The sequence below is a fragment of the Manis javanica genome, chromosome 5 (genome assembly GCF_040802235.1).
Source record: "Manis javanica isolate MJ-LG chromosome 5, MJ_LKY, whole genome shotgun sequence".
In the NCBI taxonomy this organism is placed as follows: Eukaryota; Metazoa; Chordata; class Mammalia; order Pholidota; family Manidae; genus Manis; species Manis javanica.
This window is the reverse complement of record NC_133160.1, coordinates 120,071,918-120,144,006: the sequence shown is the minus strand read 5'-3', so window position 1 is coordinate 120,144,006 and position 72,089 is coordinate 120,071,918.

The window sequence follows — 72,089 nt, the reverse complement described above, 5'->3', positions numbered from 1 at the left end:
ATATTGTTATTGCTACTCTAAGTCTGTTGTATGTGGGTAGAAGGTAGAAAAAATGAGTAATTATGAGATTTTCTATTATTCTGCATGCCCTTAAAAACCGTTGTTCTCAGTGATGAAGAAAATACAGACACAGTAAAGAAGAGGTTTAGTAAAGCCCAGTGGTCTTGAATTTGAGTTGTAAGTATCCATCTGAACATAAGTCATCAGCGCAACGGAGAAAAATAAAATAGAATTGGTTAGAAAATGAAGGGAGGATTCCTGTTGTAAATGGGAAGGTATAGGAGGATGACCCTTGAACGGAGATGGAGGGATGTGAGATTGTGAGCCCTGGGGCAGAGCAATCTCAGGCAGAGAGAGCTGCAGGGAAAACCATACTGAAGCAGTGTGGGGCGCATTTACCTCTGTCTGTAATTCCCATTTCCCTTTACGGTACTAGAAAATAGATACAAATTTTTTTGAAATCAAGCTATGTTAGGAAATCAAGGCTTCAAATCTGAAAATATGAAAGTTTAGAAATAGACATCTTTACATGGAAAAGAACCATGATTAGAATGTGGTTTGCCAGATACATAGAAAAACCTGTCCAAAGAGGAAGTTTTTCCTTCCCATTCTCCTCCTCCCTTCTACCCCAGAGGGAAAGTTCTAATGGGCATCCCAGGCTTTGTCTCCTCCTTTGCTGGATGGTGAACATTAAGAGAGACAAGGTAAATCAAATATAAGGGTGGACTCTGGAAGTAGGGCTCCCACTGTGCTCCCTATCATTTTCATGACATTGGTCAGAATGCCTAAGCTTGCTGTATCTCAACGTCCTCATCTACGCACCACTGAAAATAATTGCACTTACCTCACATAGTTCTCATAAGCACTACCTGAAATTCCACATGTAGAGAGCTTAGAATGGCTTGTAAGAAACCACAATAAATATTATCTATTATTACTATAGTTCATCAAATATTGCCTACTATTACTATAGATCATTATCAGAAAAAGAACCTTCTATCCTTATGTAATATGAATCAGAAGATGTAAGATCACATCCCAGCTCCAAAATGTATTAGTCTTGTCCCTCAGTCAGGTTCTTTAACCTTTCTGACACTTCTTGCTTCACTTGCAAAATAGGGATAACAACTACATCCTAAAACTAATACAAAGATTCAGAAATTTTAGTGAATCTGAAATATTTAGCCATCTACATATTATCTTAAATCCTCCAAGTATTAAATATACACACAATGTCTATCATAAAAATAAGCTAAAAGTTTACTGCTCTGAAAACTATTAGATGGTAATTTTCTGCCAAAAATTAAAATTCTGAGCGCTTGACTTGGCTGTATATATTGGAGCAAAAATTGGAACAACTCAGTGGAGATTAGCATGGCTTTGCACAAGAATCACATGCAGATTTATCAAGTATTTCCTGTTTTTAAAACTCATCAAATAGTAACATTTTTATATTGTGCAAATTAAATTTGAAATTTTTTTTAAGTTTCTAGAACCTGAGAAAACTTTCCTTTGTTATTGGCTTGCCATATTTAGGATTTTCCGGTAGGCCTGTTGTCTGCTCCCCCAAATCTCCACAGTTTCTCAAGGATGTCAGGCATGTAATTATGAGCATATTTTCATATGTCTTCACTCTGGGTAGGCTCAGACACTGAAGATCTGCATTTAGTCCAATATGGGGTCTTCTCTTATACGCACAAGAAAACCACATACAGTTTCCATCTTTGGGGGCTGCCTCACTGGCCATGTGTAGGAAGAGATGAAAACCTTCCTTCTGAGCTGCACATAAAGAGGGAAGCCAGATTGCATTTCTGTCCCCCTTATATAGTGTAAGGAAGCTAAAACAATAATTTAAACATTAAAGTTCACCAAATCAAAATGTTTTCTTACATTTTAAAGCTTATTGCTATCATCTGAAAAAAAGGAGCAGCTGAGCACATTTTCCTTACGAGAGATATTAAATACAGAAACTTCCAACGAATTTGTTGAACTTAGGGCAGTTCTCATTTTGCACACTATTTTAGTTACTTTGGTTTAATTAAATAACACCAGGCTCCCAACAACACTGTCCAAATTTCAGTTACCATTGTACATTAACTGTGAGTAATTGCATGAAGAGTCTGCTGCTATTTCTTTAATCCACATAAATCACTACAGGGGCCCATGGTGACCAGTGACAAATCATGTCAGTTCCTTCAGTCTGTTTGGTGATTGGTCACTGTGCATCGGTTACTCATGCAGAGTCAACAAAACATGCATTTGTGTTGCCTCCTTATCTCTCTGCAATAGAAAGATACTACAGGCAAAATAATCTATAATGTTTAAAATGCTGATGTAGGTGGATAATATTCCAGTCTATAATGTTTAAAACACTGATGTAGGTGGATAATATTTCAGATCACTCTAATTTTCTTGGGCACTTGAATGAAACATGAAAATTTGCTTTTTACCAAAAAACATAGCTTCACTAATCCAGTCACTGGACCAAAGAAGGCATTTCAACTTTCAAAGCTTCCTTTTATCATAGATGGACTTTCAAACACGCTACTAATGCTGCAACTGGAGATCATGTCATTTCTTGAGCTGAGTTTGGAAAGAAATATGACATAAATCATACAACTAAGCACACTGCCTGAAAATGCATGCAATATGGCAGAAACTTTTACATCTGTGAAATTAACTTTGTAGGATTTCAGCTGTACATAAATGAAGTTTTAGATGAAATAGCTGAACATGGAAATGTGGACACAGCTGCTAACAGAGAGACTATGCATATACAGCCGAGGAACTTAGAGAAGGTGAACTTACTGGCATAGATGGGAAAAGTGTCTGTGATGAAAAAGGATAACGATGTCCTAGAGGAAGTGATACTGGCAGAAAAAAACAAAAAAACAAAACCCTTCACATTAAAGAAATCTTGGAGATATTTCACAACATTTAAGATGCAAATAATATGTTAAAAGCTGAACCAAACTTGGAAAAAATGTAAGAATTTGCCAAGCCACAGAAAAAATATTCCACCTCATTACTTATACAACAAAAAGAAGGCAAACATTATTCAAACTACTCTTGACAAGATTTTTACAAAGAAACAAACACTTAAATTTTCTGTTTTTGATTTTTAAATAACAGTGTACTACATAAATATTAGTTTTAATGTTTGGTTCATTTCTCTATACATTTATAACCAAATAAGAGCAACTGATATGCACTTTGTGCTACTTGCCACATAGTAAACTTAACAGAGCCTACCATTTTTTCTTCTCTACCCACAGGTTCTAATTCAGGTAATATAATATGTTAGTGTGAAATAATCCTGTTTCTAAAGACTATTTACCTGCCAGATTGATTCCCATTCAATTTACAGAAAACAACCCTCTCCAAGGAACATTCCATATTTTCTTTGATATTCAAATTCTAACATCTTTCTGATAAGAATGGTGAATAGATATGTGCCTACTACACAGGCACAAAAAAGTTGAGGTTAGCAGTTTACACCAAATTGGGAGGATTTTTAATAAGATCCAAGGAAGAATTTGAAAACAGTAGGATTTTAAGCACTGGAGAAATTTATGATAAAAAATATTTCTGGAAATATTTAAAGAAACATTTCCCAAAATATTTTGACTTGCTGATCAATGAGTTTATAAGCACTGATTCAGCAATGAGTATCATTTAGAAACCTCTGGTATTCAGCGCTGTTAAAAGATAAACTGAGGTACATTAACACTTTCAAGAGATTGCTTGAGCAAACATAGATTCTAATTGGGCAGCGACAAACGGGAAGGTTAGGAGCACTCCCCAGAGAGAAGCCAAGAGAGTGGTTTTTATAAAGAAGATTTGGAAGAAAAGTGAGGAAATCATTTGATTGGCTCTATCTTAAGATTGCCTAATGTGGGAAAATCTCATCTGGCTGTGCTTGGTTGTTCTTAAGTTTCATTTCCTTGGATCGGAGTTCACTGATTCTGCCTTAGGTTTTGGTTCACTTAGGTGGGCTTCCAAAGTGTTAGAGTCACCTAATCTAACAGCTTCCTTGTTTAGGAACTCTCATGACTGAAAATGAGTAAATCGGTAGTTCAAACACAAGGAAATTAAAGTAAAAATTTTAGAGATTTTTTTTAGATTTTAGATTTTAATCGCCCTTCATAAATCAAGCATTTTGGTTTTATTTCCTCACCTTAACTACGAATAGTTTGCTCATTTCCATAGTTAAATGTGGAGGCCACTAGAATTAAAAAGGCTAGATTTCCATTCTTTCTTTAATCTCCTCCCTGACTTGGAATCTAAACTCAAGATAGAGGAAAATTATTTTTATTGTGTATCTGTCCATTTATACCCTGCCAACATCCAAAAGGAACTGAGACACTATTTTCTTTAAATTAATCTCTGTACCAAGAGATCACAAAAATTTGAACCAACCTGAACTAAGTTCAAATAAATATTTGCCTTTAATAACATTATAAAGAATACCACAGTATCTTTTATTAGCAGTATCAATTAAATTTAAAAGTGAATTCCTGATTCTGAGATTTTGTATACATCAGAATCACTAGAGGCACAAGAGATGTACTCAAAGAGCATCTCTAGTAAAAGGATCTGGGCATATATATTTCAGCAAGACTCCACAGAGTTGATTTGTATGCATTCTGAAACACACAGTGCAAGATAAAAATGAAGTAAATGACATAGGCTCAATCTCCAGAAGTTTAGAATTCTGTTGAAGAGATTTAAAGATACAAGCCAATTAAATAGGACCATGTAAATGTGCTATATTCACTTATAAAAGATACATTTTAAAAGTATTCAAAATAGCACAATGAAATAAATTTCATAATTACATTTTTGTTTTTGAGAACTTTTTCCTGATTATAAAAAAACTGGTCATTATGGAAATGTGTAAATAACTCAGGCAAATAAAAATAGCATATATTAAGGAATACATGGATATAAGGAATGTAAATGAGCTATCTTTCAGTGCAGTATTTTCTATGAATATATAGCTGATGGGTTAGTTGGTTAAAAAAAAATTTCCTCCCTGACCATAGTATCATACCAAGAAAATTTCCTTTTGTCTTAATTAGTCTTCAAAAACATTGTTTGTAGAAACTGCATTTGTCCATCACACAGAAGAATCGATTTATTGAACAGTTTTCATATTATTACTCATTTAAATTTATAAATTTTGGTGTTTTAAATAACACTAGGATAAATCTATTTCTGTGAATATTTGCAAATATTTGATTATTTCCTCTCAATAATTTTTGAATGTAATTAAATTAAGGAAAGGAAAACATCATGGAGCTCACTATATGGTGCCAAATTGCCTTTTAAATATTTTGCCAATCTGCCCTCACATCAGCAGTGTCTAAGCATGCCAACACTGATTATTATCTTTCCATATCAATGACAGTTTGAAAAAAGGGAATGGTATTTGATTGATGCTTTAGTTTGCATTTCTTTTCTCAATGATGAGGATTCATCATCTTCTCATAGATTCTTTGGCCAAAAAATATTCTTATATTCATTAGCAACAGGAAATTTAAGGGAAAACATGAAGGAAAATCTATCAGGTATACAAAGAGGTTTCAGTTTGGCAAAGCTTAGAACATAGCTGATAGGCATAGATTTGTTTTCTGAAGCAAAATCAAATAGGACATAAAATTTTAGGTCCTGTGCTTAGTATTTGGCAGGTTAAAAGAAATGTATATATTAATTCCCATAAAACATTTGAAGTCTCTGCAACTGGCTACAGAGATATCTCAGTTTTTAAATTTATGCAGCACCTATAACAGAATATTTTAATTAGTCAAGCCTAAGTGACACAGAAACATATGGAACTGGCAGTAATCTGGTTGCAGAATGATTGAGCAGTTGTGGGTGAAACAAGTTAAAGAGGATCATCAACATTAATGTTAATTTTTTTTAGCATTAACGACTCCTTAGTTCAAAGCTTCACAGCTTCCAGGTGTCCATACAGATGCCACACATTAAAATGGTCCTTAGGTGCACCCTGAGTCACTCATGCAGGGCATAGCAACTAGCATGGAAAATTATTCTCAAAGTGAGGGCGATGATGGGATTTGCTTCAATTTCCACATCTTTGACACTTGTAAGGATTAGCCCCTGTTCAACTCCACAATTTTTTTAAATTTCAAAACTCTTTAAGTATGATTTTAAAAAAGTTTTTAAGGATAAAACACTTCTGTACTAGTGTTCTACAATTTTCTTCAAACTCACAGACCGATACTATAAGTACTGGAACAATAATGCACATTACTACATTATTGTAATACACACACAGTCACACACACACTCTATAAAGCAAATAATACTTCCTTATTACTGAAAACTATAAACATAAATCACCTCATAGCAAGCTAAGTGTGGTGTTCTAGATCCGCCACATCAACTTGGTACCCCTGCATCTGAGCAGAAAAGGTGGTATGGGTCTCTCTTCACCATAATAACATGGGGAAGAAAGAAAAACAGAAGTTGTTCAACCACCTTTGTAATACAGGATTACAACTCTCTGGTTTCTGGCTTATTTATGGCTAGTTCTGGCAGGATTGTTCATTGAATGTTTGAGAAACGCTGGATGGTAGCATTTCATTTACACTACTTAACTTTCTGCCCTGGAAATTGATGTGGGCCCCTGATACAAATAGTTCAGTTCTGTTCCCCATTTCTTAAAAAAAAAAAAACTTAAATCCTCTGAAAGACCTCTGCTCCAATCAGAAATGTGTTCCACATCTTTCTGTGATCCTTTTCCTCCCTTAAAATAAAATCCAAATGTCCATAGCTATCTTTACACTCTTTTGGGCAAACAGAGTTTGACATTTACCATAACATGCTGATCATTTTTCCACAGCAGACTGAATTTTATCCAGCTTTCGGCCCCTCAGAAAAGACATCTTTGACCATTATCCATAAAGAAACTCCTTTCCCTACTTTGTACTAATCTCTCTTTATCCCACTACTATCTTACATTTTCCTATAGTTTTTATAACTCTCTGAAATTATCTTATTCATTTATTTATGTCCCTGGTTATTCCACATTGGATTTTATTGATATTCCCACTCAGTTAAAAATAGTGATTTTTATGAGACTTTTAACCTGTGTGGATAATCTGCATATGTTGAATCTGTTATTACTTTTCAGTTGATAATAAAACCTCTTTTTATAAGCCCACAGAATATATGCTAGGTGGAATTTAAGAACAGTGTCCATGTAGAAAACCCTTCCAAATACACAATGTACCTTGGACTACATAAAGCAAAGGGAAATGTACCCATTACCAATAACCTGCATCCTCCGAATCCTTATTTGAAAGAGGGAAAAATGGAACATGGCCTACTGAAAAGGAGGACAGAAAGGGATTCATGACACAGGGAGAAGGTCTGGTCTTGGAAACTAGGGCCAAGAGGGCAAGAAGGGGCAAAAAATGCTCAGGACAAGGAAACATCCAGACGTAGGGTTAGACATACAGTTACAGAGATGACAGGGTGACAGAGGAAGAGGAATAGAGGAAGTTAAGGGGGCTTGAGTGATGGAAACTGAAGAAACAGTTTTTTGTTGTTTTTTTTTAAAGAGAGATGTTGAAACACATTGGCCTTATGATTGTTGCAAGCAAAATATCACCCCCAACACTTAGTAAAACTATCTTGACTGTTTAGAGGCACAGCATCCCTATTTAAGGATTGTTTTTATATTATTTAACCACATTATCTATTATTCTAAGTCATAAAAGGAATCAAAATAATTTGGAAGCCAGTAGTGAGCTTCCTTTCTCTTTGAGTGAATTCACTTTGTTTTTATACTATCACTCCCTATCATGGTTTGAATAATTTCTTAGATCAGTTATCTATAACATAATATTTTCATAAGGTTATACAGGGTGAACTAAGTATATTCAAGTATGAGGGCATGCAGTTTATCTCAAAGACAGTAGCTATCCACACCCGGGTTAAGTCTCTTCAGGGGTACTTAAATCAGTCAAACTTGTAGCTGCTAGAACTTCAGACAGAGTCGCAGTGGGAAACAGCCAGCATCCCAGAAGCTCTCTCGTAAATTCTCCTCCCTTAGAGGAATGGCCAAAGGTTCATCTGTTATCATGTTTGCCTGCACAGTCATGCCTGGCACTGCTGCCCCTAGTAAACCTCGAGGGACACTGAGATGTAGAGAGTTAAATGACCTTCCCTGAGTTAACAATAATTAGAGTGACTTATGTTCAATTAGAAGTTGGTGGCCTGCCTCTTAAACTGGTGATTCGGGAAGTGCCTATATTATAGCATGCTCCATTTACTGCTGCAAACACACTGATTTTGTTAAAATTTAATTTCATTGTAGGGAAAAACACACTTAAGGAAAATTTTAAAATATCCTTTTACTTATGATGTGTTTGTTCTTATGAGAAAAATGTGCTTCCTGCCATTTCTGATCCCTATTTCTGGCCAACCATTGTCCCACTTTATGCCATTACAGATTAGTTTGCATTTTATAGAATTTTATATAAATAATATAGCATGGAGTCTTTTGTCTGGCTTTTTAAAATTCTGATAATTACATTGAGATTCATCTATATAGCTGCATATATCAACAATTTATATTTTTTCTCATTGAGTAGTATTGCACTGTATGGAAATACCCCAACATATTTAAGCATGCATTTGTTGACAGACATTTGTGTTGTTTCCAGATATTTGGCTTTTACAAGTAAAGTTCCTTTGCACATTCATGTCCATGTATTTGGATAGACATATGCCTTCATTTATCTTGAGGAAATATCTAGGAATGGCAGGACTGGATCATATCATAGATGCATGTTCAAGCTATGTTACCAGAGCATCTGTATCATTTTACATTTCCTCCAGCAGTGTATGAGAGTTAAACTCCTCTCATCCAACATTTAATGTCTTTTTAATTTTAGCCATTCCAGTAATTTGGAGGCAGTATCTCATTGTGATTTTAATTTACATTTTTTTAATAACTAACGATGTTAAACATCTTTTCATGGGCTTGTTTACTATCTGTATGTCTTCTTTTGTGAAGCATCTGTTCACACCTTTAGCTCATACATTTATTGGATTGCTAATATCTTACTATTGAGTTTGGTAACCCCTATATAATCTGGATACAGAGCCCTTACCAGATACATTATTTGCAAATATTTCCTCTAAGTTTATTGCTTCCCTTTTCATTCTTCTAAATGTCTTTCAAAGAGCAGATATTTTCAGTTTTGATGAAGTTTATCAATTTTTATCAATTTTCACTACTATATATTGTTATATAGCATCTAAGAAATCTTTGACTAAACAAAGGCCACGAAGATTTTCTCCTAGAACTTTTAAGTTTTAGGTTCTACAATAAGGTATATGATCCAATTTCAGTTAATTTCTATATATAGTATGAAATAAAAAGGGTGTTTTTCATTTTACAAAGATATGTATGTGTTTCAGCATCACTTGTTAAAAAAAACTCACTTATCCACTGACTTGCTTTTTTATCTTTGTCAGTAATTAGTTGCTCACACACGTATAGGCGTATTTCTGGAATCTAGTCTATAGAATAGATTCTTTACAACCACCTCACACTGTCCTGATTAATGTAAGTTTATAATAAGTCTCAAAATCAGGGAATATTATTCTTTCAGCTCTAAGATCTGCTTCCAAAGTTGTTTTGGCATTCTATATTTTTTGCATTCTCACTTGATTTTAGAACCCACTTACCAACTTCTACCCCCTAAAAATATGACTTGTGGGAGGGAATTTTAGTGGGATTGTGTTGAATTTAAAAGATATTTAAAATTTAAAGTTAAATTCAACCCATAAACAGGGTTGTCTTTTTTTTTCTGGTCTTCATTGATTTTTCTCAGCAATATCTTGTAATTTTCAGTGCATATGAACTTTGCATCTTTTGTCAGATGTAACTCTAAGTGTTTCTTATTTTTGATACTATGGTAAATGGTATCATTTCATAATTTCCATTTCTAATGAAATTGCTAGTATCTAAAATACAGTTGTTTTTTGTGTATATGGATCTCATATCTTGAAACCTTGCTAACCTCAATTATCAGTTCTAGTTTCTTCATAGATTCCTTTAGTTTTTTTTTTTACATATACAATCAGGCCATCTGCAGAGACAGTTTTTATTTCTTTTTTTCCAATCTAGGTGACTTTCATTCTTTTATAGGAGTGACTGAACTGACTAGAGCTTCCAGTTCAATGCTTCATAGAAGTGATGAGGTCAGAAAAGCCTGCCTTTCTTAATCTTAGGGGGAAAGCACTTAGTCTTTACCTTTAAGTGTGATTTTAGTTATGTTTTTCACTGATGCTTTTTATCAGGTATAGGAGGTTTCCTTCTACTCCTAGTTTAACTGAGTGCCTTGGTCAGGTATGGATGCTATATTTTGTGAAATATGTTTTTACATCTATTGGGCTGATAATGTTTTTTTTCTTTTATTGATCTAAGTTATATTGATTGGCTGATTTTTAAAATTAAACTGACCTTGCATTTCAGGGATAAATTCCACTTGGTCATCAGTTAATATTCTTTTATTTGTTATTGGATTTGATTTCCTAAAATTTTGTTTAGAATATCTGCATATGTGTGGTGAGGTATATTTGTCTGTAGTTACCTTTTCCTATAATGTCCGTTTGGTTTTGATATCAGAATTTCAAGAACACCACAGTAGCTGGAGCTGAGGCAGTGGGGCATGAGCTCCTCTTCTCAGTGGTGGTGCAAATTATGTGTAAGCCATTACAAAAATGTGAACTTTTACTCTGAGAAAGATGGGAATCCATTGTGGAATTTTAAGAAAAAAAGTATATGATCTGCTTGCATTTTAAAACATTCTACAGCTCTTGGGACAATATATTTGGATTTACTCTTGGGAGTAAAGTGATATATACAGACAGAATAGTAGAGAGGCTATTGTGATAATCTAGGTGATAGATGATGGGGCTTGGACTCAGGTGGTAACAATGGATGAGTGAGACATAGTCAGATTCTGGTTACATGTTCAAAGCAAAACTCACATTATTTGTCTGAGAGGATATGGGGTATAAGAAATACACAGGATTCAGAGGTGGAGTCCTTGTTTGTAACCTGAGTGGTTTAAATAAAGTAGTTACCAGTAAGTGTCTGGGGAGGCATGTAGAAGGGGTAGGCTGTGACATGTTACAACTTAAATTCCTTTTCAATATCAATCAGAGATGCTGAGTGAACAGTTAATTATAAGAGTCTAAATTTCAGGACTTAGATCTAATCTAAGCTGTACATACGAATTTAGCCTGTAGATGGTATTTAAAATAATAAACTGTATGAGATCACATAGGGTGTTAGTATAGATAGGAGTTCTGAGTATCTATCCTTCTGTCCCTAATGTTTACAAGAAGCCAAACACATTGTGGGAGTTTTTTCTGTTATTTTGTGGCCATTAATAGTATTTTAATATGAGGTTTGAGGTTGCATTAATAATGCATCAAGTTGACTCAGAAGATACCAAAGAAACAAGTCAACACGTGGCATCCCAGGTACCTCTTCTTCTGCCAGGAATTATCCGAACTTGCAGCTGCAGTGTGCATGCGTCATCACCGCATTGAGATTTTGGACACTTGGCTGTGTTATTGGCTAAATAGCTATAGAGTGAAGGTTTTTGTAACTTATGACTCATCAAGATATTTCTGACTAAATGTAATCTTTTAAAGAGGAGCTATTTTCTCTCTGCTAGTCACAATGGTAATTGTGTTATTCAGGTTCTCATTACCAGTGACATGATAGGCCACTGAACAGGATAAACAAATCTGGCTGATTAAATGAAAAGAGAAGTATCAGTCAATTTAAGTAAGTATTCTATACAAATATATACAAATATAATATTATATACAAATATAATAAAAATACCTACTATGGTGAGCAACCCTTTTTACATCATAATGAAATGAAGATAACAGATATTTCAAATCGCATGCAATCTTCATGTTGTTCTGTCAGTTGACAGACAAAACAAACTCCATCACTGTTGTTTTGTCTCAAAACATACCCAACTGAGGAAAGGTCTCATTTTTTTCATTCACTTTACCTGAATTCTAATATCCATCAAGATGTTTCATCATGTCAGAAAAGCAACATTCACATTATTACCTGAGTAAGTGGAGACACTGGAAGAGTTATTTAGAAAGAGATAAATGAATATTTTAAAGTATATTGGTACTAATTTTTGAAATAGTATTTTATTAGTCAAAGATGTCTTCAAGAAAAATATAGATAGCCACAATGCTCTTCTTCACTACATTTGTAGTATTTTTCTAGGTTAGTGGTTCTCAAAATGTTGTCTCTTGACTTAACATGACTTGGCAACTTCTTAGAAATAGTCTCAGAGAAGTCTACTCCAGGCCTACTGAAGCAGTAACTCCGGGGACGGGGCCCGGCAACCTGTGTATTAATAAGGTCTTTAAATTATTTGACTTAAAGTTTGGGAAGCATTAATCTAAATCAAGCATAGAAAAATAAGGAGGAGGGAAAGGAAAAGGAGGTTGGGAGAAAAAAGTAGGAGGAGGAGGGGGAGATTAATGTATTAATGGAAACCTTATGTATATCAGATACTGCATTATGTACTTCACACACATTTGCTTTTACAATCACTTTGGAAGATAGATAGTGCCATTCCAACTTAACAATGAGGAAAACAAGTCTCATAGAGGTTAAAGTAAAAGTTTTTTAGATTGTTTCATTATGCCAAAAATAGTGATTTTTTTTTCTTATTCTGAAGTTCTTTAACTTTCAGGGAGAAAAATTGATAGATGAGCTTCAAATCTCTGAAAAATAGAAAAGATAAAGCATTTGCTGATTTAATAAATTCTCAGATGGTTTTTTTCTAGGCTGTTAACTTTTTGTCATCAAGTGTCAACTCAGTGACATACTGTTGTAAAAGATCCTACTGAAATCAAGAGTCAAAGTGATGCAGTATATAAAAATGAGAAGCCAAGAGCAATAATATTTGCTTGATGTGATCGTCTCCATTCTCGGTGAAAGGAAAAAGGAATTAAAAGGAAGTGAGAATATAAGCAAATTTAAATATGCAAGATGTGTTCTACTTACATATTTATTATATTAATATCTAAATATATTATAACAATATATTTTATAAATATATAAATAAGGAATATACACTAAATCTGTTAGGTAAAATAAACAATTCAAAGACTTTTTAAGCTATCTTTTTTTTTTCAGACAAGCATAATAGGTATAGATAAACTTTTTCTTGGAAAAAGTATGTAAAGAAAAGGTATAAGACAGCACTTATGAAAGCCCATATGAAATAGAAAAAGGAAAAATACTTGATACACATTCTGCATCAAGTACTATCCAAGGTCCTAAAGATGCACTGAGGAACCAGGTGTGGCCACAGCTACTACGAAGCAAACGTATCTGTGGATGTGTCAATCAAAGAAATACAGTGGATAAATGGTGACTCCACTAACTTTCAGTTTGCTTACTTTGTTTTATTTTAAGTAACTTCAAGGTATGCCCCTTGGATGTATTAATAACATAAAGATAGTAATTCTCTTTCACATATTTCTCTTTCTTCATGTTGTCCCTTCTTCTTCAATTTTAGTTTTCTACAGGATTCCATCCTAGTCCCTCTTTCTCTGAATGGTCTCATTATTCTGTGTTAATTTTATTTATCTTTATATACTGATGGTTTTCAGAACCATCTCTCTGGACAAGATCTACCTCACATGATAGGAAAACCCCTTGGTGCCTCCGACACCTGTATAGCCTTGGCATGGCATCTTACAGCCAGGAGCTGTGACTGTCTGAGGGCACACTTGATGGCAGGAGTGCGTTAGAGCCCTGTACTCAGGTTAGGCCACACTGTGGTGAGCTGGCTCCAGGATGCAGCTTCAGCACATGACAGACCAGAGCCAGGGAACAAATCCCCCAGCAGCCTTGCCTTATAGACAGAGCTATTCTGAAGCCCATTCTACACGGTCTGTAATAGAATCCCAAGGCTGCACAACCTCATTTGTGCCACATAGGTACCTCACTAACAGTACACACTGTATTAACTTCCTTTCCTTTCCTTTCTCATTTCACTCCTCCACCAGTGCTTTCTGAGACGAATGCTCAAACGTATTTCCACTCAAATCCAAGTCTCAGTTAAATATCTCTCTATTGGACCTCTATATCTGGATGTCCCATAGACAGCTAAAATTCAAAATGTACAAAATTAATGCATGTTCTCCAGATAGCTAGCTAAAATACTCCTGACATCAATAAACAATGCCAGTGTTCACATAGAAACAAGGGCTCAAGTATAATTTTAGATTTTATTCTTTCCTTTATCTGCTATGTCCTCTCAGAAAACCTCTCAATTCTAACATCTCCCTAATCTGCCCATTTTCTGCATTACCATGACTTACACTTTAGTGAAGGGAGGGAGGGAGGAAGGAAGAGGAAGGGAGAGAGGTTATTACCAACCTGCTTAAAACTAAATAATGACTGTAGTTGCTTTCAGAATAAAATTCTAGTTTGTGAGAGTGGCATATAAATTGTCTGCAGTCTCTCCTCAATGAGTATTTCAAGCCTCATTCACATACTTGACATCATAATCATGTTGAATACTGTGCAATTCACAGAATACTTCATGTTCTCCTTTACCTCAATGTTTTCAAATAGTTTGTTCTAAGTACTTTAAAGATCCTCCCCCACTCTCTCTGAACTAACTCATTAATTAAGATTTAATTCTGTGTGACCTACTTGAGGGCATCTTTTCTGATCCACTTCAAATCCGAAGTCTGGCTTAGGTGTACTCTCTGTTTTCCTATATATGCCCTGTTACAGACACTGAGAATGTTGGGGAAGATATGAAGAATACAATATACTTCCTGTTTCTATAAACTCAATCAAATGCACAATCTAGAATACAAATTTAAGAAATTTATTTGAAATTAGTGGGAAAAAAATGATAAAAAAGTTCAAAATGCTATGATTTCTCATAATAGAAATCTAGAAATTTCAAAACTGATTTTAAAAAATGACTTTAGAATGATAAATTCATATTAAGAACCTTAGTAATTATTTACTTACTTAAAATATTCCATTTATTTATGTAAAATTTTCCATTTAGGAAAATAAGTCATTTCAACTGAAGACTATCTTCCTAAATCATTGAATATTGAAGAGTGCTAGTAATACAGTTAAGAATTGCAAGTATATGAATTACTTTAAGGAAAGGAATTCACTTTCTGTTTCATATTTAACACTTTAAAAGAGAAAAAATAACAGATCACTAAACAAATACAGCACTGCATTAAATAAAATTAGGGAATGCAGAAACAAAATTAAACTAAAGTGATAATCTCTCCAAATTACAGTAGAAAAAATTGTTAGTAAAGAGTACAGGAAGGAAAATCTGTGTTTTTTGTGTGTGAGGTACTCTGGAGAAATCAACTGACAGAGCTGAAATGGTAATTTCTCATGTTTCTAAGCATCAAATAGGAGTTGACCTTTGTGCCCTTAATAAACTCTGTCCCTATCTTTCCATTTTAGTTAATGAAGATCAGTATAAATTTGCCAACATGAGCTGTAGCCCAAAGCCCTGGTGTAATTAGTTGATGTGTTAATTTGCCAGCTAGATGTGAACTGAGCATTACTACATTGGATCACCATGCCAAACCCTAGCAGTAAAAGCTCTAGAGGAGATAAAGAAAATAGGTCATTTCCAGTCTAAACTGCTCACCGAAATTTTAACACAGTCAACAAACAATTTTCTATGACAGTCAAGCCTCTGTTCTCAGCAGAGGACCAGGCATCCGGCAGCATAAATAAATATTCTTGAGGAGTTAGAGGTCAGCAATACCATTGAAACAAAAGAAAAATGCTAATAATAAAACTATTCACAATAATTTAACTCAAATATTCAATGTATTACTAACTGATGTATTATTAAAATTCCATTTAGCTAAATGTTAACTCTACAAAAAGAAAATATGTGAACTGCTTATTTGATTTGTTTTTTGTAATGTTTGTATCTTCCTGCAATGAAAGTATTATTTTATGTAGAAAAAATAAATATAACCATTAATATTAAAAACACAATTTAGTTAGATAAATGCAAGTCATCAATAACCTCACTGTAAATAAAAGATTGAATTAACAGTCACAAACACAGTTTGGAAAATACCTTAGGAGTCAACTTCATGGGAAAACAGATCAGAAATTCATTAACCTATTCCTTTCTCTTTTTTTTCCCTTTACTGCCATGTCTTCAGTATTCACTTTAATTTTGTATTATGACATAGGCATGAATATGACATACATGGTCATGGCAATGTGATACCTCAGACACAGTAGGGACATTGTAAATATTTGTGGAAAGACTAGCTGAATGAATATAGAGCTCCAGCATTGTCCATAAGAGGTAATGAAATGAATGATACAATTATGTAATAATACAGATAGGTGATTCCATGAGCAGGCTGTTCAGACTCATTGCCAAGAAAAAAATTAGTGTTCTATTTCAAGCCATATAATTAATACACACATTTGGGGAGCACAAAGTAAAACTTGCAAGACTGGTCTGACAAAACCCAGAAAAACATTTCTGCCACCCTCACCCAAATCACCAAGCCAAAATAAAAGAACAAAATAATTAGGAGTAAAAAAACCCTGAACATTTTTCCAGTCAAAGTTTAACCATTAGTTTGAAAATCTATTAATACAGACACACAAAATATCCATGATAATCAGCTTTAATAAGCTTCTTGATATTTTTCACTTTGGATTAAATTGTTTCCCAATGAGAATATGGCCTGGGGACCCTACTGATTTCCTAATTACCAATGGATTCTTATCCCCTTATTTAAAAATAAACAAATGTTGTTTGTAAATATGGACTCCATTTACAAAGGAGTATGTATCTAGGAATGGTAAAAACACCTAAATAACTAGGAATCATGTTAAGTAAGTGAAATTCAAACCAGTAATTTGCCAACTTGTAAAATTTCAGAACCCAAATCATGATTTTTGGTTCATTCCCTGTACCTAAATTTCTTATGGTTCCATTTCTCTCAATGTCTACACCTATAAATTGTGTTAACCTAGTGCTAACCCAGGTGCAAGGCTCAATATTGTCATACACACACACATACACACCAATGATCCCTTAGCATCAAAAATGTCAACAATTTAATATTTTATAATGAATTGAGGGGATATGGCAAAAGATAAGAGAGGACATTGAAGTCTTGCTGTTATATGAGTTCTATTGCTCTGTCTTTCCATTTTCCTATAACCAACTATAGCAAATAAATTATCTTATCCTTATGCAAAATTTTACTTATTTCCTTTTATTCTTTCCTCCAAACCATAAGAAGTCAAAAAGCTAAAGAGATTTTTGCTTGTATTTTTCTTTTACCAAAAAATAGGAATTAAATAACCCAGTATTCTGGTTATTCTCAATTGGCCATTCACTGACCCCAGATCCTTTTTCAAATATTTCTTCTGTTCCTTTCTTTCTTCTCCTGGTATTCCCATTCTGTGCATGTCACACCTTTCATAGCTGTCCCATAATTCTTAGATGTTATGTTCTGGGTTCTCTTCTTTTTTCAGTCTTTTTTCTCTTTGCTTTTTGCTCAACCATGACCAAGCCTATTAGTTAGCTCATCAAAGGCAGACTTCATTTCTTTTAAAGTGTTTTTGATCTCTAGAATTAAAAAAAAATCTTTCTTAGAATTTCCATCTCTCTACTTACATTGTCCATTTGTCCTTGCATGTTGCCTACTTTTTCTATTAATGCCTTTAGGATATAAATAACAATTGTTTCAAATAACTGATCTGATCATTCAAACATTCCCTCTGTATTTTAGGTTTTCATATGCACTACTGGTTCCCACAGAGGTTTCTGCTCATGGTTTTCTGCTCTGGCAAATTGCTGTTCTCTACATCTGCCTGTCTGTCTTTCTAATTTTTAGAGCAGTGATTTGCCCTGTGACCACAATTCTCTGATAGATCTAAGAATTGTTAATTTTCAGTCTGCTCAGCCCTTTACTTGTTGTTAGGACAGAGCAATGATTTCTAAGGACCTTACATGCCGAATGGAAACCAAAAGCCACTTAAACCCTTTTTCTAATTTTCTCTTTCTTAATCTGAATTCTGAATGTCTGAACTCTCCAGACTATATCACTATGGTACTTGGTCTCAGTTTTAAGTTTGATCAATGAGAGGTACAGGCAGGAGATCGCAAGACGAGATGAGACATGGCTAGGGCTGTATCTTTCCTGGCTTCCTTTCATTGCAAGATCACTGGAAATTCAATATTCTAAGACTATCACTCCCACTGAATAGTCCTCCTCCATAATACCAGCTCTCTGGACTCTAATAATACTCTTTCCTTTTCTCATCCCTTCAACTCTAAGGTAGCAGTAGTTTCTGACTGTAGCAGGTATGTATGTGTGTATCACAATTAATGTGTTTCCTGCAAATAATTTGCTCATTAAAACTGCCTTCATTTGAACCATTTGGGATGAATTCTACTTCTAGTTGTAGCCAAATAAATAGAAACAAGACACAAAACAATAACCCAACTGTTGGCTATTTCTGGATTTTTTGCCACCCCACCTACCTAGATCAGCAGCACAGGGATCAGCATAGTGTTAGTAGTAAACTCAAATACTTTAGCAAACAAGTTGAAAAGGTCTATGAGTTTAGAGAAATGGAGTTAAAATCTAGTAAGTTATTTTGATCCAACTTTCTAGAATCAAACTATGTCTAAATAAACTCTATTTCTCTTTCACACAAAACTGTAGCTGTCCAGGGCAATTTCATAGACACACTTGAGGTTACTACTTACTATTATTTTTAGTAGGGAACTGACTTGGTGGAATGGCAAAGCTATATGGCACCAAAACAGCCCTTGTCAAGGTCACTTTTATGTTACCAAATATTCTTCATCTCACTTGGTCATCAGCCTTCACCAGAGATAGCCACCACGTCTTTCTTATAATAATCTCTTTCCTTGGATTTCATGACACCATTTTCTTCAGGGGTTCCTCCTCCTATACTGCCTATTGTTCAGCCTCATTTTCTATCTCCTGATCTCCATAATCTTAGATGGAGGATCAAGGATTCCTGGACTTTCTTCTCTTCTCTTTTTACAGTCCTCCTTAGGTGAATGCATTCATTCACACGTCTTTGAAACAAACCCATCCACTGAGATTCAGATTTTCATATTCACCTTCTCCTTTGACTTTCTACTCAAGTATCTCATATATCTCTCAAATACAACATGCTCCAAAATATCTTAATATAAGAATGGTACCAACTATCAATGGCTTTTTTGTCTAGAAATTAGTTACCCATTAAAAGATTTTCTATGCTTACATCAGAGGTACAAAAGTGAGGCATAACAATGCAGAATTAATCCAGACAGACATACTTGATCACTTTTGGCAAAATTTTTAAAAAAGAGAAAAACAAATTTTAAGTAGAGAAAAAAAGTAGAGGAACCAGTATTTCCATAGAAATAACAAATTCTCACTTTTTATATAACAGATATTTCCTCTGATATTCCAATGCCATCTGTAACATCTCCAATGTTACAGCCATTGAAGAGATAGTAGAAGCCATCTCTACTTCATCACATTCTCCCCTTTCTGTTCCTACCTGTAACTCAGACACTCAACAATCAAAAAATTCAGCAGCTTCCCGTAGCCTTGCTCTAACACACCAATCAGACCACTACGGAAAACATGAGATCATCCATTTATTTTGAACTGAATTATTTGAAAGTAATTCATAGTGTTAGTTGGTTTAATTCACTGATAACTATTACGTGTGATACTACACATTCCTAGGTACCCCAAGGCTTTTAGGAAAAAAGTAAACTTACTTGACACTAAAAAATTTGCTAAATCCAAAACTTATGGAGTCTCTAGTTATCTCTAAGGAGTAGACAAACTTTGGATATACTGTATCAGGTTGGATAAATGTAGATTCATTTTTAAAAATCTCAATCCAAACTTATTTTATAACTTAAATGAGTAACCTTTTAAGGCTACTGGCTATGTCCTTGCGCATGAATACCACAACCTCATCTCTATGGCATCAGGTGAAACAAACTAGATGGATTTCACTCCAAGTACAGTTCACCCACAATCTTTGAATTAATGATTCTAACATATAATTGAAATCATAAAAAACAAAATACTCCTCTCCCAGGGAAATCTTTATGTTGAATGAAGTCTAACAAAAACCAACTGCCCATAATCTGTATTTGAATTATTGGCAAACACTGGAGTTAAGCTACTTTGTGTACATATCAGCATCCTCTCTTTAATGATTCATTATTTACCTAAAAGCATTATTCTGAGTAAAGGTAATATAAGTGATGCTATTTTTAGGACAGAATTAATTTTGCCAGCTAACATAAAAAAGGTCATATTGTACTTTGCATTCACCATTCTGACAAGTACATTTCAGTGTTCTGAGACATGCCTTACCCTATAAAAATGTTTTCTGTTATATTTTGTAAAACTGTTTGTAATAAAATAAAATTTTAGTCTCTGCATTTCTTTCTTTAATATCTAAGAGAAAAAAATATAAAATCATTGTTTGCACATTAATAAATTCTACCAGATGAAGAAAAATATAGGGACTTTAAAAGCAGGATGAACTGGAATCAGAAACAATTTGGGGCGTTTCTTAGACATTCAGTTGCCCTGATTGTGAACTGCTTTAGTAAAGTCAAGACTCCATCTGGTCTAAACAGTGTCTCGCACAACGTGAGAGAAGCACTCCTCTTATGTGGGGTCTCCAGGGAATTCCTAAAAGCTTTTCCAGTTTCAGTTTCTTCCTCTGATTTTGGATGCACCTGCTGGCTCCAATGCCTGAGCTTTTCAAGGTGTCCTCAGAAGAAATGACCCACCTCACTGCATTGTAATGCTCACCCCTGATAGTCAGAATCCCCCTTTATCTGATCTGTTAAGTCACTTATAATTCGTTCCTTGTTTCCTGCCTCCCATAATTTTGTTGACACCTCTTTTCTGCTATCATATTCGCTTTTTCATTTTGCCCTTATGGATTTATTTTCTATTCTGTAACTCCCAAGAAACATAGATAAATACATATATGTTTAATCAGAGGTCTATAAGCATTTTTAAAAGTGTGGGAATATCAGTAACATAATTTTCAATCTATCCACCTTATAAAATGTGTTATGTTTAGTAAGTTCTAAAATATATCTTTAAAGAGTATATAGAAGGATCAAAAGAGTATATGGAAATATACCAAACATCTACAGTGATTGTATTGGTATAGTTGATTATACTCTTTTCTCATTTTTACATCTTTTTAAGTTTTTGAGAATGCACGTGTTACTTTTATATTGGAATGTAAATGCAACTTTGTTCTCTTAAAGCACTCCATTTGACTAGAATATCTTATCTTATACTATGCACTCCAAAAGTAGACACTCTCCCATGATACAGATTGGGAAGAAACATGAAAAAGATGAGAAAAAAAAGTAGAGGGTAAAGCAGTTTGGGATTTTTGCTTGGTTTGGTATGAACTCTTTTGGTTCATTTGGCTAAAGATGTTTTTTTCCCTCTTGCATTAGTTTCCCTGAGCTACCATTACAAAGTACGACCAACTGAGTGGCTGAATTTACTGTCTCACAGGTCTGGAGGCTGAAAGTCTGAAATCGAGGTGACAGGAGGGCATACTCCTGATGACTGTGGGAGAGATCTGCTCCAAGCCCCTCTCCAAAGTTTCTGGTAGTTTCTTGGCTTGGAAAACACACTCCAACCTTCACCTGGTATTTATTATACCTGTGTGCATTTCTGTTCCTGTGTCCAAACTGTCTCTTTTTATAAGGACAACAATCATATTGGATTAGGGCCCTCACTGCTGACCTCATCTTAACATTATCATCTGCAAAGACCTTATTTATAAATAAGGTCACATTCACAGATACTGGGGTTAGTTCAACACCTTTTTGGGTGACCCAAACCATAATACGTTGTCAATGTTAGGAGTCTTGGGAATCCTAAAATTCTGTTCCCTGCATCCAGTTGGACTTCATATTGATGCTCTAAATTGTTGTGCCCTCTAAAAAACATCTGCCCTAGAGCAGTGAATCTCTCATGTAGCAGATCATGGAGAAATATTTCCAAAACACAAATACCAGTACCTTCTGATCTCAATTAGAGTTTCTGATTAAGTAGATATGGGGAAGGGAGATAAGCAGTTTACATTTTTAAAAATTTCTCCAGGCACTTCTGATGATCAATAGTGTGTTGGAGTTAGTCTTTTCAAAGTATGCACCTCTAAGTAAGCACAATATCATCTGTGGGAGTATAAGCAAAAATATCAGAATATCTACTTCTATTCACTCCACTGTTGAGTTTTAAAAATCTGCTTAAAAATATTTCTCATAAAGTATCTCATGTTACAGTTATAATCATAGATTATATATATAAGGTATATACTTTATAACTTAAAATATGTATAGGAGGTATACTTTCAAAACTCTCATGGGAGACAAGCCCAAGCTTTCAGAGACCAATGCCCTAAAGGGTACTGAGAAAGATGATCATCTGGTTTTCTTTATAATACAGGTGCTCACTAAAGATAAACACAATGGTGAAGATGATGACGATAAACAGAACTCCCACTGAACTTGTAATAAAAATATGTAATAAAATACGAGATATTTATAATAGACAACTTTGTACTTACTATGGGGCCTTTCATTTGTACCACTAAAATGCTCTATATGCCAGCCTCATTATATAATGTAGACATTTATTGCTAAAGAATGAACAAACTGTATGCATATGTCTGCTTATGCATAAATCAATCTTTCACTGTTCATTTCAAAGAAAAATATATTGAGATGAGGGATTTTTAAAAATTTTACCTTGAAAAATAAGTAAAAAGGTAGATCCCAAAAGTAAAGAACAATAGAAGCTGGGAATTTAGTCATGATAGATTTTTATATGGCTTGTAGGAGGAGAAAGAGAAAAGAGAAGAAAACAAGAATGGGACAAAGGAAGTTTCTTTTTTTTTATTGGAAGGAACACAGAAAGATTCCAGGTATTAGAGGGGAAATAACTTCCCTATAAACAATAGAGTCCTGCCAATTGTGCTGAGAGAGAATGAGGTGGGACTGACTGTGCCAGAATTAGATAAAGCACTAGCTAAACAAAGAGCTTCTGGCATCCTGAGGAAGGAGCCAGAAAGTACAAAAAAAGATCAGCTCAGTGGCAGTCAGCCATTAGATACCAATGAAGCTAATCCACACCACAAACTTGTGAACGAAGTAGATTTTCCTCCTTGTCTGTTCTCACAAATAATCATTAATTTTAAGTGCAGCTTGGGCAGGTGCACAGAGTCCCTGCTGCTTTGACACCGCGTTGGAGACTTTCCAAGCAGCAAGCTGGTACACTCCTTGAGTCCCTTCCACTTCGCTGCTTCTCAAATTCACTTACAGCTCTAGACAGCCTGTCTCCTACCTGTAACATGCAGGGGCAGACCAGCTATTCTGGCATCCAGAGAGATTTGTTTTAAAAAATTTGGAGCCACGCATCCATAAACTTATTTAGCAAGTGGCAGCAGGCATGTCCAGTCACTGATAAGAACTGTCTAGGGTGAGTCAGCTTGGCTAATATGATTGTTGATCATCTGCCTATTAGAACAGGTACTGTGGACTGAATTTCTGACATCTTTATGCTCAAGATGTGTCCACATCACTGCACTTAAGACCAGTGCAAATCATATATGAATTTATACTGGACTCAACATAGAGAAAGCATTAAAAAGAAGAGGGTTTTTAACTTCTCCCATATATAAATCTTCACCATCTTAGTTGCCATTCTACATTCTTCAGTGCCCAAGACTGGATGTCCACTTACTCTGCTCACCCACTTGGCCCTTTTGCTTTGAGGGGAGGTAAATAATAGAGGAAAAATCTAGAAACAGTCTCATCTACCTCTTTTCTCCCCTTCTTAAGATCCTGAATAAACTGAAATGATTCTTATAAAGAGCACAAATGAAGTGTATCAGTGGTTACATTTCATTAAATACAAGCAGATGTCGCAAGGAATTGTAAAACCTGGGAGAAATATGTCCGTATTATATACATAGCACTCCCTACCCCAAAGGTTTATGGACACCACTGCCTGTCTTGGTGACAGATCCACTGTATCCACTGAAAGCTTTCCAGGTACTTAGCAGAGAGTGAAACCACATGAGGAACCATCTGTAACATGAAGACATCTGCCAACTCTCTCCTCAAGATTCAGTGAGAACCAATGACATATGTATAGATCAACTCAAGTTCCTTAGAAGGAAGGACCTGTGAAATAAGGGTACATTAATTTTCCCTAGGAGTTAGCAGATGGCTGATGATCCTACCCACAATATGTGGATATAGCTATTGACACATAGATGGATTAGATGAATTACCCCCTCTAACATGGAAGACTAAATGACAAGTTTGGAAGAAAATATACAAGATACTCTAGCCTCCTAAATCAAGTAACTGATACTCTGTGCACTGGAAGATATATTCATAAGGATGCTATCAAGGCACAGAAATTTGAGTTCCTCCTCTAAATTTCACATACTATTATTATTACAAATAACTATTGTAAAATATACTGGATAAAGATCATTGGTAAGGAGATAATATATTTAAAAAAGGAAAGGGAACATGACAAATTTGAAGTCAGTGAAGAGTGTAATATCTCACTTTTAAGATATCTATAAGAAAATAAAATAATAAGTCAAAATTGACAAAGAAAAATCACTTTAATTTGGTCTTGAACCCCGACTACACTCTTTTATAAACTTTAAGAACATAGTACTTAAAGATATGTTCTTCAAAATGTAAACTTGAGGAATTGTGAATGCAGTTGGCCCTCCAAGTTAGAAATATTCATGTCTTGAATTTTAATTCTAATTATACAGCTTGCAAGATAATGCCGAATGGACTTGTTTTCCTCTCTCTTTAGAAAAGGGAGGAGGGAAGGGAAAACTCCACATGGTGTCATTGGAAACAAGCCAAGCAGCAGAGTGCTGGGGAAGGAATTGGCAGCCAGACTATCTGAGAGATCAAAGTGGCGACAACTTTTGATGTATCTCAAAAGTAAGTTGTAGCATAGTATGACAAGTATAAACTTTTTAACAAAAGCAGTGAAAATCGTTTCACTCCCTCTTCTTTGCAATTATCATTCTGGCTTTCTAAATGTTCACATTTTATTTCAGCTACATTGCTATTTTGGTATAAATGTCAAGAAAATCTTAAGGACTATATTTTTCTAATCTTGAAAGATGCCTCAACTTTTTATGGAAAAAACAAGGTTCTAACAAAGAAAATTTAGATGCAACGTCTGCCTGACTAAATATGGAAAATATTAGAAGGAATCATGCAAAAGAAAAATAAACTAGCTATTAAAATTGTTGCCATTACAAGACCTATAATCTAGTCCATGATACCTGAACATAATGGCCCCTTTTATGTGAAGCTCTCGGAGCAGCTCCAAGACAGTTATTTTCTTTAATCTCCAAACTATAGCTGCAAGATAAAGGAGTGCTGTCCATCAAAACCCCACTTTCTACATAGTAAATTCTCAAGTGCAGGAAATACAAGTCTAACTGAATGATCCAGCAAAAAGGGAAGATGGGGTGCTTATTAAATCTGAAGGATGTCGTGTTGGTTTAGATTGGTAAGTATGGCTTCATCCCCTTACATCTCACAATCTCGCGGAGGAAAAGAATGTACACTGCCCTCCCCAGGAGAGGGTGGTATTGGAGCAAGTACTGGTAACTCCCTGCACCTTCAGCCTCTCATTCACCCTTCCCCTAAAGAATAGGAATGGCTCATTTTAGGGATGAGAATGGGAGAAAGGCTCTGAGCTCAAACCCCTCTGGGTGCACCCTGACATCTAGACTGCCTCTGAATACAAACATTCTCTGCTGCTTCAAGTAATAATTCTAACAGGGTATATACTCTGCCTACAAAGGATGAAATCTGGAATTTAAGGTGGGGATATTGATTCAGTTGGGAAAAATGTAGGAATCCTGATTATGTCTGCAGGTTTAAGGAGGGTCCTCCAACCCAGTTTTATTAGTTATGAAGCTGTTGCTTGATAATTTTCTATGCCTATTCTTCAGTTGATTCAGAAAATAGGAGAGTATGAATGGGGCTTCAAACACTTCCATCACAGTGTTCTATGAAGTAGTTTAAATCCACCTCAAAAAAAAGATGCCTAGCTCACAAGATTTAGCCTAGTTATAATGATTCTAATAAGACAGTGATAATAATAATGAAAACAGCATGCTTTGACACTTACCATGTGCTATGCTATGTAACTGATTTACACGTATTAACTCACCAAATTCTCATATAAGTCTACAAGGTAGGGACAACTATACCATCGCATGAAAAATGGAGTTGATCCAGTCTTAATCCCTTTCCAAAGTCACAGAACACAGAGCCCACTCTTCATCACATTCTTGATTTTTTAAAATATTGTTGATATACAATCTTATATTGGTTTCAAGTATCCAACACAGTGGTTCAATAGTTACCCACATTATTAAATCCTCACCAACCAGTACAATTACTGTCTTCTTGCCACTGATTGCTATAGATGTAATCTCTCACTGCAAGATTATCAGTCATTTTATAATGAATATTATTTTTAAAAATATCCTGTGCACATCCATCTTCCCACTGATCTAGCTCAGTAGATCAACAAAGCAATTCGTTGATCTTAACTACTTGGTATGCTTATTTGTGTATCTTACATTGCTTTTATGGTGACTTTCAAAGAGGGTAAGAATAACAACAGTAGGGACAATACCTAACTTTGGTGCATCAGGAACTGTATTTAAGCACTTATAAAATCTTCAAAACAATTGAATGAGGTAATGGTATTATCCCCATCTCACAGATGAGGTTTGGAAATGTGCAGTGCCTTTGCTAAGGTTACTGAGTGTTAAAGGCAGTTATCAATGCATATGTGTCTGACTATGACATTCAGTTCTCAAGTCTGTGCCACAAAGATGAAATTTGAGATGAATAAATGATATTGAATTATCTTTAATCACTGATCAGTCTATAATGTCCCAGAAAGTTAACTCATACAGAACTTTAAGAAAACATATCCTAATGGTAGGCCATTTACATATAAGTACCAAGTTTATTTATCTTTACATTTCAAATCATAGTCATGATGTGCTTTTTGCATATTTATATCGTAAGTCTCATAACACTGTCTAGTTTTAACATAACTTGGAGAAATTTGAAATGCAAGGGGACTAAAGTGTTATATATATATATTTCACAATGTAAAACTCTTAAAGCAAAGCTTATGGCATTTAATTGCAAGCTCTGGGATTGTCTTAAAAAGCTTCCTGGATGTTTCTATATATGAAAACTATAGCCCATTTCTTTACCATAATGGTTTTGATACTTCTGACTCTCATTAAAATATCCTTCTGCTTTTTACGGGGAAAAAAATAATTATTATTTTCAATCGTTTTCATCTCTTCTAGATGAACCATTCTGTTTTTGAACAGTTCATTAGCAACACGTAGGAGTTCTACTCGTCATTAAATGGCAAGTTAAAATTACCAAAAAGGAGGTTCTGGAATGCAGCCAGTCGACATGTGTTGAAACTTGATAAAATATAGCTACCCCTCTTTTTCTTGTACATGACTGAAGCTCAATAAACATGGACTGCTTTGTTGATCTACTGAGCTGGATCAGTGGGAAGATGGATGTGCACAGGATATTCAAGCAGCTTATGAATGAGGAGTGAAGTAGGGTATATTCAAACAGGGAGATTTGAAGCAAAATGTTTTTAAAGAAATCCTGAAGCATAACTACTGCCATGGCTGTAGACCGCTGGGAAAACCTTTGAGCCCATTGCTCAAGCTAATGCCCACCTAAAACTAAATGACTCCTTTCACAAATATACCAGCTATCCTCCAATGGGAGACATGGAGTTTCAAATGTAGGACAAGCTGCGTGTGTGTTGTTCGAGAAAGGGCTGCAAAAGTCAGCCTCAATTTTTAGCTCAAATGTCTTCCAAAACAACCAGGCTCCCTAAATACTCTCTCTCATTAGCTATATTCACTTATTTTTATAAATGTCTTATCAATCAAGCTATCAGTAATACCATAGAATACAAATACGTATAGAGCATAATAGTTTCAATAATACTAGAAAAAAGTTTAAAAGCATATTATTTCAGAATTCTATGTTAAATAGGCTCATGCTTTTTGGCCTACTTTGATTTTTTTAAAAGGAAAAATAACAGAGTTATCTGCTTCAATTGGCTATATTAAGTATGCTCATTTTTATATTGAACCTTTTTTTCCCACAATTGTTGACTGTCCATTATTCATAATAATTGATATCTAGAGTGAAACGTATTCACATTAGGCTTATCACTCTGCCTCTTAATTTTTTCTAAGGGGTTCCCATTTATCTGGATTTCAAATAAAAATAATTCAATGATGAAAAAACTGGCTCTGAGGCAAAATAATTAAATAGAAGCTCTTAGCAGAATTTCTCTCATCTCATTTTTGAGTTTGTTTCCCATTTTTCCTGTCAGAGAATGATGCCTGGCTCCTGGGGCAGACATGCCACTGTGGCCCAGGAGGGCCTACAGGGCATCATCAAGGACCATACTGGAAAACAACTAATAAAGTAACTGACATCAATGTATGACTGAGTTATAATAACTTCATGTTTTACCCCTGCAAGGGCTATATAGAGGCCAAAGAGGAAAAAGTAGTTGGGGTTGAAGTTGGGGCAATTTTTTTTGATATATTTCTATTTCCGTGAGAAAGGATTTTACCTAAACACACCTGCTTATTGGCTGCCTGCTACTCCTTTCCATGGGAGTAGAATGTATTATGCAGTCATAGGTATCATTCCACTTTTCTCAAGTGGGTTAACCTAATCCATCGCAAACCCTAAACAAGGGTTTTCAGGCACTGGCACCTTATACCCTCTCATCCCGTGGAGAGTAGATGAGCGATACGTCCCTGGGCAAAACTGCAGAGGCGAAGTTTTCCTCAGAGGCCTGGAGCAGGAAAGCAGGGAGTAGGACCCGACATCTAGCTCATGTTGGACCAGAATAACACCAAATCTGTTCTCTATCTCCATAACTCACATTTATTTATCCACTGACTTTAAACACAGGGGATAGAGATATCATTTATAAGACTTGATATTCATTTGTAATCTCTAACTAGAATTTGAGTTGTTCATGATGGAAAAGAAGAGCTATTCTGACACTCTTCAAGTCATATTCACTATGGAGCAACTGATTTAAGTGCCCATAAATCAATCTGCACTTCATTATAACATTGTCCTTAATTTACAATGGGGTTATATTCTGATGAATCCATCATAAATTGAAAATATCATTAAGTCAAAAATGCATTTAACACACCTAACCTACTGAATGAACATCATAGCTTAGCCTAGCCTATCCTAAATGTGCTCAGAACATTTACCTTAGCCTACAGTTGGACAAAATCACCTTACACAAAGCATATATTGTAATGAAGTGTTGAAATTCCCTGGTAACTCACTGAGGGCTGTACTGAAAGTGAAAAACAGAATGCTAGTACGGGTAGAGAACAGGTAGGTGTATGGGTTGTGTACCCTTGTGATCGTGACGCTGACTAGGAACTGAGGTCGGCTGCAGCTGCCCAGCACTCCGAGAGAGAATGGTACTGTGCATCGTCAGCCTAGAAAAATATCAAAATGCAAAATTCCAAGTACAGTTTCTACTGAATGAGTATCATATTCATACCATCATAAAGTGGAAAAATCGTTGCATATCGGGTACCATCTGTGTATTCAAACCTGATATATCACTTATTTGTCTGAATTGTGATATTTTGAAAAGTAATTAGAGATACTTTTATGTTATTCACATTTGGAGTGCAATTCTGTACCACCTCTTATTATTCAAATCATCATTCAAGCCTCAGCTAAGGTCCCATCATTTTCTTTACATAAGCTCCCAATTATTTGCTTATTTATTTTTCCAAGTGGCTTATTAGGTGCACTACAGCATTTGTTCTTTTCCTTGTGTTATCTAAATGTCAGCTATGGTTTTGTTCCCAACTTTAGATCTAGGATTTTACTTTCCTTAGCTACAGAATGCACAGTGCCTTCCAGAAGATTTCTGCCAATTTGTAGGGTTCATGAACTCTTGGTCACTTGGTTCCCCTTACTTGCTTCTGACTTCCTTTAGTGTTACATTTCTGCTCTCTGCTCTTTCACTGTCCTTTATCTCTATCCCACTATAGACCCAAACTTGGAACACTATCCTTTTATTGTGTTTCCATAAAAACAGCTCAAAGAAAACTGTCAAGTGCCTAATGCATGTATAAATGTATTAAGAAATTAAAGGCATGTGATGGAAGAAATGAAAATATAATAATTAAAATTTAATATTAAATAGTGTTCTTAAAAGTCCACTTTGTCACTATTCTATGACACATGGCCATCCTCTTTCTTATTTTCCTCCTTTCATTAATTTTTTCTGTCATCTGCTCTGCTAGGAAAGGAAAAAAATAAGTATCAAAGAAAATATTTCTTATTGCTCCTTTCCTCAAACTCAGGTCAACACTCTGCTTGCTCAAGAACTCAGCAGATGCTTCGGAGCTACCCCTTACGGAGAGGGCGGGCAGAATTCAGGGTATCACATAATGATGATCTCATTCTCTGGGCACATTTCCAATACTTCAGTAAAATTTCACAGTGACAAATTTTCCCTCTCTAACTTACTGAATGAGTCTCCCGGTCAAGGGTAATGTTTGTGTTTAACAACTTCACAGCATGCAGCACGATGTAAGGTGCATAATATTTTCTTAGGACAATAAGAAAAGTGCTAGCTAACTAAGGAGATGCCTCGCTTTAAGCCCATATTAAGCTAAGGAATAAGCAGACCATGTATTCGAAATCTCAAATGCCTTCTCCTTTCATGGGTACTTAGCTTTGTCCGAATTGTCAATTGACTCCGGTCTTCTGTCTTTAGCCTTTCCCTAAATGCTACTTCAGCTTGGGAGTTGGTCCCTGTTTCCATAGTCCTTACTTTGAACCATAAGCTCTGTACAGATCAACATTCGTTTAGCTTCATAGTGAGAAAGGACAAAAACATTTTCTTGAAACACTAAGAAGAAATGAAGCATTCTGTGGGGAAAAAAAAAAACTTCGCTAATTATTCTTTCAACTTTGTTGCTATTTATTAGTATACTAAAAACATGGCCATGACACATAGAAAGACTAGAAAAAAGTCAAAGATGCTGGAACCAAGCTCTAAAAGTCTTGTAGTCAAACTACAAAAAACTCCCTTAAATTAGGAACAGGTAAAATTATTAATACCACTGGAAATTTTATTTCCTTGGGTAGTTTCAGTATCTGAAAAACAAATTCCTAAGTATATATTGTTTCTGAATTTCTGCTTGATTTCTTAATTCATCTGTGGTATAATTTTGCAGTGTTAAAAATCTTAGTTCACCAAAACATTTAAAAATATCATTTGCCTTTTTCTGTATTTCTCTGCAATTAGGGTTAGATCTATTCAGTAAATGTTTATTAAGGATATGGTATATACTAAGCACTTGGCAAGGTGCTGAAACATTAGTGGTCTTTCGTGGTAAACCAAAAATAATAATAATAAATTATGGAGGTTGTCAAGTTTTTTGTTAGGAATAGTATTTTAAACTTCTGCTTCAGGAACAAAAAAGGCAAATTTTCTCAACTTAAATTCAGACTATCAGCCAAATAATAACAAAATTTAGTAAGGATTGTTATTTATTTTAAAGCATGTATATGTATATATCTGATAAAAGAAACCCTTCTACAATTCATAGAACACCACAGTTTCCTAAGTGAAACAGATCATCTACAGGAGAATAGAAATATATTTCTTACTGTCCTAGCTTCTCTCCACTGACCATGAAACCCAAGCCATGAACTGACTGTTAAACTAGGCATTTATTGTCTATATTTTCGAAAGGCATTTAGAAGACCTAGAAGAAAAACATAACTTTGAAATAGTTACTCTATACAAGAAGAAAGTTCCTGGAACTAATTTCTAATTTTGCAAGATGTAACCACTATACATTAGAAAGAAAGTCATGAGAAGAGAACCTACTCAGTTGAAAAGTCAATAAGATGAGAAAAAAATAGAAATGGATGAAATAAAAGAAGATTATAAGAAGGTTAAAAATACAATAAAGGAATATAAATCACCTATAATGGGAAAAATAATAAGCAGAACTGGTGCTGAAGACTATAAAATCCTGGACAAGACTATAAAATCCAGGCCATACTCTGACCACAAAGTGATATTCATATCACATGAAATTTTTTTTAAAAGGCTAGGCAGTTAGTGAGATTTTCATATTCTTTGGTAAAGAGAAAAATCAAACCAAAATTATAGGCTACTTAGAAATTAATAACAATAGAAAGATTATACATCCAACCCTAAGGTTACAGTCAAAGCTTTATAACTAAAGAAAAAATAAAAACAATTGAACTAAGCATTCAATATGTTAGAAAAGAACAATGCCACAATTATACAAAAAGGGAAGATTATTTATTAATGACTAGAAATTAACAAATTAAGAAACATGTCCCCAGAGCTAATTATTTGAACACATCAATAAAACAGACAGATGGTGTTCATAAGTGAGACAGATGAGGGAAGGAAAGGGAGAAAGAGGGAAAGGATGAGAGAGAAAAGCATGGAATATATTAGAATGAGAAAATTAGAAAAAGTATTTTATGCCATTCATCATGAAATGTAAAAGTTTCAGAATAGTCAATATGAAATCTTTGACAATAAAAATGTTTGAGGCCTTATCATATGATTTATTAAAGCAAACAAATGGGTAAATAAATAAAACAGCAAATGTATAAAATAATTCCTTATGGTAGGGAGTAAAGGTGGATTTAAAAAAGCAAATGTTACTGAGAACATTGAAAAATATAGTAAATTCTCACATCACACTTTATTCCAAAATAAATTCAAAATGGATTAAGTATTTCATTAATAAAAAGAAACTATAAGTGTATTAGAATGAGAAATGACTTTGAATTACTTATTTCAAAGAATAAGCATATAAAATCTGATCATTTTAACTACACAAAAATTTAAAATATGTATAAAGTGAAAGACATTCACAAAATGAGAAAGAAAGGATCAAAGTTTGAAAGAAAACCCATAGCCTACACAGCAATCAATTCAGTATCTTCAACATAAATAACATATAATATAAAAAAGTCTACATATTCATAATCAAAATATGATTAGAATACCCTTTAGAAAAATGGGTTAAACTCTAAGAATATGTTATTTATGTAAGAAGTACAAATAATAACACATTTTTTAAAACTCAACCTAACTGAAGAAATTCTGGAAATCATTATAACCCTCCTCCCTTGCCTAGGCATCATCAGATACAACTCTTTCTTGTCCAGTATTTCTGTTTTCACATTTATAATGACAGGTCACATGTTTGTCCACTCTTTTGTTTTTCTCTCCTACTAAATTCTGAAATATTCTCAGGCAGGGGCTCTCTCTATCACCTTTACAACACTATTATAATGGCTGGCATGCAGAATCTATTATTAATAGGTTTCTTCTGATCTGGACAGGAAGAAAGAACAGAAAGAGTGATAGTACTGCAGGGCATTGTACTATGTGTTACAGTGAATAAAAACAAAGATACAGTGGTTATTTTCACCCTTAAGAATTTAGTTTGGAAAATTAAGATATAATCACAACTTTGTTCTCAAATAGTGGGCCAGAGTTTCTATAAGGGCAAAGTAACTTGTACCAGACTCTTCTCTATTAGACACTCCCTTCCTACCTTGCTCCATTCATTCCAGAGAAGGCCTGCATCCCTTAGGAGTATGTTCTCCAAGTAACAGGAAATCTAACAAAGAGTACTTCAAGTCAATCAAGTTTCATTATCCACATATTACAAGAAGTCTGGAGTTAACAGTGGCAAGTTCTGAAGGTTCCTCCTTCAACAAAAAAAACCCAGTAGCTTTCTATTTTTTCTGCTCTTCCATCCTTAGCCTATTAGTTTGGGGCCTCCCTGTTGCAAGATGACTGTTAAATTTCAGATACTTACAGCTCATTTAATTGAAGAGGAAGAGAAAGGATCAGATGTAAAGGGGTATGACAGTTGAACATGTCATATTTTATCAGGAATTTATAAGCTTCCCAGGGAGCTCCACCTCACTGGCAGACACTCACATAGTACTGGATAGAAAAAGAGTCATAAGGTCATGACGAGTTAGTAAAAAACTAGAAAGAAAAGAATTGTAATAGCCAGAAAACATGGCAGCCACATTTGTCATACTAGTTAGTTGTTGTCTGGGACATTTGGACTACAAATATTTATGGGCAGTGTTATCATGTTTTAAAAGTAACAAACTCACATTAAACTTGTGTTCTTGAAATTACTGACTACTACATCCCTATGATTAGCAAACTTGGCCATAACTAGCCTCCTTTAGTTAAGCCCAGCCATGCCTCTCTTTTTTCTACTCTTTATTTGATGTAGTTATGGGGGCTGGCAAACTTAAGAGCTGCCCTTTAGCAGGTGCTACCAATTGTTGTATCTTGACCTTGTGTCTTCCATGTAGCTAGCCAAGGGGGACCAGTTTTAATATTCCATTAAAGAGAATGATGGATGCCAGAAGAACTCACTTAAAGTTGGACAAAGTTCTTTTTCTCCCTCTCAGCCTTTACCACCATTTTTTTTGACAGCAAAAGATTCTAAGTTATTTATATAGCAAATGGTGTTTTCATTTTCATTTATGATTTTGGGGGATCTGTGTAAGCAGCAAGGGGAACTGGCAAGTTTCAATTAATATGTTCTCTTTCCAAAATACACAGCAATGTCTCTCATGTCCTAATTTCTAAGAGACCCATGATAGGCATGCAGCGATTATATCCATGAGTGCATAGACATATTTGGATTTTCACAACCAAAAGATAGCAAAAACATAACTATTACACAACATAAAGTACATTAAGTATGTTGGTGTTATAAAGGGGTTCCTGTATGCAGAAAAATTGAGAACACTGTACTAAATTGGGGCAAAGTGAAAAACCAAAGAACCAAGCATGTTCTGTGGTCTGACATTCTAAAACATTAGAGAGAATCAAGGGATACATAAGACAAAAACAAAACAAAACAAATTAAACTAATGAGTTAATAAGAAGAAACATCTTTCTCTAAAGAAACAGATGTAGCAATACATGGAAATATTCAAACATATTTTTAAGAGTATATGTCTATGGTGTGGGGATCACGGGGAAAACAGTGTAGCACAGAGAAGGCAAATAGTGAATCTGTGGCATCTTAGTACACTGATGAACAGTGACTGCATTGGAGTGGGGGGGGACTTGATAATATGGGTGAATGTAGTAACCACATTGTTTTTTCATGTGAAACCTTCATAAGAGTATATATCAATAATACCTTAATAAAAAAATTTTTAAAAAAGAGTAAATGTGTAAAATATGTATGATTCATGCATACAAATGTGTTGAATCAGAAATAAAAGAAAAATTCACAAAAGTTGAAATTTTTGACATGCGTTGACAAAACATATTTTTCAGTTTACATACTATAACAAGACAAGTGTTTACTGAAGATGATGAATATCTTACTATTAGTGAATAGCAGAAAGAAAATTAGTCTTACATCCTATTTTATTGCCTTTTATAAGGAAGTATAAGAAAACAACCTTTAAAAGGGAATTAAAATTGAAATATATGACATCAGAAGAGAATGCTTTAGGCTCTTACTAGTGGTTCCCAAATGCTAGCCCACAAACTGGCTATAGAAGAAACCCTCGAGGAAATGTTTAAGTCTAGATCCCTGGACCTATGTTTGAAGGCAAAATTTCAGTAGGCCTAAGGTAGAGTCTAGAATTCTGTATTTTTTTTTTAATTCCATGAATGATTTGAGTGGAGCAAGATAGAAAAACCACTGAAAAAATTCTGTTTTGTGACTGGACAATTATATCCCCTAGATACTGAAATAAACAATCCTCTCTGTGATCTTTGGAGAATCTAAAGAAATAGTGGAGCCATTAAAAAGAAGACTCGAAATGACTAGAAATGTTACGGCAGAGAGTTCAAAGGTCCAGAGGAAACGAGGAGTCTGCCAATCAAAGAACAAGAAGCCCAAGAGCACAGGGGCTAGAAAGGTGTGAGCAAGGATGGGAGTAGCAGAAAATGAGGGAATAAAGGTAAATGGGGGCCAACATGTGTAGGAACAAATGTGTGGGTAATAATAAAGACACTGCCTTTGTTCTAAATACACTGAGAAGCCATTTAAGGTACGAGCAAAAGGCTCGTTTTAGTTACGTTTTTTTAAAGATAATTTATTATTGGGAGAAAAGAAGTAGGATGGACAAAATCTGTTGTCCACCCCAATGAATTAGTTAGGCTAATGTACACTTTGTTAGGAGAGCAACTGTGGAGATAGTGAGAATTTGACAAAAGTCTGGATGTATTTTAAGAGTAACTGAAAGGGTCCTGGATGAATTGGCTATGTTGGCCGAGGACAAAAGGGAACACAGGAAGATTCCTAGACATTTGCATAGCCATTAGGTAAATGATGGTGCCATTTTCTAAATGAGGACATCTGAGAAATTAGCACTTTTGTGAGGATGAGAGTGGGAATGGTGGGAAAAGTAAAAACAGAATTCTGTTTTGGACATACTAAATGTGATATGGCTTTTTGATGACCCAATGGAGATGTCAAGGAGGCAATCAGACATACAAGTCCAGAGCACAGAGAGAGAGTTTAAGACTAAAGGTAAAAATTGGGAGGTCATCTCTAAGAGGTACAATTTAAAGCCAGAGATTGGACGAGATAATCTAGGGCACAGGTGTAGATGGAAACTAGAAGAGGGTTGAGGAATGAACCGTGGGGTCCTCCAACATGAATAGATCAGGGAAGCAAAGGAGAGAAATAGGAAACACTAGAAAAGTGGAGGACAATTCAGGGATAGCAAAGCTTGAGAAATCACAGGAAGGTATTCAAGAGCAGGAGGGAGTCATCAATTGGAGCAAATACTGTGAAGTCATGAAGTTAAATGAGAATTAACCATCAGACTTGAAAAATGAATGACTTTGTCAAGAGTATTTTAGTGGAGGGGTAAAGGTGAAAACTGATTCCAGTGAAGGAACAAATGAGAGGAGGAGCAATGGAAAGCTCTTTTGAAAAAACTTGCAGCAAAAGAGTGAAGGTATGAAGGGCACATAGAGACATATGGATGCTTTTGCAGTACATTTGTATGTGGATGGTAATAATTCAGTAGCAAGAAAATATTCATTAATCCATGAGACAGACTTAGTTCCCAAAAATGACTAAAACAATATTTCCCATCCCATGTGCTATTCTGCAATGTGACCTTAACACTCTTGTTACCAAGAAGTGGAAGGTAAGTCCTTTCACCCCAAATCTGTGTAGTTTGTGACTGGTTTATAATCAGAAGGATCAGTAGATGAGATGCTGTGTGAAACATCTTGCTGTTCTGAGACTAGGACAAAAAAGGCCACTGATCACTGGAACACTCCCACTGTAGCCCTCATCAGCTATGTAAGTGTTTTGACTGCCCCAAAGTTACCAGCCTGTATGGAAGCACAGAGCAAGCCAGGCAGAGACCATAAAGGGAAGTTCTGAGACTGTGAAGTGAAAGAAACACTTGGCCAAGGCCCCAGCTGCTCCTGACCCCCTGTTGGATCTGTGCTAGTTTCAGCCATGGTCCAAGGGCAGTCACAGGAGAGACCCTTGGCCAGAATCACCCAGCTTCACCACTTCCTAAACACCTAATCCACAGGACCTGTAACAAAATATATGTTTTAAGACACTAAGTTTTGGAATAATTTGTTATGCAACAAAAGTATTTAAAAGAGAAAAGGGAAGGAGAAAATTGGGGAATTAATTTTACTGAGTAAGTAAGACTGGAATCCAATGGTAGAACTCATCATGGCTGAAGGCAGACGGACAATAACTATGTGTCCAGACTCACAGAGTCAGCAAATTTCATATGAGAAAATGTATTTGTCTTCTCATTATTTCTATTTTCTCAGGGCTGTAAGAGACGAGTCATCAACTCAGACTGAGAAGATGAAAGGGAAGTTGAAAGCCTAGGGAAAGAAGAAAAGATGTGAAATGCTCTTTTGAAAGAACAGGAAGGTGAACTGATTAAGACATGGAGTAGGAGAGTTAGGGAGTCCTGAGGAAACACATGCAGCCTGTGATTATGATTTTTTAATGAAACCAGTGAGTATATTGGTGTTCTTCCTCCAGCTATGTTTGGCTGCTACAGTGCATGCATACCTGAAGGTTTTACCCAGTGTTGATGCCTGACCAGGTAATGTGCAAAAAGAGGAAGACAAGGGAGTTGAAGTGAATTCAAGGGACAATCATGATGTTAAAGATAAACAGTGCAATGTAATACGGATAAGAAGGAAAGTGAGGATTTGTGAGGTTGTACTGGTAGATTAGAAAGGTGACATGTCAGAAATACTTATGGAATGAAGAATTGTAGGAGGCAGGATGAGGTTAGTAATCCAGAAATATTTGATGGTTGGAGAGTAGAATCCCTGAGATCAAGATTTTGTTGAAATTGCCATAATGACAAGTTCAGAGCATGACCGAGGGATGGGTGGTTGAGGATAAGTGGAGAACAAAATCATTGGGGATGAATCAGTAAAGGAACTGAGGGTGCAGGGTGTTAGAGTGCTTATCTGGATGTTTAAGGTACTAAGAAAAACAACAGAGTGAAATCATTACTAAAATCTCCAGGGAATGAGAAGATATAACTGGTAGCTTTGAAGATGAGTGTTCAAGAAGTACAGAGATGCAATAATCAGGTGCAACAAACAAGTTGAGTGCTTTGACACAGAAAACAGGCATCTGGAAGAGACAATTGGAAATGAGAACATCCCATCCAACTCTCATCCCCATGGAATATGAAAGAAAAGAGGTCACTATTCAGATAGCTGTTTCCTAAGAGGCTATCTAGGATTCATTTAGAGTAAAAGGAGACAAAATATTAAGAGCAAAAGATATAGGGAATTTTGCATAGAGCATAGTGGAGGAGTGTGGGTAAATGGGGCAGAGCGAGACTGATTCAGATGAGGAAACACACGGAGTCATGTGGGCTGAAATCATGCTGATGTCTCAGGGAGGTGATGAGGATGGTGACAGACTTACTGAAAGCACGTGGAACTCTGGGGCTTCTAAAATCCTGTTCTGGCCAGTACCAAAGTTGTAGTATCATAGCCTTACTAGAAGCAAAAGGACTCCTTTGAGACTGCCTTAAACCCTACTGCCAGTCCTGTGGCAACATGAGGAGCAATCCTACCATGGCCAAATGGAGCTTTGGGAACTGAAGGAGTTTAGAGATCATACAGTCAAGACCATGGGTAAAGAATATTAACCTTGACTAGGAAAGTTATTCCTATTTCTAAAGCAGGAGAGAATCAGTAAACAATAGTTACAGATGTGTAGAAATTTTGGTGTTAAGACCTGAAAATTCTGAGATTCAGGAAATTTCAGAAAAGTTGTGTTTAATAATGCATACCACAATGTAGGAATTAAGTAAAAATTTGAGAGATTAAATAATTGTTTGAAAATTGTTGTGCAGTCTGCAATTGAAAGATAAAGGAAAGGTAGGTATATATTGCCAAGTAGCCCACAGAGTTAAGCATGAACATGAAGATGGCATATTATGGTTTCCCTGATCCTCCACGATCACCCACCCAAAGCCATTGCATGAAATTATCTATGAAACTACATTAAAAAAAGAAAAGATGATCATTGACATTTCATTTTTATACTTGCATCTGACAATAAACACGATGGTGCCTTCTAGCTGCAGAGCTTACCCAAATTAGAAGATATTTAGCATATATTTTTATTCAAGTTATATCATTTGATATTCTAGAATATGAGCTCTCTGAGGTCACAGAAGGTATCTTATTCTCTTTGTAGCACTATTATTGCAGCATCTGATACCTAACAGGTATGCACAAATATTGACTAGAAATACAACTAAAAATATATATTTGAAACACTCTATAGATGAATAAGGTACATTTATGATTCAATAAAAATAGACTAAGGTACTTTTTTTTCTGTTGTGAAGTATTTTTCTACTTGTTATATATGTACATTACATATAATGTAATATATATGAGTGAAAATTTCATCTAACTTACAACCTAAGACCAGTACAAGTAATTATTGCTCACATGCTCACCCATCATAATGACAAGAAACTATTGTGAAGGAAAAATGGGGTATTTTTGGTGTTCTTTAAAAATAAAAACCTATTGTATTGTGAGACTTTAATACGCAGGTGCTACCTAATGTGCTGTAAATATGAACAGCAGACAATGCCAGAACAACCATTTCGTTTCCATAGTAACATCAGGGCCACAATGGAGGGTTTTGGTTAAAACTGGATTCTTTCCATTAGGACCACACAACAAGAGGGGACAATTAACAAACTGAATAGAAGGCCTAATGAGTTTAGCAAAAATACAATAAAGCTGTCTATTTTTATTGTAAACATTTAGGTAGCAAGACTACAAATAAAATGCATTGTTTGATAAATTCCAGCCTATTTCAAAAGATAATCCTCCAACTCTCGGATTTCAAATGATGCTTTAAATATTTTATGATTTCTTGACCAGACTGAATAGGAAAAAGAGGAACAGACAAAACTAAGTTTTGTTTTGATTGTTGAGATCACTTAAATTCTATCTAGTAAACAGAACTATAAACCTTAATCACTGTTCAGGGGGAAGAAAACTAAAAAATTCAAAGGACCAATTAAAATTTAAATCAGCACAAGATCAGTAAGTCAAGCCATATACAAATTTTCCCCACTCAACTGAGGTTGGTCAAGATTGAAAGAATTCTTTTTAAAGTCATGCATTTATCTGCCTGATACTCTGCCACTGTAGGGCACTGAAGAATGAAATTCAAAGTGAACATTGTTATCAGTCATTTGGAGATTTTGCCTACACAAGGCTAAATACGTGTGTATTTGGATGAATGCCTGGCTTCCTAATTCACTAGCTGAGAGGAGACGCACCATTAGTTGTTATTCTAAGCATCAAGAATGGTAATTCTGTATGCATATCAGACATCAGCTCACTTCATATTTAGGGTATGTTCTATCATGTAAGATTAAGTTGATTTTATTTAGATTATGTCCACAAATAAAGGATAATTATCCTGCTATGTGACAGGAAATAATCTACTGTTAGGAAATCTGTTAAAATGAAATTAACTCCTTGGATGACTTTCAGGGTACCAGGGAAGAATATAGGAATGAGAATGAGAGAACTGTACAAACCTTTCACTCAACAGCAATGGCAGTTCCTTCAAGTCATTTAAAGAGTCTGTGCCTCAGTTGTCTTAGGTATTGTCTTGCTAATGGGTTTCAGCCCTGGGCAAGTTCACTATGGATTCAATGTGACCAAAGTAATGACAGTAGAAAGTTCTTGGGGTGAAAGGGTTATACCTAACTTTATTTCCACCATGGCAGGTCAATCACTAGAATCTCATCCACTCAGAGCAAGTCTGCATGCAGCAAGCAGGTCTCTGCCTCTGAGCCTCCCACCTGTGCAGCCATCTCAGTCTCTGTCCTTGGCGCTGCCACCACTCCAGCCTCTGCTCTGCTCTCCTGCAGCCTTGCAGCTGTGCCACCATGTCATGCCCAGAGCACTGGGCAGAGCTCTTTATATAGAGTCAATAACAATGTATTGCCCACATGTGTGTAGTGAGCGGCTGACCAGGGCCAGGTGAGAATCCTGGCCACAAAAACCTTCACTTTATCCACAGGTATAATATAGGTTTGAAAATTCTTGATTTACATATCTCTAGATACAATTAAAGGATTAGTGCTAGATTAATGGTTAACACTTCAAGTTCTATAGTCCTTGTTTGAATACTAATTATCACTAACTTGTTAAACATTTAGGTAACCTTCACATCCCTCACCCACAAAATATTGACAATCATGGTATACCAACATTAGGTGAGTACATGGAGCCTGAAGGTTTAGCCCAGTATCTGGAACATTGTAAACAACCAATAAATGAGCATTTGGGAGCATCAAAGAGAAAACACCTTCAAAGTGAGACAGGGAAAGGACAGGGAGTGACCTGTCTAGTTAGAACAGGTAAGAACCTCAGGAAAGGACAAAGATAGGATACCTGCAGTTGAAACAATGCAATGATGTATAGAGAAGTTCCCACTGAAACTCTGATAAGAAAATGTTTTGCTGACTGTAAACATTTGACTTAAACATATCAACCTAAATAGAGAAGACCTTTAAAGAGATTAGTCTGGAACTGTAGCTGGCGGGAACCAATACTAAACAGACAACTCACTTAAAACCTAAGATATATACACCTAAGCAAAGCTCAGATATGGGCACTCCTGCCGCCTCCCTGCCTGTACTGGGAGTTTTGTACCTATGATCTCTCTCTCTCTCTCTCTCTCTCTCTCTCTCTCTCTCTCAATAAAAGCCTCTCTTCTTGCTTTCCTACCTTAAGCATTTGCAAAGTTCATTCTTCAACTCAGTGAACAAGAACCCCAGTTTCAAAAGCAGCTTGGAAAATGAAAAAGCCTACAGAACCCACCATTCTTCAAATTTGAGATGCGAGGACACATAAGTCATACCCCATTTTCCAAACTCCCAGAAGTTAAATGAACAAACTATCATTAACGCCGACATAAATCACATACAAAATTCAGTTAAACAAAACATGTATATATGTTCTTGCCTGCCTCAGTTTATCTTCACATTCTTTTCTTAAATACTTTTAGTACCTGTTTAGAGGTAGTCCTGCAGACCCCAGATATCAACCCACTCTTCTACACCAAAGGGATCAAGCCAGAGGTCAAATCTGACTTGTAGGTATAACTCCTGTAGTGTCACTCTACTTAAAAAGATTAGGCAGGAGGGATCACGGGAAGATGGCAGTGTGAGTAGTTCAGAGGAAATCTCCTCCCCAAAACATACATATTTATGAAAATACAATAAATACAACTATTCCTAAAAGAGACACCAGTGGATGCAGTACAATAGCTAGGGTACATCTAAATCTGTGAGAACTCAACATCACACAAAGGGGGTAAGATACAAGCCGTGGCCAGGTGGGACCCAAATGCTCCCCCACCCCAAAACCCGGTGGGAAGAAAGGACTCGGAATGGGGAAGGAGTGAAAGCCCAGGACTGCTGAACAACCAGCTCTAGAAATCCACAATGCAGACAGAAGGTGCACGGGGTGCTGGATATTAGAGAAAGAGAAAAGCAAAACCAGTGGGCAGGTCCCTGCAACTGGCGCCCCTGAGACAAATGAAAAGTGAGTGCTTTCTGCAAGTCTTAAAGAGACAGGGACCACATAGCTGGATGAAATTGCCCCAGCACACTCAGCCAGCAAATGGGAATCACAGGGAAACTTAGGCGCCCTAAACCCCAGGGAGATAGTGCAGCTCTGAAGCCCCTCACGGCACTAAGCAGCCTGACAGTTGTTTCTCCAACTGGCACGGACCCCAACATACTGGCCCAGTAGCGGGAGACTGGCAGCGCACACCGGGGGTGGAGGCACCGGAATGGACCGGGAGCAGATCCATGCACCAATGGTGGCAGAGGGGACCAGGACAGGCTTGTGAGAGCCCGCAGTAGCACGACCGAACAACCCGGGTGAGGCTTGTGTGCACCAGCGGCAGTGGAGACAGAGGAGCCCGGTAGAGGCCCGCACGCACCTGCAGCGGAGCCAGAGGGAGCAGGCATGCTCCCAGCAGCTGACCAGAACCCCAGCCCAATGCACAGCTGCCTGGGCCAAACCCAAAGGCTGCTGCTGCCACACAGCTGCCTAGCAGTGGTGCTGCTAGCACAGAGGAGCACACGTGGCATGCCTGCCACTCCCCATAGGGCTCCATGCTGCTCTGATGGAGACCCCGCCCACAGCAGCTTAGGGGACTAACCCAGTGGTGGTTCCAGCGTGCAGGTAACCATCACAGGTGGCAGAGAAGGGCAAGGCATCCAGCAAGCAGGAAAGGACTTTCTTCTCCCAGCTGACACACCCACAACCTGCCTATAGCCACCGCTATCACCATGAAAAGGCAAAATAATTTAGTCCAGTCCAAGATAGTTACAACACCCAAGAAAGGATCTGCAGAGGCAGACCTAACCAGTCTCCCTGAAAAAGAATTCAAAATAAAAACCATAAACATGCTGACAGAGCTACAGAGAAATAGGCAAGAGCTAAGGGATGAAGTCCAGAGGGAGATTACAGACATCTGGAGGGAGATCACAGAAGTGAAACAAACTCTGGAAGGATTTATAAGCAGAATGGATAAGATGCAAGGGGCCATTGATGGAATAGAAACCAGAGAACAGGAACGCATAGAAGCTGATGCAGAGAGAGACAAAAGGATCTCTAGGAATGAAACAATATTAAGAGAACTGCGTGACCAATCCAAAAGGAACAATATCTGCATTATAGGGGTACCAGAAGAAGAAGAGAGACAAAAAGGGATAGAAAGTGTCTTTGAGGAAATAATTGCTGAGAACTTCCCCAAACAGGGGGAGGAAATAGTTGCTCAGACTACAGAAGCACACAGAACTCCTGAGAGACGGGACCCAAAGAGGACAACAGCAAGACACATAATAATTAAAATGGCAAAGATCAAGGACAAGGACACAATATTACAGGCAGCCAGAGAGGGAAAAAAGGTCACCTACAAAGGAAAACCCATCAGGCTTTCATCAGACTTCTCAACAGAAACCTTACAGGCCAGAAGAGAATGGCATGATATATTTAATGCATTGAAACAGAAGGACCTTGAACCAAGGATACTGTATCAAGCACCATTACCATTTAAATATGAAGGAGGGATTAAACAATTCCCAGACAAGCAAAAGTTGAGGGAATTTGCCTCCCACAAACCATCTCTACAGGGTATCTTAGAGGGACTTCTCTAGACGGAAGCACTCCTAAAAAGAACACAGAACAAAACACCCAACATATGAAGAATGGAGGAGGAGGAAAAAGAAGGGAAAGAAATAATCATCAGACTGTGTTTATAACAGCTCAGTAAGTGAGTTAAGTCAGACAGTGAGGTAGTAAACAAGCTAACCTTGAACCTTTGGTAACCAGGAATCTAAAGCCTGCAATGGCAATAAGTACATATCTTTCAATAATCACCCTAAATGTAAATGGACTGAATGCACCTATCAAAAGACACAGAGTAATAGAATGGATAAAAAAGTAAGACCCATCTATATGCTGCTTACAAGAGACTCACCTCAAACTCAAAGACAGGCACAGATTAAAAGTCAAGGGATGGAGAAAGACATTTCATGCAAACAACAGAGAGAAAAAAACAGGTGTTGCAGTACTAGTATCACACAAAATAGACTTCAAAACAAAGAAAGTAACAAGAGATAAAGAAGGACATTACATAATGATGAAGGGCTCAGTCCAACAAGAGGATATAACCATTATAAACATATATGCACCCAATACAGGAACAGCAATATATGTGAAACAAATACTAACAGAATTAAAGGAGGAAATACAATGCAATGCATTCATTTTGGGAGACTTCAACACATCACTCACTCCAAAGGACAGATCCACCAGACAGAAAATAAGTAAGGACACAGAGGCACTTAACAACACACTAGAACAGATGGACCTAATAGACATCTATAGAACTCTACATCCAAAAGCAACAGGAAACACATTCTCCTCAAGTGAACATGGAACATTCTCCAGAATAGACCACATACTAGGCCACAAAAAGAGCCTCAGTAAATTCAAAAAGATTGAAATCCTACCAAGCAACTTTTCAGACCACAAAGGTATAAAAGTAGGAATAAATTGTACAAAGAAAGCAAAAAGGCTCACAAACACATGGAGGCTTAACAACATGATCCTAAATAATCAATGGATCAAGAACCAAATTAAAATGGAGATCCAGCAATATAGGGAAACAAATGACAACAACAACACAAAGCCCCAACTTCTGTGGGATGCAGCAAAAGCAGCCTTAAGGGGAAAGTATATAGCAATCCAGGCATATTTAAAGAAGGAAGAACAATCCCAAATGAATAGTCTAATGTCACAATTATCGAAATTGGAAAAAGAGGAACAAATGAGGCCTAAGGTCAGCAGACGGAGGGACATAATAAAGATCAGAGAAGAAATAAATAAAAATTGAGAAGAATAAAACAATAGAAAAAATCAATGAAACCAAGAGCTGGTTCTTCGAGAAAATAAACAAAATAGATAAACCGCTAGCCAGACTTATTAGAGAAAAAGAGAGTCAACACACATCAACAGAATCAGAAATGAAAAGGAAAAATCATGATGGACCCCACAAAAATACAAAGAATTATTAGAGAATACTATGAAAACCTATATGCCAACAAGCTGGAAAACCTAGGAGAAATGGACAACTTCCAAGAAAAATACAACCTTCCAAGACTGACCCAGAATGAATCAGAAAATCTAAACAGACCAATTACCAGCAACAAAATTGAATTGGTCATTAAAAAACTACCTAAGAACAAATCCCCGGGCCAGTTGGATTTACCTCGGAACTTTATCAGACATACAGAGAAGACATAACACCCATTCTCCTTAAGTTTTCCAAAAAATAGAAGAGGAGGGAATACTCCCAAACTCATTCTATGAAGCCAACATCATCCTAATACCAAAACCAGGCAAAGACCCCACCAAAAAAGAAAACTACAGACCAATATCCCTGATGAACATAGATGCAAAAATACTCAACAGAATATTAGCAAGCCTAATTCAAAACTACATCAAGAAGATCATACACCATGACGAAGTGGGATTCATCCCAGGGATGCAAGGATGGTACAACATTCGAAAATCTATCAATATCATCCACCACATCAACAAAAAGAAGGACAAAACCACATGATCATCTCCATAGATGCTGAGAGAGAAAAGCATTCGACAAAATTCAACATATAGTCATGATAAAAACTCTCAGCAAAATGGGAAAAGAGGACAAGTACCTCAACATAATAAAGGCCATATATGATAAACCCACAGCCAACATCATACTGAATGGCGAGAGGCTGAAAGCTTTTCCTCTGAGATGGGGAACAAGACAGGGATGCCCACTCTCCCCACTGTTATTCAACATAGTACTGGAGGTCCTAGCCATGGCAATCAGACAAAACAAAGAAATACAAGGAATCCAGATTGGTAAAGAAGAAGTCAAACTGTCACTATTTGCAGATGACATAATATTATACATAAAAACCCTAAAGACACCACTGCAAAACTACTAGAACTAATATCAGAATACAGCAAAATTGCAGGATACAAAATTAACACACAGAAATCTGTAGCTTTCCTATACACTAACAATGAACTAATAGAAAGAGAAATAAGGAAAACAATTCCTTTCACAATAGCATCAGAAAGAATAAATTACCTAGGAATAAACCTAACCAAGGAAATGAAAGACCTATGCCCTGAAAACTACAAGACACTCTTAAGAGAAATTAAAGAGGTCACTAACAAATGGAAACTCATCCCATACTCCAGGCTGGGAAGAATTAATATCGTCAAAATGGCCATCCTGCCCAAAGCAATATACAGATTCAATGCAATCCCTATCAAATTACCAACAGCATTCTTCAGTGAACTGGAACAAATAGTTCAAAAATTCATATGGAACCGCCAAAGACCCTGAATAGCCAAAGCAATCCTGAGAAGGAAGAATAAAGTGGGGGGGATCTTGCTCCCCAACTTCAAGCTCTACTACAAAGCCACAGTAATCAAGACAATTTGGTACTGGCACAAGAACAGAGCCACAGACCAGTGGAACAGAATATAGACTCCAGACATTAACCCAAACATATATGATCAATTAATATTTGATAAAGGAGTCATAGACATACAATGGGGAAATGACAGTCTCTTCAATAGGTGGTGCTGGCAAAACTGGACAGCTACATGTAAGAGAATGAAACTGGATCACTGTCTAACCCCATACACAAAAGTAAATTTGAAATGGATCAAAGACCTGAATGTAAGTCATGAAACTATTAAACTCCTGGAAAAAAACATAGGCAAAAATCTCTTAGACATAAACATGAGTGACTTCTTCATGAACATATCTCCCAGGGCAAGGGAAACAAAAGCAATAATGAACAAGTGGGACTATATCAAGCTAAAAAGCTTCTGTACAGCAAAGGACACCATCAACAGAACAAAAAGATATCCTACAGTATGGGAAAATATATTCTTAAGTGACAGATCCGATAAAGGATTGACATCCAAAATATATAAAGAGCTCACACATCTCAACAAACAAAAAGCAAATAATCAAATTAAAAAATGGGCAGAGGAGCTGAATAGACAGTTCTCTAAAAAGAAATCCAGATGGCCAACAGACACATGAAAAGATGCTCCACATCGCTTGTCATCAGAGAAATGCAAATTAAAACCACAATGAGATATCACCTCACACCAGTAAGGATCGCCATCATCGAAAAGACAAACAACAAATGTTGGCGAGGTTGTGGAGAAAGGGGAACCCTCCTACACTGCTGGTGGGAATGTGAATTAGTTCAACCATTGTGGAAAGCAGTATGGAGGTTCCTCAGAATGCTCAAAATAGAAATACCACTTGACCCAGGAATTCCACTCCTAAGAATTTACCCTAAGAATGCAGCACTCCAGTTTGAAAAAGACAGATAAACACCTATGTTTATCGCTGCACTATTTACAATAGCCAAGATATGGAAGCAACCTAAATGTCATCAGTAGATGAATGGATAAAGAAGATGTGGTACATATACACAATGGAATATTACTCAGCCATAAGAAAAAAACAGATCCTACCATTCACAACAACCTGGATGGAGCTAGACGCTATTATGCTCAGTAAAATAAGCCAGGCGGAGAAAGACAAGTACCAAATGGTTTCACTCATATGTGGAGTATAAGAACAAAGGAAAACTGAAGGAACAAAAACAGCAGCAGAATCACAGAACCCAAGAATGGACTAATAGTTACCAAAGGGAAAAGGGACTGGGGAGGATGGGTGGGAAGGGATGGATAAGGGCAGGGAAAAAGAAAGAGGGCATTACTATTAGCATGTATAGTGCATGGGGGGCACGAGGAGGGCTGTGCAACACAGAGAAGACAATTAGTGATTTTACGGCATCTTACTATGCAGATGGACAGTGACTATGAAGGGGTGGGGGGGGGACTTGGTGAAAGGGGGAGCCTAGTAAACATAATGTTCTTCATGTAATTGTAGATTAATGATACCAAAATAAAAAAAATAAAAAAAATGAAAAAAAAAGTTTAGGCAAAAACTGAAAATTTGAGTTTTGAAATAAAATGAAGAGTCCTGGCTTAATTTAAAAATTAGAAAACCTGGTAGCTCTCAACACACATGGCATAAATAATCACAATGCATTGTAACCACACGGCATCAATCTGCTGAAATATAAAAGCAGATGCCTCTGCAGAAAGGCATGGACCCTCCAGTTCTCATGGTCCTCATTTCTCACTATTTCTCTTATTACAGAGGCTGAGTATTGACCATCATAATGCACCAAATTATTTTTCTTATGACAAAGAAACAGCTCTCTGTACACATGCCCTTAACAAAAGCTGGAACAAGAAAGACCTCTGGGCTACATGTTTCAAAAAATTGAATGACAAATCTTTTTGTGAATTTGAAGACTTGGGACATATTTTTCTAAACCTCTTATTGAAGTAAAACATTGTCTTACCTAAGGATTTCAGCCCTGGGCAAGTTCATTCTGGATTCAGTGAGACCAAAAAATGACAGTGGAACATTGGGAGTAAAAATGTTTATACCCAGCTTTATTCTCAAGGTGGCAGGTCAAGCGCTAGAATTCCGTGCACCTCAGGGCAAGTCTGCAGCAGCAAAGCCAATCTCCGCCTCTGGCCGATCTGTGCCTCTCAGCCCGAGTGCTGCGCAGAGCTCTTTATATAGAGTCAGTAATAACTTACTGCCTACAAACGTGTGCAAACCTGTGTCTGCAAGGATTGCACATGCCCACTGGGCAAGCAGACCAGGACCAGGTGAGAATCCTGGCCATGGAACTACCATTTTCTCTACAAACATATACACAGAGGACAAAAATCCTAAGTACACTGCTCAGTATACTCAATATTCATAAACTGAAATCACTTATGCAACCTGCACTCAGATCAAGAAACAGAACATTATCCACATCCAAGAAGCCCCTTTGTGCCTCCTCCCATTCACTATTCCCACAAGGGAACTGCTATACTAACTTCTAATGCTATAGACTTGCTTTGTCTGTTTGAACTTTATGAAAATGAAGTCATTCATAATATATTCTTGTTTGTCTTCTTTTGCTTAACACATCTTTCATGAGATTCATTCATATGATTACATGAGGTTATAATATACTGCTTGTCTTGCCAATGGGTTTCAGCCCTGAGCAAGTTCGCTATAGATTCAGCATGACCCAAGAAATGACAGAAGAATGTTCTTGGGGTAAAAGGGTTATACCCAACTTTATTTCCATGGTGGCAGGTCAGTCACTAATCACTAAAATTCCGTTCACTCAGAGTGAGTCTGTGTGCAACAAGCCAGTCTCTGCCTCTGGGCCTCTGTCCTTAGCGCTGCCACTACTCCAGTCTCTGCTCCGCTCCCCTACAGCCTTGCAGCAGTGCCACTGTGTCACCCAGAGCACTGGGCAGAGCTCTTTATACAGAATCAATAGCAACGTATTGCCCACATGTGTGTAGTGAACCAGCCAACCAGGGTCAGGTGAGAATCCTGGCCATAGGAACTTTCTTTTTTTCCATACTGCTGCAATTTTTAAGGTGCAAACAAAGCTCATCCATACCACATTTAACTAACATGACCTGCCTGGCCCCTATTGGTAACTGAGTTGAACACCATAATCTAGAAGTAAATCTTTTAAGAAATCTTTCATCTAAGAATTCTCTCAACACCTCAAAAATCCATTGACCTTTACTCAACCATTTAACTAACTGCCTGGTGATTTAAATTTTCAAGTGGTCTTCCTTGCTCAGGCACAGATAAAGTTGTAAAAATCACTGATTTGATCATCTTACCCAGTATCAAACTTACTCCTCTCCATTTCAAAGATGCCTGAAACATCTTGAATTGCCAAAAAAGAGTTGTGTGATTTCATTTATCTTCCTGCTCTGCTGCTGCTTTGAATATTCTTGACGAAGAGGAAGTAGTGTTCAGTATCAGAGCTGTCTTGTAAAGCAGCCTAGAATCAGTACTCAGTGAACAGATGAACTAAATATATTAAAATAACCCTTTAGGTCAACGTTAAATGATAAAATATTTTGCATCTAATATGCAGCCATCTTCAGTTACTGATACCACATCACTGATTACATAGGACTTTTCAGAAAGAAAACTGGTGATTCCTAACCACAAACTTGCAATCTGTCCAGACATTAAATAACTAACAAAATATCTTATGCTTAAGACACCCACACATGGTTATATATGCGCTTTTAAGTGCTCTTTTGAAAAAATTAATGTGTTATGATTCAAAATATTATTTGGACAACAAAGAGAAAAGATTTCTGCTATCAGTTCAGAATAATTTCAATGGGAGCCCTCTACTTAATATTTTCTCCTGAGATCTCCAATAGGCTTTTAAAGCAGATGCAGAGCTGGAAACCAATCCAAGAAATAAAGAAAGCTAAGGGGAAAAAACAATAATAATGGACAGTTGTACGTGATTGTTTCCATGGTCAGGGCATCCTCCTGAGTGGCAGATAATTCATCTTCTGTCAGTTTCCGTTGCCTAGAGATCACTCTGAGCATTGTTATCAGCAAAACCTCCACAAAGTGAAGGATTTTCAAACAGGAAACCAGATGTGATGGGGTCGGGGCCTGCATGTGATGGGGATATCTGGGTTAATGATGATTGATGGCATATCACATTTCATAAAGTACACACTTGCCAAATCAGGTGTTTCTGCTGTCACACAGGAGCAGTTGCTGAATGCCTTCACAGCGAAGCACCAAGGTCAAAGAGGAGGGAGTGGATGATACAAGAGCCCACTGCCCTTAGAAAGGTGGTATAGTAAACGGAGATAACCATGTTGCCTACTGCATAGGATTTGTATGACAATCCTTTCTAAATGTCTGATGTTTATCTGGGAAATCTAAAACATTTCTAATTTCCCATAACTATAACATGCACAATGTTGTTTTGTTTGGGGGGTATTTTTTTACTTTGTTTCTGTAAATTACTATATTAAGTGAACCCTTAATGGCATTACTTTATCAAAATCAATGATTAAAGTGGTGAAGTAATTACTTTTTCATTACACAGATGTCATGAAAACTTTTTCATTTCACAAATCATAATTTGGTGATTTGGGATAAAAAGTCATATAAAATAGAAATATATACCTGAACAGTATTCTTTTATTTGATGGAACAATACAGGTAGTAATTTTATTGCCACTCCTGCCTTAGTGAGAAATATATTTTTCTTTGACTTGTATATTTCAATATGGGCACATATTTATATGTTATACAGGAATAATATGCAAACATGCTCAAGGGGATAAGAGCCATCACCATTTAAAATGAGAAAAAAATATCTGCAAAACAATTTGCTGTTGTTTTAGAGTCAGATGTTTTTAAAGGAAGGATAATGAATGTTGCGACTATCTTAAAATAGCCTTAGAAAAGCTTAATAGTTATTATTAACTTGATGTATTTACAAGACTCTTAAAGCATTCTTGGTTTTCTACAGCTATTGGTATAATATCAACTTTTCCAAAATAGGCACACTTTTTTTAAAGAAGCTTATAGTCAGGATTTGTATAGAAGCTGCATGGTTGATTTCACAATTCCTTTACTACAATCAGGCCCTGTCTGGAGGACAGAAATTGGGGAAAGAGTTCTGAAAGCCTAGTGCGAAATAAAGTACAGAACCTCACTGTCAGTGGTGGGTTGGAAAATATTTGACCTAATGTACAATTACGATACTGTCTGATTTATGTGTCAACTGACTGGGCTATGGGCGCCCAGATATTTGGTTAAATATTATTATTATTCATGGATGCATCTATAAGGGTGTGTCAGGATGAGAGGAGCATTTGAATCCATAGACTAGTAAAGCAGATTACCCTCTCCAATGTGGGTGGGCCTCGTGTGATCCACTGAGGGCCTGAATATAACAAAAAAAGCAGAGGAAGGGAGAATATTCTCTCTCCCCTGTCTCTCTCTGACTAATTGAGCTGGGACATAAATCTTCTCTTGCTTTGGACTAGGAGTTAGTTTGCTCTCCCAGTTCTCAGGTCTTGGGACTTAGATTAGATTTACGTCACCAGTTCTCTTGGGTCTTAGACCTTTGGATAGTCTGGAGTGATGCCACTGACCCGCCTGGGTCTCCTATTTGCCACCTACAAATTCCACTCTCATGGATTCCACTTTTCAGATTCCATATTCACATGAGTCAATTCCTTATAAAGAAATTATCTATATAAAATAATATATATAACAATATATATTACATGATAATATGCATGTTACATATATATAATTTTTTTTTAATTATTGGTCCTGTTTCTTTCAAGAACTCTCACCTCTCACTCCTACAAATTTTGGAATCTCAAGAAGTGGGATATTGCTTTAACAAATACCTAAACATGTGGAAACAGTTTTGGAACTAAGTAATTGGGTAAAGGCTAGAAGAGTTTTGAGGTACACATTAGAAATGTGGATGTTAAGAACGATTCTAGTGAAGTCTCAGATAGAAAATAGGAACAAGTAACTGGAGACAGGGGAAAATGTGATTCTTATTATAAAGTAGCCAAGAATGTGGCTAAATGATATTCTGGTGTTCTGTGAATGGTAAAACCTATGAGTAATGAAACTGGATATTTAGCTGAAGAGGTTTCTAAACAAAGTGTTGATGGAATATTTCCTACTCACTGCTTTTAGTAAAATGTGAAATGAGAGAAATGAATTGAAGAAGGAATTGTTAGGCAAAAGGGAACCAGATTCAGAAAACTCTCAGCCTATCAATAGTGCAAAAAATGAGAAAGTATGTCCAGAAGAGAAAGGTGTGTCCCCCAATGACTTGATAGATTCTGTGTGTGTGAACCATGGACTAATCAGCCATCTTAACAGAAGCCAGGAACTGAGACAGGATTACACCAAAAGAAATACTGTCAGCTAGGAGTAAAGGAAATGGAGAAATAGGGTGGAATGAAGGCAAGCTGCAAACATGCATTATTCTTCAAGAAAAGGAGGACCCTAAAGATGGTTCAGAGTTCATAGGGCTACAATTCCCACCTTAGGTGCAGGGCGTAAGGCTGCCTGCACCTTGGCTTCAAAGGGCAGCACTGCATTACAGCACAGCCAGATGGGCAGGGCCCTTGCACAAACCTGAACAGGCAGGGCTCCTCAGGCCAAACAAGGGGTCGCCTCACTGCACCACAGCACTGACGTTGCCATTGCAGTGCGGCTAGAAGGTGGGACTGCTGCCCCATGAGTTTGAATGATAGAGCATCAAACCAGAGAGGATTATCCTAAAGGCTTAGTACCTAGTACTATTTGCCCACTATATCTCCAGAGCGAAAATCGTGGGGCAAAATATCCTTGAAACCAAAATCACTGGTAGCAACCCCCAAGAATTTTACAGACAAACAAGGTATCTGAATCTTGGTGCTGGTCACAGCCCATCCTTTCTCCTGTAGATGTTGCAGCAGTCTAGGAACTGCCCCTTCTAAATATGAAAATCAGACGTGAGCATAATATCATCAGTGCAGTGATACAGCCACCCCATTTGTGGTTTCTTCCATGTGGCCGGGTCCTGGGATACACATTTGTGACAAATGGTGAGACTGTGGAGGTATCCCTGTGGAAAGACAGTGAATGTCTACTGCCATCTTTCCCAGGTGAAGGCAAACTTTCTGACTTTTCTGTGTTATGTCAATAGAGAAGAAAGCATTAGCAAGGTCCACAACATGATACATCCCTAGTTCATGACTGAATGTGTGCATTCAATAGAGGGGACAGCAGCATGCAAAGAGGGTGTAACTTTATTCAGTTCCCTGTAGTCCACGGTCATATGCAAGAAGCTATGTGGCTTTTTCACTGGACACACTGGGGAACTTAAAGGACTATGAGTGGGCTTTATGATGCCCACCTTCTCCAGCTCCTGTAGAGTTTCTCCAATTGCCTTGTACCCACAGGCAATTTATACTGCTAATTTTTTTGTCACCTAAGTACAGGTAGAGCTACAGGTGGGTGCTTAGCATGTCCCCTCAGAACTGCCTTTACCACACGTAACCTCAGTCTGAACTCACCTGCAGTGGTCTGTAACCACAGGCCCTGCAGGATATCTACCTCCAAAATATAACTGGGAGTGGGAGAAATGTACAGAGTATACTCCTTTGGGGGTAAACACCCTATCCCCAATGAGATTTGGGCTTTCTTCACTCTAATTGCCTTACCCCCATAGCCATCTATCATAGCAGGAGTCCCAGGAATATGCTCAGGGTTGCCATAAATCAGAAAACATTGAGCTCCTGTGTCCACTGTGCCAGGACACATTGTACATTCACAGGACCAATGAATTGCTAATTCTATATGTGTCTGCTGGTCCTCACCATGTCCCCCAAAGTGGGGGCCTTGACCCTCCCCTCAGTTGAACCACAGTGTCCAATCATTGTTCTGTGGAGGTGAGGGCCCAGGCAGAGCCTGAGTACTATTCCCCAGGAAGTCTTGCAGGAACACAGCCAGGACATGGGGCTGTGCCTCCAGCTTCTATGTCCTGGACCTTAGTGAGTGGAACTGCTGCTCTGGCTTTAATTAGTGCCACAGTTCTAAGAAGATCCTATTGGACTGTCCATCAAGTTTTCTTTCACTACCGCAGCCTTTATCAAATCAATCTACATCTGGGTCCTTGAGACCTTCTTTGCACCTCTCCTTTCAGTCGAAGCCTGTATTTCCTTCCATTCTCTTACTGTTTCAACTTCCCTCAGATCTGCTAAAATACAAGTAGCCTCACTTATAGGTTGCCCTATGTGGGAGGCAAGAATAATCACTAGGGACCCAAAGAGAGATGGGGGAGCTATATGGAGCACCAGATTTCTCATTCCTACAGTGAACAACTCCTCATCGGGGCCCTGGGCGTCCATATTATAGGTGATATTTTTCATGCCCAGCTCTCTTAACACCTGCTGGAGTTCCGCATACATTTTCTAGCTAGTGGGTAAATATGGTAAAACACCCTGATTAGGCTAAAATGCCATAATGGCAGCTGTTAGCCAATCCAGAAGTGCCTGATTCCCTGAGGTGTGATGGGTACTTTGTAGCCACTGCAGGAGAGAAGGGTAAGTCATCAGGGAAGCCAGTCTACTTATTTCAGAACCCAACATAACAATGTTTTCCATCCCCAGAGAGAAATAATGCTCTTTGGTTTGATGCAAAAGCCTTGTAGGCAGAGGTTCTGAAGGCTTCTGGTGATACTGTATGCTCATGTTCACCAGCTCATCCTGGATATGGGGTAGAGCATGGAATTCTCCACAACTGGGGAGAGGCAGCCCCTCCCCATCAGGAGCCTGCAGTTGTGTTTTTACTTTCTTAATTACAACCAGGTGGGCCTTTAATACAGGAAAGGCTGGTGCTTCGGCAACAGATCGGCCTTCAGCCACACCCCCTTATCTTCTCCTGACATCTTCTTCACCATCTCCGGAGGCTAAAGGCACTGCTCTTTCCTTCCCTTCCCCCACAACCTCCTGCAGTGCAGACTGTCCTGCTGCCTCCCCCTTGCTGCTCCCAAGGAATCTTCCAGGACTGCGACCCGCCTTCTCAATAACAGTCTTTCTTTCTTAAGGGCATCCTGTAGGTCATCACCCAGCTCCTCCAAGCAATGCTGAAGTGTGTCTCTCTCCTGCTGAAGTCTCTATCTCCTCTTAACCCTCTCTCTCCTTGATAACACTTTTCACTATCTCGATGAAAAGAGATCCTACAATCCCACCTACTACAGGCCACTCAAGGCCTCTTAGCAGTCTTCTATCTGATGGAGGGCTAATTCTGCAGCTTCTGGTGTCTCCACCCTTCCCCAGTTCTGGGTAAGTCTCCACCCCTCTAGGAGGTGCTTTACCCTACACCAATTCCCCACTAGGGTCTCCCCATTTGGAAGCCCCACATATAGGGGACTCTCTATACCACATACAGCTGCACTCTCTACCACTGTAGCCATTGGGGCCTCCCCATCACCTCTAGAGGCAGACTGGCCAAGGGTTGCACCATGTAGACAGATTTAGGGTTCAGAGGTCATGGTGACTACCGCCAGATGTAACTCCAGGGAGGATATCCCAGGGAAAATATCTTTGAAACCTAAATTAGTCAAAGGGAAAAATAAAGTGGAAGAAACCAGTTTATTTCTTTTTATTTTCAACTGAACCAAAGGCTTTATTTGGATTTTACCAATTTCTCCCTATGTCCTTCCTTTTTCTTTTATTTTTTTAACTTTTTATTAAGGTATTATTGATATACACTCTTATGAAGGTTTCACATGAAAAAAAACAATGTGGGTACTACATTTCCCCATATTATCAAGTCCCCACCCATACTCCAATGCAGTCACTGACCATCAGTATAGTAAGATGCCACAGAGTCACTATTTGCCTTCTCTGTGCTACACTGTTTTCCCCGTGACCCCCCACACTATGTATACTAAACATAATACCCCTCAATCCCCTTCTCCCTCCCTCCCGACTCACCCTCCCACACCCCTCCCCTTTAGTAATCACTAGTCCCTTCTTGGAGTCTGTGAGTCTGCTGCTATTTTCTTCTTTCAGTTTTGCTTCATTGCTATACTCCACAAATGAGGGAAATCATTTGGCACTTGTCTTTCTCTGCCTAGTCTATTTCACTGAGCATAATATTATCCAGCTCCATCCATGTTGTTGCAAATGGTAGGATTTGTTTCTTTCTTATGGCTGAATACTATTCCATTGTGTATATGTACCACCTCTTCTTTATCCATTCATCTACTGATGGACACTTAGGTTGTTTCCATATCTTGGCTATTGTAAATAGTGCTGCAATAAACATAGGGGTGCATATGTCTTTTTGAGTCTGAGAAGTTGTATTCTTTGAGTAAATTCCAAGGAGTGGGATTCCAGATCAAATGGTATTCCTATTTTGAGTTTTTTGAGGAACCTCCATATTGCTTTCCAGAATGGTTAAACTAGCATACATTCATACCAGCAGTGTAGGAGGGTTCCCCTTTCTCCACATCCTCACCAGCATTTGTTGTTCTTAGTCTTTTTGATTCTGGCCATCCTTACTGGTATGAGATGATATCTCATTGTGGTTTTAATTTGCATTTCCCTGATGATTAGTGATGTGGAGCATCTTTTTATGTGTCTGTTGGCCATCTGAATTTCTTCTTTGGAGAACTGTCTCTTCATATACTCTGCCCATTTTTTAATTGGTTATTTGCTCTTCTTGGGTGTTGAGGTATAAGAGTTCTTTATATATTTTGGATGTTAACTCCTTATTGGATATGGCATTTACAAATATATTCTCCCATACTGCAGGATGCCTTTTTGTTCTGTTGATGGTGTCCTTTGCTGTACAGAAACCTTTTAGTTTGATGTAGTCCCATGAGTTCATTTTTGCTTTTGTTTCCCTTGATTGAGAAGATGCATTCAGGAAGAAGTTGCTCATGTTTATATTCAGGAGATATTTGCCTATGTTGTCTTCTAAGAGTTTTATAGTTTCATGAATTACATTCAGGTCCTTGATCCATTTTGAGTTTACTATTGTGTATGGGGTTAAACAATAATCCAGTTTCATTCTATTGTATGCAGCTGTCCAGTTTTGCCAACACCAGCTGTTGAAGAGGCTGTTATTTCCCATTGTATGTACATGGCTCCTTTATCATATATTAATTGACCAAATATGGTTGGGTTTATATCAGGGCTCTCGAGTCTGTTCCATTGGTCTATGGGTCTGTTCTTCTGCCAGTACCAAATTGTCTTGATTACTGTGGCTTTGTAGTAGAGCTTGAAGTTTGGGACATAATCCCCCCAGCTTTATTCTTCCTTCTCAGGATTGCTTTGGCTTTTCGGGGTCTTTTGTGGTTCCATATGAATTTTAGAATTATTTGCTCTAGTTCATTGAAGAATGCTGTTGGTATTTTGATAGGGATTGCACTGAATCTATAGATTTCTTTAGGCAGGATGGCTATTTTGACAATATTAATTCTTCCTGTCCATGAGCACAGGATGTGTTTCCATTTTTGGTATCTTCTTTCATTTATCTCATGAGCGTCTTGTAGTTTTCAGGGTATAGGTCTTTTACTTCCTTGGTTAGTTTTTTCCTAGATATTTTATTCCTTTTGAAGCAACTGTGAATGGAATTGTTTTCCTGATTTCTCTTTCTGCTAGTTCATCATTAGTGTATAGGAATGCAATAGATTTCTGTGTATTAATTTTGTATCCTGCAACTTTTCTGAATTCAGATAATAGATCTAGTAGTTTTGGAGTGGATTCTTTCAGTTTATTTCTTATAAGAAGTCATCCTGTATCTCTCTAAACTCTGCTGCAGAAGAGAGCACTCCACCCAACCTCTCCAGTCCAAACAAGCTCTCACTTGCCCCTGCAATCACCTATTGATATGGAGTTGGACAACTTCTCCCTACCCCTTGCATACATGTATTGTTATGGATATGCACTAAAGCCAGGGAGAGAGTCTAGAACTATTGCAGTTTTACCCACACATGCTATATTTTGAACTTGCTTGGGACCATTCACCTCTTTCTTCCTTCCTAGTACTCCCTTTTGGAATGAAAATATCTATCCTCTGACTGTCCCACCACTGTATTTTGGAAGCAAGTAATTTATCTGATTTCATAGGTTCACAGATAAAGAGAAATTCTGCCTTAGGATGAATTATTATCACTAATCTCATCTTTTTTGATTAGGTGATGTTCAGATGAGACTATGAACTTCAGACTTTAGAGTTGATACTAGAAACAGCTAAGACCTTTGAGGCTGCTAAAATGGAATTAGTGCATTCTGCATGCAAGAAGAAAATAAATTTTGGGGGATCAGAGAGAATGCTACAGATGCATGTTTGTTTACCCCAAAATTTGTATGTTGAAGGCCTGCCCCCCAAAGTGATAGTATTTGGGGCCTTTGGGAAATAATCAGGTTTAGATGAGGGCATGAGAGTGGGATCCCCATAACACATTTACTGTCCTTATAAAATGAGAAAGATTAATGTTCTTAAAAGATCAGTGTGCATATACTCCCCCTCTCCCTCCCCAACCCCTGCCCTGCCTCTGTCTCTCTCTCCCGTGAGAGGACATAGTAAGAAGAGAGCAGTGCATAAACCATAGTCTTCTTCCAGAGGCATGGGGGGAAAATGAGATTTTTACTTTCTCATTGCTCAGGGTAAAATTGCTCCAACCTGAAGGTTACATGAAAAATGGAGAGAGGGGATAGCATAAAAGAGTAACTCTGAGAATCCTTCCCTCCTGAAGCCTTCTCTTTTTCACAATGACATCTTTACTAGAATAAAACTGCCAAACCTGATAGACACCACCACAAGCCACATTTGCTAAAGATAGAATATTTTTTTCTTCTTTCAAATGTATTCTAAAACATTAGCCATTCTGAACAAAGAAGAGCTCTGTACAACAGTGTGCAAAATCTAATAGTCTGGTATTTATAGTCTAATTTTAATCTAAAATACATATTGCACTACTACATTCATTTAGCATTTCCCAGGAAGAGCACATGATATGCTGTGTGAAATGCAGCCTTTCAATGTTTCCAATAATAAATCCATACAAACAGAAAAGGGAGCTACAGATGAGCTCCACAATTCAGAGAAATGAGGAACAGGAAGGTATTGTATTTGCATATCTTTTATACCTTTCAGAAAAGCATATCAAAACCTCCCAAGAGTATTCCAGAGAAAGGAGCATATATATGAAGAATTAGAAAAATCAAAGACCTTGTACATATTATGAAAATACACGGACTCTGTATAAAAATTTTAAATTGAGGTAACTAAAATGAACTCATATCAAAAGCAGTCACCTAATAAAAGCTCATAATGCTGTTAACTTTGTTTTGTTTTTAAAACTAAAATTCTTTTTTTATTAAATTACTGCACAAACATGGATAAAAATCAAAATATGCCAAAATACTTATGATTAAAATAACTGGTTTTCTTCTTCTCCTCCCCATCATATATTTAATTTTATTGTTCATAATACTTGACTTTTAACAATTTTTATTGTTTTTCTTTTTGTTTTCTGTGACCCATATTTATGAATAATATATTCATGCAACCATTTTTTTTAATTTATCAAATTTAGACCTATTTATTGCCTTCCTACTTAGTTATATGAGGATATAACTCATTTACGCTATTACCCATTACCTTTCACCTTCCCCTCCCTGGTATGATTTTTCTATTCGGCCAGTTTTATAGGTAATCTGCTTATAACTTTATTTCTTATTTAAAAAATATGGACAATTGCTTTTAGTACAAGACTATGTGTGTCTCTACCATCACCTTGACTTATCTTTCCTGCCTTCTAGCTTCCAATTATGATCTCTACTTTTACATTTCTGAAGTTAATAACATTTATAGTTAGTTCTCTAATTATAATCAGTTCTTCATTGTGGTATCTATATATTGATTCTAAATGCTGAAAATCAATAAAGAGTAGTTAAGGCTGGAGGCTTTGTTCAGTATACTAAGCTGTGATGAGATTTTTCTCTTTTACAGCTCTTTTTGTGATTCTACATTTTCCTAGAGTTATAAATTGCCTTTCTTTTCGTATATGTATTAATTATCTGTATCACCTCCTTAAAGTATTACAGATTTTAAAGAAGAGTGTCAAATTTCTGGAATCTTATTTTTTTCACCATCTACCTCCCCCTAGATTATTACTTTAAGTAACATTCTAATAAAGAAATGGAGAGGTTTACTTGCTGAGTCCTTGAATGATAAAAATAAAATTTTTGCTGATTTAATACTCTAAGCTTAAAATAATTTGCCGTTAGATCTTGGAAGCATTTCTTGTTGCCAGTCTGATTTCCATTTGTTTTAAGTCTATTTTTTCTTAATCAATAGAAGCTTTTAAGATCATCTCTTTACCCTTCAGCATTCTGAATATTAGTGTGCTGTGGTTCTTTTACATTCACCTGATTGTACACTAAGTAAGACTTGTCCCTTTCTTTCTCCTTTTTTATAGCATCCTATTCTTATTTTATAACCTGTAATATTTTCTCTAATCTCTTTAACTAAAGATATTTTAAAATTTCTTTTTTGTTCCACATTGCTCTCACCCTATAGGGCTTAGTCCAAAAACTCTGGAATTTTCACTATCAGTTTCACAACCACCATCCACTACATCAGAAAATTATATAAGTTCTATAGTAAATATTTTGAAATCAAATTATTTCTCAGTATCTCCACAGCTGTGCACCTGATCCAGGTCCCTACCGTATCAATCCTATCAAGAGTTGTAGTCCTATCGGGTCTCCCTGCATCCACCAGTATTTCCCTAGGGCCTGCAGAGCACTCAGGATGACTATTGTAACACATAAAGCAGATCAGGTCATGCTTTTGCTAAAGACCCTACACAAATATAAAAGTCCTTCTTTATCTGATAGTTTGAAATGATATACACAGATTTCCCTCCTCCTTCTCATTTCCAGTCACCCTCTCATTCACTCACTCTGCTGTAGCCACGCTGGGACTTCTTGCTGATCCCCAAATACCTCAAGAGCTCTCCCACATCAGTCAGTGCTTTTCTACTTGCTGTGCCCTTTACATAGGTGCTCTTTTCCAGATATCCTCCTAGATCTCTCACTTCCTTTGAGTGTGTGCACAAAGATAACATTATCAGAGAAACTTAACCATTCCACCCTTTAAAACAGAAATCTCCCATTCACCAGCATTTCCTGCTCCTATAGCCAGGCTTACTGTTTCTCTAGAGTACTTCCAACACCTGGTGTATTCCATGTTAATTTCTTTTTCGATTCCTCACCACCTCACCACTAGAATATAAGATCCTCAATAGAGGTTTTTTTCCCTTTTGTTAACCGCTCTTATCTATAGCATTTACAGAAAAGCCTGGTACATAATAAGAGCTTACTTAATGTTGTCAAATAAATGAACAAATAATGATATAATATTAAATATGTTTATAAATGATATTTGCAAAATGAGTTAGGAAGAGCTTGACATGTTTGGACCTGAGAGAAGTCCAGAAAGACTGGCCCAACGAACAAGCAGAAAGAGGTCCTGGGGTGACAATGATAAATCAAGTTCAGATGGATCTCCCTGGGTCTTATACAGCAGGCTGAAGAATTTTTATTTTATTTTAAGGGAAATATTAAGCCATTACAAGGTTTAAGTAAATGAGTAACATATTCTTGTTTTTTCCCCAAAATTTTATTTTCTCTGATGAATAAAATATAGAATAAAATAGGGCCAAGAGAAGAAAAGAAACTATCACCATGGGCAATGCCATTGTTTGGATGAGACAGTATGCCCTCTTGAGTAGTAGCAGTGGAGACAGAGAGGATGAATATGGAATATATTTTGTATGTAAAACCAATAGGAATCACTAATTTTTGCATATGGCAAGGTAGGAAGAAGAATTTTGGCTTGACTAATTTTGTAGGTGGTACTAACAATCAAAAGGGGGAAAATAAAAGAAGATAGTTATGGGGGCAGAAATCGAGCATTTGGTTTGGATGTATTTATTTTGAGACACCCTTGATGGTATGCAGACTCTCTCCTTCCATGAGAACTGCTTCATCGCCCTCCCCGGTTAAAGTCGCCACTGCCTCAGAGAACCTCATAGACACCAAACTCTACCAAGCACCTCCCAAAGAATGAAGCACAAGATCGTGTACATTTAAGAGTATTCCAGGATACCTATATTTGGAGGTTATCAAACCCAATATGACAGAAAGTCAGTGCATGCAGCCTTAACATAAGTCTTGTAAATGTGCTCAAATGTGAAGCAATTCCCCATGACTTAGCCCCTGTTCTTCCTTTGACAGGAGGTAATGTCCTAGCAGGAATGCCAGCCTGAAACCAAAAGGTTGTTACAAAAGTCATATTTAATTGCCTCCTCTATGTCAGATAACCTGATGTTGTCACCAAGGAATTACATCCCCCTTTTTATGCAGTAGGGAAATGATGAAAGGCATCGGACAGCCAGCCACCATTAGGTAGACAAGGTTCTGTTCATTAGCCTCAAGATTAAAGCTCTCAACCTGAAATCTTTTCTCTATAACCCCATAGTTGCAAACTGCCAGCTGCAAACTGTCCAAGGTTTTAAAAAGTAGTTTGGCATGAAAATTAGAAAATTACAAGCTCAAAGAGAGCATTTAAAGCCATGGCAATAAATAAAGTACCTAGGAAGGATGTGTATAAGGAGAGAGGCAGCTGAGAGAGTTCTGGGCTTCACTGACATACTGGGTTTGGCCAGAGGAGAAATCCCATAAGGGTGACTGAGAAGAAGTTGAAGAAAAAGGATGAAAACCAGAAAAGTGTGATGGGAACTAAGAGGAGCTAGTGTTTTTGATAAAGAGCACATGGCTATTATATCAATTTTGCTGAGAGGTTAGATGAAAGGATAGAAATTGAGTGTGGCAATATTGATGATCATGAAAAGAATAGATTCGGTGGTATGCTGGTGAGGGAAAACAACATTACAATGGCTTCATGAGTGATATGGCGGTGACACAGTGAAGATATTTTATATAGTAAATGCCTGTCCAAAAAGTGGATTTTAAAATAAGCAGAGAAATGCAACAGTAGCTGGAGGGATGAGGGAGTCAAGGAAGTAATGCTCAAGCAAGTTTACTAAGAAGTCAGCAGAGAATGTACAGCCTAGCAAGCTGAACAGACCTCTCAGACAGTGCTGGCCAAGCAAATACCCAGCACACTGGAGCCATGGCCATAGGAGACAGTAAGATAAATCCACTGGCAGAGGACAGCACTGGGCTTCAGGATCCTGGCTCCGGAAAATGTCCTCTAACAACCTGAGGTAATTTTGAATCATATTCTTTGGGGCAGTTAAATATTGTGAAACATTATGGAACTTTGAGAGACCAGAGAACTATGTGTAGGATCTTTAGTTATTCCAATATTTCCTTACTGATACTTGCTGAAATCCCTTTTATTTTTATTACTATACCTCTTTACCTAATACTATTTCTATAGTCTCATCATGAGCCTGATACTGTACTAAGTACTTTATGAATATTAAATCATTTAATCTTCATTGCAACCTTATAAGGTACACACTATTATCTTTATTTTACCAACTGAAGCACAGAGATTCTATAATAAAAGGAGTCTGTTTTCAGAAGCCATGACTTCAAGCTTTGCACTAAGTTGTTCCTGCTCCATGTGAGTGCCTGTTTACAAACGAGGGTAGTTACATTGTCAGCGGGAAAGCACTTTACCCAACTTCTGGATAAGCGATACAAGCAAGGTGCACCACAACTCTTCCATTTATTATTTGGGCCATCTTTGGGACTTTCAGTGTTGTTCACATTAAGGATCAATGAGCAAGCTGTACTGTCAATGTGTCTTCTATTATTTTCATTAAACCTACATTAAATGCAAGCACCTAGTTTAAAAGCTTAATTTATATAACTAGTAGGCATGGCTAATGAAGAACTGAATACTGTCTTTGTTTCATTTTGAGGGAGAAGATTCCTATCTGGCACCCTGAGTTCTGTGCACAGTTCTTTTCTAATAAGTCTGGGAAGGAACATCTGTGAGAATTGTTGCAATTCTAAAACCAAAAATTCACCATCTCCTCTGTGAAAAGCTGATTCTTTCCTCTCCCTCCCACTGTATCTGTTTTTGACCTCAAAATATCTTAATTCCTTTGACTTCTTTTTTTGCCCTATCCATCACCCTATTTCCAACCAAATCTCCTTATGTGTCCAGCCTAAACCTGTTAATCAATTTAACCACCTTCTAGCCAGCACCAGCAATTTCTTTACCTTCATACATTTCTAGTTCAATATCCTGAAAAAAAATCACTTAAATAATTCCAAACATCTGAATTTTCTCCTCTTGTAGCTAGACTTCTGAAGACCCACTCATGTAAATATGACAATTTTATGGACTGATGATGCGGCAAGCCTTGGACATCATGCATAAGTGCTTTCAGATGCATCAGGGAAGAAGCCTTTCTCCTTATCTTCTCTAGCTAAGACAAGGGCTAGACCCCGTCTGACTCAATTTCAGCCTCACAGTACAGAGAAGAGTAAAGTACTTCATCTGCTTCCTCACCATCACTACCACCTTCATCCCCATGTCAGAAGGATCACTGCAGTTGTGTAGGGCATTTCTTTCATAAATGCTTTTTATCTCATCCTTTGCTGCTTCCTCCAGGATTTTGCTCAAACCATTATCCAGTTATCCTGTATCGGCAACCTTTCCCATCCATTAGCTCCTCCTACACATGTAAGCCAAATATACCCAAACAAGAGACTGACTGACTGACTGAATGAATGAATGAATGTAGATACACTATCTCCTGCATTTTCCTTGTTTCCTTAGTATTTAACTCTACAAATCACATCTACTCTTCCCAAATTATTAATACTTGCTGAAAACTTTTAGAACATTGTGTGTCAGGTACAGTTCCAAGAACTTTTCATATATGAACTCACTTAATCCTCACAACAACATAACAAGGCTGGCGTGTTTAGTTTATAGAAGAAAAACTGAGTCACAGCAAATTTAAATAAATTGCCCAGGGTTGCACAGGAGCACTTATCACTGTCACTCTGACTCAGTAGCAAATTTTACAATGATCATCATGGGCAGTCATCTGCTTAATTTCATTTCCAGGTTTAAAAAAAATTTAAGCAGATCATTTCTTTAAGGAGTTTTCAAAAATATCTTTTTAGACTTTGAGAATTTCTGCTCTTCAGATTTTTCTTGGGACTATATTTTCTATTTCTAGCACCATCTCAACATGTACTCAATCTCAGTGACTTAAATTACTAAAAAAAAAACCTCAGTTGATGTCAAACTCTACAAAATCTGAATATATTTTCATTGATCATGCCTTGAATAGAAAAATAATTATTTTTTCTATGTTATCCTAACAATTATTTTTTAAACATTCAAAATTAACTATTAAAAAGCAATTAGGGTGGTACATATACACATTGGAGTATTGCTCAGTCATAAGAAGAAAACAAATCCTACCATTTGCAACAACATGGATGGAGTTACAGGGTATTATGCTCAGTGAAATAAGCCAGGTGGAGAAAGACAAGTACCAAATGATTTCACTCATCTGTGGAGCATAAGAACAAAGCAAAAACTGAAGGAACAAAACAGCAGCAGACTCACAGAACCCAAGAATGGACTAACAGTTGCCAAAGGGACTCGAGGGCAGGTGGGTGGGGAGGGAGGGAGAAGAGGAATAAGGGGCATTATGATTAGCACACATAATGTAGCGGATGAAGGCAGTATAACACAGAGAAGACAAATAGTGACTCTATAGCATCTTACTATGCTAATGGACAGTGACTGAAATGGGGTATGTGGTGAGGATTTGATAATGGGAGGATCTAGTAACCACAATGTTGCTCAGGTAATTGTATATTAATGATACAAAAAAAATTTATTAAAGAAAAAGCAATTACTAATTTCAGTTTTAAATTAAAAATACTTAAGTATGAAATTTTTAATTTTTAAAAAGCTAATTAAATCTTATCAAATATTATAAAAATATAATTCATCACAATTTTGCATTTAATATCTGTTTAGTTACCAATGTGAAGCATCAGTATTATGTTTCATGAAAGTTATATGTAAATCTAGGTAAATATAAACTTAAGGGACATAAAAATTATTTAATATGGCAAAATATTTTAAGTTTTACAGTATATTGTGAATACCTTCTACTTGTGAGAATCTTTGGAAACAAATTAAAACATTAAAAGTATCAAGAAAATAGATGCTCAGCACTAAGAAATTATACTATACTTTGCAAGAATATATTGTTTATGCTATTAAAGAAGCATTTAACAGATAGATTCTTTTCTCTTACCTAAGCCCCTTCCCTGTTCTGATGTGCCCTCACTCAGAAGCAAACCTATTTCCAGTGACAACAGTGGCATAAACCACAGCTTCCACAGCAATTGGACATAGTTGCCTTTGCAAGAGATGAAGAAAAACGTTACCCTGGGATAGGAGTGATATTAGTCAGGATAGCAGATGTTTATGGGTATGGGTAAAATTACAGTATTTCCAGAATCTCTCACCTGGCCTTAGAGCATCTCTGTATCAAGAAGTGTTTCCAAAGTGTGGAGAGAAGTAGTCCACTCTATATCAACAGGGGATTACAAGGGGGAGTGAGGGCACATCTGGACCAGAGAGGTTGGGTGGGGTCCCTTTTTGCAGCCAGCTTGCTAGGGACACAGGCAAGCAGAAGTGGACAACTGGTTGTAAGCAATAAACAGGTTTATCATACTTTATTTCTCCCTTTGACTGATTTTGGTTTCAAAGGCAATTTTCCCCCAGCTGGGAACAGATTTCCCCTGGAGTTACAATGGGATTATACGAGTGCAAACACTGAGTGCTAAATTTCAATGACAGAAAAACTTATGTATTCTTTAAAGTTGATGTGTAGATGTATTTAAGATATTTAGGGTCTTCTGAAGTACAGGGCTTTGGACAAGAGCCACTCTGGCCTGGATCCAAAGGAGTGTCTCTCAAGACAGAAACAAACTTCAGTTGTAGAAAAAAGAAGACAGACATATTTCTCACATACCAAAATTTGTGGCTTGAAAATATATTCAGTACACACTGTAAATTGCACATACTTTACAAACTTTACTAACAACTCTTACTGAAGATTCTTTCTTACTAAATTGGAAGCTTACCAAAAACTAGAATTAGGCCTTGACTGATTACTGTGGCTCCAATAAAGAGCCTGTCTTTGGGCACATACCAGGAAATACTGCTGTAAATGGTGCATTGTTTCTAAGAAGGTTAAACTGGGATCAAGCATTTGGATGCAGTGGACATGCTAAGGGAAAAAATACCCCCAAGTGATTTAAATGATAGTATTTCAAAAGATAATTAGATACAATTAACAAATCCAAAGATTATTACTAATGTAATATGTACATTTTCCCTCCTTTTCTCATTTTTTCCTCTTTGAATGAAAATTCCCAATAGCAAATATAGAAAACCAGAAGCTCTTTAACCATTAAATTTTCTGATAGCTATTACTTGTGTAAAGTTGATATACAAGGAAAAATGTTGCTATTAAACTAAATTTTAAGTAAAAGCACATTATAGTAGAAATAAGACCCTCTAGAGAATAGTTTTATGAGACCATTATTGCACGGTAGCTTGGGCAGTTGAACAAATGGCTCTATAAAACAAGTCCCAAAGTGGCCTACTGCTTAATTAAATTCATATACAAAGCATCTCTCTGCCTTGACATGTGTACATACATATATTAGATAGGTTTTAAAATTCAGTCTGAAAAATATGACCTCATAAAGATGCAAAGCTTTAGACACCACTTCAAAGCCAAAGAACTTCTTTAAGCAATACTTTACATGGAACTGTGACTTTTAAAATAATTGTTTTTTTTCTCTAACATACTGAGAATAGTCATCTTGATGTACACAAAATGTTTATGCTTTCTGCCTATAAAGATATGGTGTGGCAGATAGGAAGTGCTTGCATTGAATGCAAGGACTGCTAATTCTTCTATTTCACTAGAATGTAAGCATTTTTAGAGAAGTCTGGGCATGCAAAGGAAGAAACACATTCACACGATCCTTAGTCCAATCCTTCAGCTGAAATGTGTCTATTTAGAAGAATGCAAGAAAATTAAGATACTTTTTTTTTTTTTGCCTTGAAAATAAAATTGTTTTACCACAAAGTACTACCTTACTCTTCCGTTGCATGAACCATCTACGTGTGGGTAACAGCCCTCCAGAAACAGAATGCAGTCCAGTCTGTTCGATAGCCTAAAAACATTCTAAAGCCATCTGGTACTGAGTGTGTTTAGGGAAGATGGAAGCAAGGGAGCAACAATGAAGAGACATTATTCAAGACATGTTACTAATTGATTCTAAGATTTTTGTGTCTGCAAATGTCTATCAGCTTCAAATTTTCACACTAAATAATCTAGAATGAATAGTTTCATCCTCTCGATTTTCACGTATTCTTTTTGGGAACCTCCTTAATAATGACTATATAACTAGCACTCCAAAGACAAACAGACAACAAAATACACAAATATAGAAAGGTACAGGTGATTCTCAAATACAGAAAGTAAATGACAGTGGTTTCAAATGTGTAGGTAAGATATTCTGAAATTCTTTGGACTTAAACAAAAAATGAGGAGGGCTTTGTACTGGTTTGAATGATTTTTGCACCCAGACTATGAAAAAGTCCTGCTTAACAGCAACAGCAATCAGACGGCTGAGGGGCCCTGAGGTGGGGTTTCCCTATAAGACTAATGCGTCCTGTTTCCTAGGGTGAAAAGTTTTTGGAGATGAGGAATAGCATCAGAAGCTGACTGCTAACAGCCTATGGGACAAGGAAATGCACAGTCTTTACATTCACTGAAGAAATATTTGTTGAAGATCTACTATTTGGTATTGCATTAAAGATTCTGGATAAAACAAGGAATAAAATACAACCTATGGAAGATATAGCCTAATTTATCAGAGAGTCAAGAAAATTTAAAAAACTAATTGGAGTGTAAAAAAAGAACAAGAGCAATCATAATAATTAGTTATTATTTATTAAGTACTCAGTATTATTAAGTATTAAGTACAGCAGCATTTTACACTGCTTATCTCATTTTAATCTTCATGACATCTCTATGGAGATGTTCTTATTTTAAAAAGACACTAAGGCACTGAGACATTAAGCAACTTGCTTAAAATCACACAGTTAGTATATGGTGGAGTTGAAGTTCCCTGGCATGAAGGCCCATTCCTTTCCCCTCTCCCCCTTGCTGCCAGCTTTAAAAGCAAGTCAGGATCTAGCCACAGGGCGAACCTTGCAGTGTGCCTTAAAACCTCACAAAGGTAACTCTAACTTTAGGCCACTGACAAGAAAAGCCACGGGTTAAAGATACATTTGTAGTCACAGAGAATAAGCGCCCACCACCTTCCCCCTGGCCAGTCCTCTACTTCCTTTGGAACACAAATTAAAATGTGTTAACTAAGGAGAGGTCATGGAACACGAACCCTGTGAGCGATCCAGCCAATCAGCCTGAGCAGATGGTGTTGTTAGGAAGGAAGAACTCTGCTTGGTGTCGCAGGGAAGCCAGATATAGTGAGACAAGAAACCAAAGTCAAGAAAGCGAATTAACTTTTACTGCACTCTTCATGCTGTAAGAGCGGGCCTGCCTAAGGTGAGAACAGGCCTGGGAGCTCATTCTGAGGCTTCTTTTATGTGGTTCCCTGATTGACAGCTTTTAGCCCTCTAGGCCTGTTCTGCTTGGTGAAATGAGGACATGGTCTGTGCTGTGCCTGTGCCTCTGATGTTTCTTATCTCGGGAGACCCTGGACATTTCCTGAGTCACTCTTGGACCCTGTGGCTTCATCTGATTAACTCTCTGAGTCATTTCTGGCTCTCCGGCTCTATCTGATCAACTCCCTGAGTCATTCTGAGGGGAAGGGCCTCTCTCCATTCCATCCTGCTCATTTCTGTCTTTCTGCCTACAGTGAGTCCATCAGCAGACCCCTCCCATCTGCGTGAGGGGAGCGCAAGTGGGCTGTCGTGGCCCTACTTACTATGAAAATTAATAAAGAGAAACCTCGCTCACAGGGTGCTGGGAGGCCTTTAGGAGAAGCTCTCACACCAACCTTGTTATAACCTTAGACCACACATGAAAACAGAGGCA